The sequence below is a fragment of the Lathyrus oleraceus genome, chromosome 1, assembly GCF_024323335.1.
Source record: "Lathyrus oleraceus cultivar Zhongwan6 chromosome 1, CAAS_Psat_ZW6_1.0, whole genome shotgun sequence".
Lineage (NCBI taxonomy): Eukaryota > Viridiplantae > Streptophyta > Magnoliopsida > Fabales > Fabaceae > Lathyrus > Lathyrus oleraceus.
In genome coordinates, this window is record NC_066579.1 from 99,226,167 (window position 1) to 99,296,202 (window position 70,036).

At 37.4% G+C, this 70,036-nt stretch overlaps 3 protein-coding genes and 1 pseudogene across 3 annotated transcripts; 3 read left to right on the top strand and 1 right to left on the bottom strand.

Annotated features, from left to right (window-relative positions):
- Window positions 1–13,072: 13,072 nt before the first annotated feature.
- LOC127119213 (putative germin-like protein 2-1) lies at window positions 13,073–14,083 on the bottom strand. The gene is made up of 2 exons (XM_051049402.1): window positions 13,924–14,083; window positions 13,073–13,741 (listed from the first exon to the last, which is right to left on the bottom strand). The coding sequence occupies exons 1-2, from the start codon at window positions 14,030–14,032 to the stop codon at window positions 13,197–13,199; spliced, it is 654 nt and encodes a 217-aa protein (XP_050905359.1). The 5' UTR covers window positions 14,033–14,083; the 3' UTR covers window positions 13,073–13,196.
- Window positions 14,084–21,345: 7,262 nt separating this feature from the next.
- On the top strand, window positions 21,346–22,315 carry LOC127119220 (putative germin-like protein 2-1). The gene is made up of 2 exons (XM_051049416.1): window positions 21,346–21,546; window positions 21,624–22,315. The coding sequence occupies exons 1-2, from the start codon at window positions 21,429–21,431 to the stop codon at window positions 22,166–22,168; spliced, it is 663 nt and encodes a 220-aa protein (XP_050905373.1). The 5' UTR covers window positions 21,346–21,428; the 3' UTR covers window positions 22,169–22,315.
- An 11,088-nt stretch (window positions 22,316–33,403) lies between these two features.
- On the top strand, window positions 33,404–39,903 carry LOC127119225 (uncharacterized). Its single transcript, XM_051049429.1, has 3 exons — window positions 33,404–33,777; window positions 35,542–35,610; window positions 37,995–39,903. Exon 3 carries the CDS (start codon window positions 38,041–38,043, stop codon window positions 39,589–39,591), a length of 1,551 nt encoding a protein of 516 aa, XP_050905386.1. The 5' UTR covers window positions 33,404–33,777; window positions 35,542–35,610; window positions 37,995–38,040; the 3' UTR covers window positions 39,592–39,903.
- Window positions 39,904–58,490: 18,587 nt separating this feature from the next.
- Window positions 58,491–59,631, top strand: LOC127119244 (germin-like protein subfamily 1 member 13; annotated as a pseudogene).
- The last annotated feature ends 10,405 nt before the right edge of the window (window positions 59,632–70,036 follow it).

The following is a 70,036-nucleotide window of genomic DNA, read 5'->3' on the forward strand; positions in this document are numbered from 1 at the left end:
GAGAATTTACCTGCTTGATGATAATTTCTAAGTTGAAGCTAATTACCAAAGTACTTTCGTGATCTTGTTCAATCTCCACTTTCATTCTCATATCCTAGGACATATAAATCAAAAGACTTTATTCCTGCACCTTATCTATTCAACTTTTTCTCTCTGCTCACCAATTCACTAAAACATAAAATGATCACTTTACCATAGGCTTGAAAAATTTCTATGCAGTCTATCAAATCATTATTATACACACTTTTAGAGGTTTTAAGGAATGTAATGTGGATTGGGTTAAGGTAGGATAAATTTAGGTAAGTGGGATAATATTTTGGAGTTAGACACTAAATTCATTCATTCTTCTATTTATTATTAGACACATAGGACCAATTCTCTATTGAGCTTGAGTTATCTTGTATATGTTTATATATGTTGGGCCCAAGTGTCTATATAAGACACTCGACTATCTTTGTATGGATAACATGTATGGATAATATTAGTTTTTACCCAATGGCATCACAATATTTCATTCATGTAATATGGTATCAAATGTGAATCATCTACGCCTTTCTTTCTTTTTCACTTCCACAACAAGAGTTTCTTCTTTCACCTTCGTTCATAATTTCTTCCTTCTGCTTTCATGGCTTCTGACGATGATTTCGATCGTGAAGATCCCATCCTCGAAGATTCTAAGAACACAACCAATTCTTAAGACCATGTCTTGATTTTCAGAAACCGTCTTTACCTGCATCCCGATGAAAACCCCGGTGCAGTTCTTGTTGCACCATCGTTGGATGATAATAACTACCATAACTAAAGCAAATCTATGCGACATGCTCTCACATCCAAGAACAAGCTTGGTTTCATCAATGACATCCTCTTGAAGCATCTTCCGTCTCACCAAGATTTCGAGATATAGGAACGTGCCAATATCATGTTTCTCTCATCTCGATTCAACTTTCAATCTCTGGGAAGATCTCTATGAAAAACTCACCAAGGGTAACCATTTTCACTTTTCCTACCTTCTGCGCAAGCTTCACTCCATCAAGCAAGGTGATCATTCCCTTTCACAATACTTTACAGATTTGAAGATTCTCTGGGATGAGCTTGAAGACCTTCGTCCAACACCTTAATGTTCTTGCATTGTCCCTTGCACATGTGCCTTGGCTAAAGCAATTCGCAGTTACAAGCACATGGAATACAATACATGTTTTCTTAAAGGTTTGAATGATTCCTACCACAATATCTGCACCCAAATCCCTCTTCTTGATCACATTCCCAACATCAATCATGTATATTCATTAATTGCACAACAAGAAATTGCTTCTCCTTCTCCCTTCATCATCACTCCCATTGTCCTTTACTCCAACAATTCCACCAGCAATGGTCGTGGACGAGGGAAAACTTCAACCAAAGATTCAATGGTATACACCCACTACAATAAGACCAACCACACAGTGGAATCCTGCTACTTCAAACATGGTTTTCCACCTGGGCATCGTTCATTAAAAATCAAACTTTCAGAGTCCAAGCCTCCTCACAATGCAGACAAGGATGAAGTCTTCACGAAAGAAGATTACCAGTACATTCTTCTTATTTTGTAGCAATCCGAGAAGAATGTTAAACAATCCACTCATGACAAGGGCCTCAGTTCTCACACCATTTTAGGTATTCTCAACAAAGGTAATGACTTTAACTTGTCTTCCATGTGGATTCTTGATTCAGGGGCATCTGACCATGTATGCTCATACATCAAGTGTTTTTCTGAGATTAGGTTTATTGACCCTATCCAAATTCAGCTCCCTAATGGGATCAACATTGTTGCCAACTTCTCTTGCATTATTATTCTTGACCTTGCCTTAATATTATATGATGATTTCTGCATTCTTGAGTTCAATTTTAGTCTCATATCTATCGCTAAATTATGCCACAATTATCAATACCACACCATCTTCTCACATAATTCATGCCATATTCAAGATGTGTCTACAAAGAAGACGATTGGCCAGGTGGTCCAACATAGGAACCTCTACATTCTGCACGAAGACACTAACACATACAATGTCCCTAATATTGCTTGTAATATTGATATGCTGAATAATAATGTTTCCCCTAGTAGCTTTGGCATATGGCACCATCGATTGGGCCATCCTTCTAATAAAGTGTTATTGACTATGTCTACATGTTTGCTGATATCAAATATCATAAAAATATGCCATGTCATGCTTGCCATTTAGCTAAACAATGTAGACATCCTTTTCATGTTAGCAATTACAGTACTTCTGCTCATTTTGAATTATTACATATGGATATTTGGGGTCCCATAACTGTGCATTCATTAGATGGTTTCCAATATTTTCTCACTGTTGTGGATGATTTTACAAGATATACTTGGACATTTTAGATGCATAGAAAATCTGAAACTAGGACTCACATTTATAACTTTGTTGCTTACTGCCAAAATCAATTATCTGCCAATATTAAATCCATTAAGACTGATAATGAAAGTGAATTTATCATGCCCTCTTATTATGCTTCCTTATGTATTCTTCACCAAAGAAGTTACATAGAAACCCCTCAACAAAATTCCACTGTTGAGAGAAAACATAGACACCTTCTTAATGTCACAAGGTCCCTTGTATTTCAGGACAAATTACCTAAATGCTTATGGTCTTTTTCTTTATGCCATGCTACATATCTCATTAGAAGACTTTGCAGTCCCACCATTCATAACAACACACCTTATGAGCTCCTCTTTAAGGAACCTTCCACATTTAACCATCTTTGGATTTTTGGGTGTCTGGCCTATGCTAACACCATTATTAGGCATAAATATGAACATAACCCTAGAGCCACTCAATGCATATTTATAGGCTATCCTGATGGCATAAAAGGTCATTTTATCTTTGATCTTCATACTAGGGCCATCATAATCTCTATGGATTGTGTTTTCTATGAAAACATTTTTTCCTATACAATTCCTACACCCACCCCTGAACAACCCAATGAAATCATGACACTAACATGCCCTTCATTTTGGAAATCCAAACTTCCCACCATTCCCCCCTTCCACTGACACAGTAGGCCCTATTTCACCCACACCACCTCCTTCTCCTTCTAATTCTGAAACTTAATGACACTCTTCCTTCCACTATCATATCCTTTCCCAATGTTACAACCCCTTCGAATTCCATTGGCCCTATTGACACACCCATATCTACTAACTCATTATGATACTGAATTTATTGATCCTACAACCCTTAGACAATCCACTAGAATCAATATTTCCCCTGCTTACCTCAAAGATTTTGTATGAAATGCATTTCATTCTAACATTCATTATGATATTTCTAAGTATGTCTCTTATCATAACATATCTCCTGCACATCATGCTTTTATTTCTTCTATTACTACTGCTTGTGATCATGTCTCCTTTAAGAAAGCCAACACACATGCTCATTGTGTTCAAGTAATGGACAATGAAATCCAAGCTCTTATGGCCAACAAAACATGGATTTACACACCCTTACCTCTAAGTAAAAATGCTATAGGGTGTAAAAATGGATCTATAATACCAGGTCCCATGTTGATGGGTCCATTGAACGATATAAATCTAGGTTAGTTGCTCAAGGATTCACACAAGTTGTAGGTATCGATTTCATTCACACATTTTCTCTTGTTGCCAAGTTGACCACTTTAAGATTTCTCCTTGCCTTAACTTCTACTTCAAATTTGCATCTTTTTCAACTTAATGTTCATAACGTGTTTCTACATGGAGATTTGGATGAGGAAGTGTACATGACTTTACTTAAAGGAATTACACCTTCTTATCCTCACCAAGTGTGCAAACTTTTAAAATCCCTGTACGGTTTAAAACAGTCGAGTCGACAATGGTTTGACAAACTTTCCAATGTTCTCATTTCTAATAATTTCAAACAATACCCTATTGATCAGTCTTTGTTTATACATCAACAGTAAGGTAGTTTCTCTGCTATTCTTATTTACGTCGATGATCTCGTTATTACTGGTAACAACTTGAATATCATCAATCATGTCAAGGGAATTTTGCAGCAAAATTTTCACATGAAGGATCTTGGACCTCTCAAATACTTTCTTAGTTTGGAAGTGTTTAGAACCATCTTATGAATCAACCTCTGCCAGCCCAAATATGCCCTTGATATCCTCTCTAGAACTGGCCTCTTAGGCTGTAAACCCACTACAACTCCAATGACTCATGACACTAGGCTCACCAATAATGCAGACACATATTTGGAGGATCCTACACCTTACCACCGACTTGTTGGTCAATTAATCTATCTTCTCAATGATTACTTGTCGTATTCTGTTCAGCAGCTCAACCAACACATGAGTCATCCTACTACATTACGTCATCAAGCTGCTACTCATGTCCTTGTTATATCAAGAAATCTCCAGCTCAGGGATTGTTTTTCCCTTCGATGTCATCATTACAACTTAAAGCCTTTTCATACTCAGATTGAACAACATTCCCTGACACACTTAGGTCTATTACCGACTACTGTATCTACTTGGGTGATTCATTGATATCATGGAAATCCAAGAAACAACCAACTATTTCCCACAGTTCCACCTATGCTATCATTATTTTCTTTACTTAGAGGGTAAATATTTTCAACCTACTTATGTATAATCTTTGGAAGATCCATCACCTTCTCATGTTTTTGAACTTGTTGTATCTTCTCATAAATATCTTTTGAATTATTCTTCCAAAAGTTTCAATACATCATACACCTTTATTATCATCTTATATTTTTGTAGTGTTATATTTGTAAAGTCCCTAACAATGACGAGAGCTTTGCAACCCCCATGAGAGGTAAAAACTATATGTCGCCCTCTAGGAGGTATCACCTCGCCCGAAGTACCTTCTACTCGCCCAATTATCAGAAATATGGAAAAAGACGTTCCTTGGTCAGAGAGAAGTTAGAGTTAGTAGTTGATCCACGCCCTCCCTAGAAAATATGGATTCAACGGTCTATCTTTGATTGAGTGGGCAGCGATCCTTACCAATGAAACCTGCAAAGGTAAAAAGGTACATATGTGTGTTCCTCTTGCAAGGGCAATGGAACTCATATGCCTCAGTAGGTATATTACACCATATGGTGGTTAGGATTTTCCCATGGCGGCGAGAAGCCCCATGCAATGGTGTTTTATGGTGGTTTTAAGTGTCCTACTCATGGGAGGCGAGAGGCTCTACAGATGAATGATGTGCCTAGGTCCAACAAAATTAATTCCCCAACAATAAAAAATCTACTACTTCTAGTTTGCTCTATAGTGACATTTCATTTCTTCTGGAAATCCCATCATCTCTTTGGCAACTGTCATCGTTTTATGTGTGTGTTCGTGTGTGTATTTGAATATAGTTGGCCAATAAAAACTTGATTGAAGAACTTTATTTGATGTGCATTCTCCATTGTAGTGTCCTCCCTATAGAGAATTGTGAGAATGCCCGATTATACTTTATGCCTCCTTGTTGCTCACACGTCTTCTTAAAATGTCATCGGCTCCTATTTTAAAAAGATATGCATTATCTCACACATATTTCTTTGCATATTTTAGGAACTTCTTCTTTTGCTTGTAATTTAAGTCCTCTAGGATAATTTCGACAACCTTGTAATTAGACATATTGGCAAACCATGAGCTTTCTTGTACCATCAGTAATTTCTCACATGGGATTTCTTGCATCACTTCTTTCTCTTAATTGGTTATCTCTTTGTTTACTAACCAAGATATATGATCAGCTGCCAAGTTTTCTAGTCCCTTTTTGTCTTTTATTTCCACATCAAATTCTCGATGTAAGAGCATCCATCAAATTAAGCGTAGTTTGGAATCAAATTTATTCATTAAATATATGATAACTGCATGGTCAATATAGATAACTATTTCTTAACCAATCAAATATGATCTAAATTTTTCCAGTGCATACACTATTTCTAGCAATTCTTTTTTGGGTGTGGCATAATTGACTTGCACGTCATTTAAAATTTTTCTTGCATAATATATTGCGTGGAAAACTTTAGATTTGCTTTGGCCAAGAACTGCACCTATTTCATATTCACTAGCATCACACATTAATTCAAAATCAAGTTTCCAGTCAGGTGCAATGATTATTGGAGCTTTTATTAACCTTTATTTTAAATGGTTCAAAGCAATATGATATGATTCACCAAACAAGAAAGAATATCCTTATTAAACAAGTTTCTCAATGGCTTTGCGATTTTTGAGAAATCCTTGATAAATCTTTTTATAAAATCCCGCGTGTTTGAGAAAAACTCTTATTTCTTTAACATTTATTGGAGGTGATATTTTCTCAATCACTTATGCTATGTTTGGATTAATGGAATATAACGGAGCAGAGCGGAATGGAACATGACGGAGCGGAACAGAATGAAGTAGAATGGAATATAGATCTCACTCAATTGTTTAATTATTTTAATAAAAATGTCCCATTCCATCACATACACCCAAAATTGGATTGAACAAAAAATAGAGATTTGGATGGAATGGATTCCATCATGTTCCATTCCATTCCATCCATTATTTGAAAAATCCAAACAATGGAATCTCATTAGTTATCACTCCACTCCATTCTATTTCATCTCATACCATCAATCCAAACATACCCTTATATTTTTGCTTTATCGACTTTAATCATCATGATTTACTACTATTTGGTTATAACCAAAGTATCCATCTAAAAAATAGTAAAAGGCATGACCAACTAATCATTCCAACATTTGGTCCATTAAAATTAATGGAAAATGATATTTTTGAGTGGCTCGGTTAAGCCTTTATGTAGTCCATACACATTCTCCAACCGATGATAGTCTGTGTCAGGATTAACTCATTTTTCTCATTTTGAATCACATCATACCTCCTTTCCTGGGTACCACATGTATAAGACTTACCCACGTATTATTTGAATGAGGTATATCATTCATGTTTCAAGCAACTTAATTACTTCTTTCCTAACAACTTCTTTCATATTGGGGTTCAGACGTCTTTAAGGCCGAGCTATAGGTTTGAAATTTTCTTCCATCATTATTTTATGCATACAATATATTGGACTAATTCCTTTTAAATCAGATAATTCCCAACTTGCCTCTTCTTTGTATCTTTTAAGAATCTCAACTAATTTTGTTTCTTGTTAAGGGGAAAAAGTGTTGCTAAATACTACTAGTTTTTGACCATTTTCTTCTAAGAAAGCAAAATTTAAATGTGATGCCAATGTTTTCAATTCCAGTTTGTCTGATCTGGATGTTTCTCTTAGTTTTGCAATTTGGGATTCCTTGGGAGGAATTTACTTTAGAGTATAAATCTCTTTCAAGCTATTTATAACCTATTGTTCCTCTTTTTCACCAAGCATTCCGTAAGTGTATGTTAGTGCTTGTTCTAGAAAAGAAGAGTTATGGATTTGTTTTTCAACCTTTTCTATAGACTCCTCTATGGCATCTATTTGGAAAAAAAATTCCCTTATCCTTAGAATGTTTCATTGGTTTAAAAATATTAAAACTTACCTTTTCATCATGCATTTTGACCTTGATTTGTTCATTATCGAAATCAACCATCATTCATGCTATTTTAATGAATGATATTCTTAGTATTATAGGCACTTAATCATCTTCTTCAATATCCATGACTATGAAATTAACTGGAAATAAGAACTTGTATACTTTTACCAATACATCTTGTGTAATACTTGAGGGTGTTTTACGAACTTGTCTGCCAACTGCAGGGTCATCCTTGTATTTTTTAGTTTGAGGTCACCATATTTTTGACAACCAATAAAGGAATAAGATTGATGATATCTCCTAAGTCAATAATTTATTCATACTAACAGTTCCTATCATGATAGGTAATGTTACTCTTCCTGGGTCAGCTTTTTTGGGGGCAATGTTAATTGAATGATTGCATTATAACTAGATTCCAATTGAATTGTGTCTTCATCAATTTAATTTTGCTTTTGGGTAGTTATTTCTTTAATGAACTTTGTATATGACGACATCTGCTCTAAAGCTTCTAAGAATCGGATATTTATTTACAACTGTTTAAAGATATCAAGAAACCTTGAATATTGTCTTTCCTTATCTTTTTTTGTTGGGTTACAAGGGTAAGGTAAATTCTTAATTGGTAAAATTTTCATCTCCCCCCCCCCCCTTTTTCCTTCTTCTCTGTTTCTTTATTTCTTCTTTTTTGTTTGTTTTTCTTTTCCTTTTCTTCTTCTTTTTCATTTGTGCCAATACCTCTATCTCTTCTGGTAATGACAACTTTGCATTGTTCTTTTTTAAGATTTGAAATTTCACTCAGTAGATTTCTAATGTGAGTTGTGAGTTTCTTTAATAGAGGTCTTATTACTCTTTTGAAAAGATGTTGTTGCTGCCAAAAATTGATTAAGTGTATCTTCCAAAGTTGTTTTGTTTTGAGGGAGTGATTGACTGGATTTTTAAAAATGATCATTGATATAGGTACCTACTTTTGCTCTCAAATTTAAATCTTGAAAATCATTATTTTGATATTGCCATGACTGTTGTAAATTCTACATAATTGACTTCCATATGAGTGGGGATGGGGGGCAAAATCCAGTTGGATGATCTCCACTAGAGAGCCGACAAAATACAATCTTCCTTGGTGGTGGCATTCCATGAATTTCTTTCATCTATTGTGGAAGCTTTGACAGTTACCTTGTTAGTTCATCCACCGTTTGTGTTAACAATTTATTTTGTATGAAGATAGAATTATTATACTCAATTCATCATTCAGATATGAGCTTCTGTTATATTTTCCTTGATGACCACTATGTGCCATTCTTTCGATGATTGTGATTGCATCTTTTACACATTTGGACATGAGAGAACCCCAACAATAGCATTTAGCAACAACTTTGGTTGTTGTTGGAGTTAATTTTTAAATATGTGTATTTCCACTACTTCGTCAAAATCGTAGTTTGGATATCATCTCATCATGGACTTGTATATTTCCCACGCTTCACATAGATTTTCTGTTGCATCTCGGGAAAACACCATGATGGTTGTCTTTGCTTCCTTGAATTTGTTATGAGAAAATAACCTATTTAAGAACTTTTCCTCCAAGAAGTTATAATTTTTCATCGTCAATAGGGGTTGATCAAGATACCACTCTTTCACTTTGCCAATCAGAAACTATGGAAACAACCTTCGGGATACCATTTATTCCCCATTTTCTGGAGCTTCTAGGGCACCAGAAATTTCGTAGAACTTTGTGAGAGTGTATATGGGCCTTCATGATCTAAACCTGCAAAAAGGTTAGCATACATAATTTATAATAAGCTCGTTTCATTTCACTTTGTCGAACATTCCTTTGCGTTATAGCTAGGTGAGCTAGACGTCTGAGACTATTGTGGCATGGAGTGGAACCATTGTTGTTTCCATTATTGTTATTGTTGTTGTCGACTTCAACCATGGTTCTTTGTTTTGAGACAGAAGAATCTTCTAGATCTGGCATCTTGGATTTTTATTTCTTTTTCCCGTTCTTGTTGTTGTTTCAGTCTGTGGTTCTTTCAATTTCTAGATCGAATAATAATTGTTCTGCAGGAACCTTATCTCTGATAAACAAGTAGCAATAAAACTAACTCTAGATGTTAATAGATCAGTAACTATAAAATATTTATACAAATTTGAACATATCATATATAAACAATACTTAAAATAATAAAAATTATGCAATCTCTTTAAAAACTAGCACCAGTCCCCGACAACAACCCATTTTTTTTGTTTCCAGCACAAAAGTAAATTTTATAATTATCATATCCATAGATATTGGTAGTTTCAAGACTGTTCAACTATTTTTAAGATTCTAAGTAGAAAAGGTTTTTATAGTTGTTTTGAATCGTGAAAGTAAATGATAGAAAGTAAAGATTCCAGTGTTAACAGTAAGAAGGCACACTAGGGATAAATTTAGTCATTACATATTTATCATGCATAACCATAGATTAGTAATATGCTCCTCTAATCAGCTACTAATATTACCACTTGTTACTATCATTCATATCTCATGTCAGTCTTAACACCGTGAGATAAATGCATTACCTAATAGTTGATATCTCTGTATATTAACCAAAGCAGAGCATTAAGTTTCAACAATTATAAAGTAGTAAGACTCCAAACCAATCATGCTATAGTACGTATGGATATTCAAATTGCACCTATGTCTAGGCATTATTATCCAATAAATGATAATCTTGGATATACTAATGACATGCACCTTTTGAATTTCAAGTCATACCATAAAAACAAGTTTTAAGTAGCAAATCTAAAACATACATTAAGATTAACGAGTCATCATTATTAAACCTTGAGTAGAATTACATAAAACGTCATGCCTTGTTTAATACATGAAAATGATGAATACATATAACCCTCAACAAAGAGACTTTTAACTACACTTATTCATTGTAGTTGTACCGATAATCCCGTCAAGACGAGGTTGGAAGTTTATCTTCCTGTCACTTGAGTGCCGCTTCCGTCTTCAATCCTCCTCTCTTATTCTCTTGTTGTAAACCAAGGTGAACTTACTCCAATTTTTTACTACCTCAGTCCACCGAAAATCCCTTTGCAATGAATTGGAAACCCTTATTTATAGGTGCGAATTCAGGGCCCTCACTAAGCATACCACTCATCTGCACCTAACGATCATGCTTTTTTCTAGATTAAGCAATTCTAGCTGTTTGATAGATGGCCCTAGTCGCCTTGCTTCGCAAGGCGCATATTCCTTGTGCTTAACGCACAAACCCTTTCTTCACCATGAAGTACTTTAGCCTTGAGTTGATATCTATCTTCCTAAGCTCTCTAGGCCACCTATGATCATGGCCTAGCGAGCCTTGTTCTACAAGGAGTTGCTCTGGCTTGGTCTTTGCGTTCTTAATTATGGTTTTCCGATCCTTTTTACCTATTTTTAGTTAATACATGATATGAAAGTCGAAATAGGTGTTCTATCACTTTATAGAAAAATTGGGGTTTTTTTTTTATATTGATTGCTTGTAAAAGAAGTTAACAAATACCTACATATTTTATGTAAATTTGACACTTATCAAGAGCGATATTAAATTAATGATTTCCCTCATACTACATAATGCTCTAGGAATGATAAGTTTCTATATGGTGCAAGTTATATTGAAATTACATGTGTCTAGTTGTTTTGAAGGAAGTTTCATGTTGATGATCATTTTACACCCTTATAACAATTTCAGTATCTTATTCTTCATAATTTTTTTTTGGTTAAGATTTCTTTCAAGTTTTTTGCATAAGATAGAATTTGTTGAAGTTCCTTTGAGAATGGTATGGTTACTTGCAAGTTGTTGAAAAATGTTAAAATTTTTCTATGTTGTCATTCCTTCGGATCTTTCTTCCTTGGAGGTGGGTATGAATGAATTTTGAGTTACAATATTTTTTCCTTTATTTTTCTCTAATTTATTTCATAGTTTTCAGAGGGTTTTAATGTATTTTGCAGAAGGCCAGACAAGGAAAAAATTGCACGTGACCGCTAGTTATCATTGAGTTTTTAGGGTAATACTAGTGCCAAAGCAGCTTACCTTGTCAGCAGTTATTCATTTCCAGGAATATGCTATGTTGTTAGTGGAACTCTATAGAGGAAATCGTTGGGGGCTGAAGTAGGCCGCATAGTTTATAGCCGAACCAATATCATTTCTAGTGTATTCTTTCCTTTAGCTTATCTATTTTCATTTAGTATTTATTCTTCCGCGCTTAATATTCACTTCATCTCTTTTCTTAAATCCAATCAAGTAAAATCAACATTTTTCTTTAGAGTCTTAAAATATTTTAATCATAATTCTTCATCTTGTGTTTGAATTCACTTGACTAACATAAGATACCAAAACCTCATCTACTAGCTGAGACACACCGTTGAGTGCAGATCAACAAGTCAAGTAGTGAACAAATCAAACTTACACAAGATCATAAACTAATCATAATATTTTAAAGATAAAATATATCATTTTAGAGGAAAAAAAAGCACATGAAGGCAAAAAGAAGGGAAGTTCAATTTAGAACTCTAGAGTTAGAGCTTCTCCTAACATTTATTTATGCATAATATCTTTACTATGTATTTACCTCTTTTTACTTGAGTAATAAATAATTAAATTCTCATTTGTCAAGGATGAGTACCTCATTTTGGGAATGATGTTATACCTTTAAGTGCCATTTTTCTTTTGAATTATTATTATTATTATTATTATTATTATTATTGTTATTGTTATGTTATTTATCTATTATCTATTCATAATATTTTTTATTGATTGATCCCGAATACAATGATTTATGGATTATTTTGTGAAAAAAAAGTGGAATTAGTAAATACTTCAAATTAGATGCGATTTTATTTTAAAAAATAACCATGTTTTTAAAAAAAAATCCAGAATAATCATATTTTCAAAAAAATAAATAACCATATTTCAAACAAAAAAATTCGCACACTAGAGGAGTATGCAGAGAGTATGACGCATGCATTCATTTTTGTACATATATGTCATGCATGATGACGCATGCTTATAGTGACAGTCAAAAGACACTGATAAAAGTCTATTTATCATCGGACATGCATTCATTTTTGTATATAGACTTATGCATGATGGCGCATGCTTATAGTGACATTCAAATGACGTAGGTAAAAATCTATTTATCGTAGGTATAGTCCAAAATCCTTATACCTACGGTAAAGTACCGTAGGAATAAGTATTTTAAGCTATACCTTTCATAAATAGACTTTTACCTACACCATTTGAATTTTTTTTGGACAACATTGTGATAACTCCGTATATATTGAATGTTATCTGAAACAATACTCAAACTAATTTGTAACCAAACCGTCTTCCTCATCTTCATAATTTAACAACTAGGTATCAATGCGCTTTCTCATTGTTCCTGTTATCTAGAATTATGAGTTAGTTTTAGGCGTTAATTTTCTTTTATATATAGAAAAAGCAAAATAAAAATAAATAAATCATATAAGGTTTCATAATAATATTTGATTGAAATGATACAACACATGCATATATAAGAGCAAGGTACATATGAAGCCTTGCATTTTATTCAATTCTATACTTTTATTTAACTATGACTATACCAATTATCAATGTAATTGATTGGATAAAAGTTTAAACATACAACTCTTAGTATCATGTTTTAATTGTTGTCCATCCAAAACTGTTTCTGAAGATTGTCCACTATCTTATTGTCCACTTGAAAAGCTTTGGTGAGAACATCTGAAGAGATTTTTGGATTAGATCCAAATACCGCATTTGCAACAGTAATAACACCTGGATTCTGGCCGCTAAGTCCGGCAATGGCAAGCGCATTTCCATATCCCACATTCAACTGGAAGTGAATGAGACCAATTGGAAACACAAACACATCTCCTTTGTTGAGTACTTTTGTAATGAGACGGTTTTGTGGATTAGAAGTAACAAAACCAACATAGAGAGTACCTTCCAACACTATAAGAATCTCAGTACCTCTAGGGTGAATATGCGGAGGATTTAGACCCTTAGGTGCAAAGTCGACGCGAGCAAGAGAGATACCAAGAGTGTTCAGTCCTAATATCTCATTAACGGTCACTTGTGTCACTTTTGAACCGAGTGGATTTGATGTGTTTCCCTCTTTGACAGAGAAAAAGAAATCTTCAGGTGTAGCAAGTTTTGGATCCTCGCAGAATTTTCCATTCACAAATACTGCAAAACAAGTTTACGAGAGATCAATCACAAACAACTTTTATATATGTATATGTCAATGCTATTAGATCGGTGATCAATAAATCGGTGAACCGTGAAACGCTCGGTACATGATTCAATTGTATAAATTAATAAATAAGTATTAGAAAATCATTTTTTGTTGTTTTAAAAGATATACATACCATTGGTGTTATTGATAGCTACACAAAAGTCTTGTAGAGGGCTGGGATCAAAGGAAAATGCACAAGATGCTAAGGCCAAGGCTGTCACAAACAAGAAAGTAGTCTTCATTTTATTTTTTTGAGCAATTCTCTTTGTATATATGTTTATTATGAAAGTATGAGATATATTTCACAATGCAAACATAAGGTCTATTTATAAGGAGAAATTGAACGACTCTATAATGTTACTTGCACAAGTCTACAAAGACCTAGTAAATCTTAATTAAAGCAAGGCGTGTTTAATTTTTTAATTATTAGTTGAACATTAGATGAATCATTCTTCAACAAATACGTATACTGTTTCTTTTTCACAAGATCAAATTGACCCAAACACATATTTGATTTGTTAATATTTATGTTCCCACATTCTGACATGGTCTTTATACTTTTGTTAGTAAATTGAAAAAACTTCTACTAATTACTAATTACTTAAAGTAGTCTTGATAATTTGATATTATTTTATTCTAGTCGGTGAATTATACTTACCAACTACGTGAACTTTGTGAACTTTCTTTAGGATTCCGAATATGACTCTTTTCCATATCTAAAACATATGTTTTTTATTTTATTTTTATTATTACTATTATTATCATCTATATTGCTAAAACGTATCATAAGGGTAACCATATATTTGGAGAGTTGTGTGATATGTTTAAGGCTATTGATCTTTGTTTAGAGTTTGCTTAAGTACAGTGTTCAGAAGTTTTGCATTTGTAGTTTTTGATGAATAATTGTCCTCTCTTCCATCCTATGGTTGACGTATTTATAGAGATCCTTTGGATATGAATCTTTGGACCTAGAGAGTGATTATCATGCTCCTCTCTTCGGAGTGTGGGACATGAAAACCGTTATTTCTCCTATTATTCTGAAGAATATGGTTTCCTCCCTTTGATTAAGTCTTCCATACCTTTATCAGATAAAGACATATCGCTCTCCACATTTTATAAATGAGTTATGTAAGACCCTAATTTTGATCCTAAGATCCCTCATGACATCATATCATTGCACAAGTGTATTACCTCAAGGATCATAGCATGTTTGGCTCCTTAACCCTAGGGTTGGGACTTGTTTGAGTGCTTTGAGACCACCAAGCATGCTTGTATTGTATATTATTATTTTTCTTACTTGATTACTAACCAAAAGCACAAAAATATGTCACTCTCTTTTTTTGTTTTAAAACTCAAGTGATCATGTGCTCCAATGCTCTTAGGAGGCTCCTAAGCCCAATGCAATGGCTAGATGAAGAAGAGGAGAAGCATGACAATGGTCCACAAAGCTCCTAATCATCATATATGTCTCCCAAGTATCTCAATTTGCCAATTTGATCAAGATAACCCGAAGGACTTGAGGATTGTTTCCCAAGGAAACCCTAATTTCACTTTGCTTTGACTGTACCTTGCCCATGAAGCAACCTCAACCTATGATCAAATTTAATCAAGGGAAGTTATTTCATTCATCATTTTATGCATATATGAGCCTATTTAAGGATCCTCAATCATTTATTCATCAAGATTGGAAGTTTGGCCTTGAAAAGTTGACCAGTCAAGAAATACTTCGCCTAAAAATAAATACAGAATAACTCGCTAAGTTGAAAACCCGAAAGGGCGACTTAGGCAAAAATGAGCATCTCGGTGGATTGAAAACCCGAAAGGGCGATCCAGGAAAAAGTTAGAGACATGAAAAAAATGAATATATATATATATATATATATATATATATATATATATATATATATATATATTATATATATATATATATATATATATATATATATATATATATATATATATATCCCGCTAGATTGAGTACCTCACCCTGGAGCAATCTAGGCAAAAATTAGGAATTTGGCAAGTAACTGCATCCTGACAAGACTTTGTTCTACAACTGTCATCTATCAAAGATTCTCGCTCAGTCATCATCAACTGAAGTTTCGAATAAAGTGGATTCAGAGTTGGTGGAGAAACGGTCATTATGTTCAATGTAGCTCTTTTCCATGTATATCACCAATTTCAAATTTGTAAAGATCCATGGAGTCTCGCCATTTGCAGACTACCATTCTCTTAAATAAATTTGAGCCTTTATCCAATTCTTGGCACTCTTATTTGTTTCTGTTTAACAAATGTTTGCATGTTTTAATTGATAAATATCATTGTTTTAAATAAATAAAGTTTTCATAAATAAACTGTTTTAAACAAAATGAACATTCACAATGACTGAAAGAACAAGTGGAATGTCCTCAGTGCTTTACCAAGGATAGCATGATCACCAAAGAGTAAGACATTTATTCATATTCTAGCATTCTTATATCCTCTTCATCAGGAGTCAAGTTGTTTCCCCAGCGAGCGCAAAATAGTGATGCATCATCAGCTTCCCAGAGAGTTTGGCACTAGCATTTGTGTTTTATCAATTATATGGTTGTCATCCCTTGTGTGGACTGATCTAGAATCCCTTATAGATTGATAAAAGTTGATATACCATCTATTCACGAGGAAGTTTGTCTTTCCCCAGTATGAGTAGAAGTTCCCAGCGGAGTAAGCATGTGTTCCCTGCAGAGCTATCTTTCCAGATAATTGTCTCCTCAGCAGGAAGTTGCCTAGAGCAATTGATAAAGGGCTTGTCTCCCTTTTCATCCCCAGCATGTCGCTTGTTGACGAAGGATTCATTTCCAATCTCCTCAGCCAGGATAGTTCCTTCGAGAACATTTGCAGCTTGTCCCCGGTAGGGTCGCCAGATCAGAGTTTGATGTTTGTATCTCCTCCGAGTTGGGAGATTTCTTCTAGCATTAAGAGCTGGTGTTGAAGATGTTTATTTCCTTCCCCAGTAGAGCAAAATGCTATTATTCCCCTTTGTAGAGTTTCCTCTCCGGCAGATAGGAGAGAGGTGTTTTGTTTGATGTGCATCTGGTTGGTGGTTGTTCCCCACAGAGTTTTACATCCTTCCTTGATAAGCTTCCCCAGTAGAGTTTTATTCTCTGGAGGATCTTATTGTTTTAACCACTTGTCCCCGAGATAGTTGATGGAAACTCCCCGACAGATTTTTCTGCATCTTCCTTATGTCAAGATTGTTTGCTCCAGGAAGACTTCTCCCGTGCAGAGTGTTATTTCCTGCAGTTGGAAGCTTTGATTTTTCTTATCCCCAGCTATGGTTAAAGTTTTCCCTTGTTTACTCTTGTTTCAGAGATCATCCCCATCAGAGTTGAGTTCTCTATTGGATTCTCTTCTTCCACTGCTCCTGAATACATCTTCTTTGTATCCTCAGTGAGTGTAGCTTTGAGTTAGGGTTTGATATCCCCTGATGATTCATTTTCATCCTTCTCGGGTTGTTCCTAAGCTGAGTTCTCCAGTAGGCTTCACTTTTCCTGTCGAGACGTTGTGTCGGGTGTCCGTTCGTGATTCTTGGACTTGTTTGTGTTAGATATGTATGTTTGTCAGCATTAATCATACACAAATCATGCACATACATGCATAATCACAGCATTCAGATATTCATGTTGCATTCTTTGCTATATATCTTTGCTTGTTATCTCCTGCTATTGGCGAAATGTTCTTCCCCAAGCAGATGTTTGTGTCTAATCTCTCCATATAGAGTCAGCCTCATAAGCAGAAAGTGTTTATCCTTGCTTCTTTCTTCCCCACTGAGTTATGCCCTTGTGGATGATCATTGTTTCAGTCTCCTCCCCAGGTGTATCGGGATGGAATTACTCCCTTGAGTTGTATCCTCAACGGGATGAGTCTTGTTTGATTGCGTCTTTCTAGTTTGTTCTTAGATTGATTTCCTTTCTTGTTATCCCCTGCAGTTCCCTGTGGTTCAGTTGTTCAATTGCTCAGTAACCAGTAATTGTTCATCCTTTCCCCAGCGGATTTTGTGGCCTTCTACCCAGTAACCGGTAGTTGTAAGTCCTATTTCTGTGGTTTTCTACCCAGTAACCGGTAGATGTAATCCCCTCTTTGTTGGTTATCTTTACCAAGTAACCGGTATTGATATTCCTTCATTTTTTGAGTATACCACCCAGTAACCGATGATATATCTCTTGAATAATTGCTTTTGTCAGGTAATTTATCCCTTGCGAATCATCTTTCATTTACCCCTTTGTGTGGTAATGATTGTTTCTCCTTCTGTTTGGTCATCATTTTATACCCAGTAACTGGTATCCCAATGTCCTTTCTTTTCGGTCGATTTATCCTTTATTAACCCAGTAACCGGTTGTGGATAATCCTCCATGCGAGTATGTTACCTATGTTTTATCCATATAACGGTAGTAGATAATATATCTCATGCGCTCTTCAGTCGAAGTCTTTTGCTTCCCCAGTCGAGTAAGATTCGTATTTCCTTGTGGAATCGAATGCCCATCCTATAAGCCGTGTTCGCTTTTTCAGCCCTCCTTTCGGATGATAAGTGTCTTGGATGTTCCCAAGTCATGCCTGGTTGGTCACCTATTATATACCCAGTAACCGGTATCCCTGGTGTTCCTTCCTTCTGCTCCCTATTATGACTTTTTGTCCCCTGTGGAGTCAGATTTTCCTAAGTTGAGATGTGCCTTTTGGGTCCTCCTCAGATGTTTCGAATGATTGATATCTCTCACCCTTATACCGATCTTAGATATTCTTTCTCCCTGAGTGTGTTGTTCCCTCACCCAGTAACCGGTGTTTGATAACATGTCTCTCTTTGAGTTTATTACCCAGTAACCGGTAATATCTCGTTGTTTCTTTCTCAGCTGAGTCCTTTGTGGACATCCCCGTCTGAGTCCGGATTTTTTTATCCGATGTTTCCTTTATGGATAGTTTTGCTGTATTGGCATATTCCCCAATACATGCATCTTTGCGTCAACTTGAGTCTTTCCATCGATTTATCTTCATGAAATCCCTTCGTGTCTCCCAGCAAGTCTTCAAGTCGTGACCTGCTCACGCATTTTTTACCTTATTTCCCCCAGAGTCTCTGTCTCCCTAGTGAGTGTGTTACTCCTATGGATCTTCAGTTTCCCCTGATTTCTTTTCTTTTGTGGCAGTTATTCACCATGAAAATTTTATTTTACATGCATACATTTGTATCATGAGGTCTCTTAGGGACCAAAATTCGTCTCATTTTTAATTATTTAAGCCCATTTTATCTCGTCGAGACGAAGATTTTAACCTTCATATCTCCGGCTAGAATGACCTTAAATAGGGGCATCTGTAAGACCCTAATTTTGACCCTAAGATCCCTCATGGCATCATATCATTGCACAAGTGCATTACCTCAAGGATCATAGCATCTTTGGCTCCTTAACCTTAGGGTTGGGACTTGTTTGAGTGCTTTGAGACCACCAAGAATGCTTGTATTGTATATTATTGCTTTTCTTACTTGATTACTAATCAAAAGCACAAAAAATTATGTCACTAACTCTTTTTGTTTTAAAGCTCAAGTGATCATGTGCTCCAATGCTCCTAGGAGGCTCCTAAGCTTATTGTATATTCATTTTTTTCAATTTCAAAATGGGGGTTAACTATCTTGCTCTTGGCTTTAAGTTCATTTTGAACTAGAGGCTTCCACTTGCATTATTTATTATTATTTTGATAAGTTTCGCTAGATGCCCCACCTTTTCATCTGGAGGGATCTCACTTTTAATGAGTCCAACCTGTTACTCAGAGTGAAGACATCCACATGTTCCTCCAATTTCGGGCACATGAACTTGTTCATCCAGTTTCTAGCCTATATGAACTTTATTTCTTCTTTTTCCACACATTTGTGTGTTTAATTGTAAATGCAATGTATCCTTATGCTAGCCTTAAGTAGTAGTATTTTCCTCCCCTAAACTAAATACTACAATGAGTCTTTATCCATATTCTAAAACAATTCAAACTTCTTAAAAGTCTATCTACTTTCCTGACTACTTCTGGCGCGACATGGGTTATCAGAAAGTCACATTCTAGTGCATTGATTTTTATCATCAAGACCTTGCTTCCAACATTGTCAGTAGTCCGATTAGAATCTCTCTAGTTATTATAAATACTGCTATTTTAGGGTTGAAGTTAGTTATTTTTTTCTTTTTAATTTATTATAATTTTTTAACACAAACAACAACAAAACACATCAACAAAACAGCAACACAAAACATAAATATTTCATTAATTTAAACTAAAATTGAAATGACAGAAACATAAAAATTAAGCTACGAGATATATGATTAGATTGATTAGATGAAAGGTAAATTGCAATCATATAGGAAGTTCCCACGCCGTCAGACATATAAGGTCCTCGCTGTCATCTAGTTAGTTGTGACACGCCATGACTCGTCAGCCACAAATACAATAGAGATGGGGAAGAAATAACAGGTAGGTCTTAAGCTTGCTGCTCTTCCTAGTTGCCTATTATTTTTCTGTCCTTTTTCTTTTCTTATCTTCTTCTTTTTAGGCCCTTATTTCATTTTCTATGTCTTACCTCGGGCCTTCGGTGCACCATCAGTGGGTTTTTTAGCTATTTTTTTCTTTAAAAGTATTATGTTTTAGGTGCTATTTTTTAATTTTTATAATTATTTGTCGCAAATAAATGATTTAACTGTTGTCGTTAATAAATCGTCGTGATAAATTTTTAAACAAACAAATTAATATTTTCTACATGACACAAATTCAATTTTGATGATGTAAGTGTCGCGATAATTTTTAAAGTGAAGCAGTTAACAAATATATTTAGACACCTGCTTCAAATATTTTAGTAACCGTCACAGTTATCTACTTTACTACGGCAGTGCCCCGCAGCTGCCTCAATTTGTGTCTCATGGATGGTTCCGACACACTCGCCGCAGTTAGGGCATTATGAGGGCGGTTCTTAACCAACCACCACAATATGCCTGCCTGAAGATAAGTTTTTGACTTGGATATTCATGAATTCAATTCATTCTCAATCTTATACTACTTTTCACTCGGTAAATAACTTGGATGTTGAAGTAAAAACATTAAAGATCCACTAACTCCATGCTGTATCGGAAATTTGCTCCACCTCCAACACCTCATTCCACAAATTCACTACACATGGTTTCCGAACATAAATAAATAAATAAATAAATAATTTAATAAATAAATAAATAAATAAAAAATATATATATATATATATATATATATATATATATATATATATATATATATTTCATAGGATTAATATTAAAAAAATAATCTGCAAATACTAACTCTGTAATACAATTTCAACTTGTTACACCATCATCATGGACAAAAACATCTTATATTCAATTAATCATCTCTGTAGCGCGTGTGACAAGTTATTCATTAGAAAAATAAGTAGCATGTAGTTGTTAAAGATTAATTGAACAAGTATCTTACTAATTCAAAAATGTCAATTTTACCAAGTCTTTAGATCTATTTTATAAGTATATATATGGAACATTTCAATGTCTAAACTTGTTATAAATATATGTGTCCAAAATCTCATCATTCATAAACATACAGAAGCAAATATACAACAAAGAGAGCAATATGAAGAGTAGTTACTTGTTTTTTACAGCCTTCTTGGCCTTAGCATCTTGTGCCTTAGCATTTGATCCCAGCCCACTACAAGATTTTTGTGTAGCTATCAATGACACAAAGAATGGTGGTATGTATACATAAGAATGTTTTTTCTGTTCATTAACAATAGACATTTTATTAGAATCACTCATATTTGATTTGCAGTGTTTGTTAATGGAAAATTCTGCAAAGATCCAAAACTTGCTACTGCAAATGATTTCTTTTTCTCAGTGAAAGAAGGAAACACATCAAATTCACTTGGCTCAAAAGTGACACCTGTTACGGTTAATGAGATATTAGGATTAAACACTCTTGGTATTTCTCTTGCTCGCATTGACTTCGGACCTAGGGGACTAAATCCTCCACATACTCATCCAAGAGGTACTGAGATTCTTATAGTTTTGGAGGGTACTCTCTACGTTGGTTTTGTTACTTCTAACCCACAAAATCGTCTCATCACAAAAGTACTTAACAAAGGAGATGTATTTGTGTTTCCTATTGGTCTCATTCACTTCCAGTTGAATGTGGGATATGGAAATGCGGTTGCCATCGGTGGACTTAGCAGTCAGAATCCAGGAGTTATCACAATTGCTAATGCTGCATTTGGTTCTAATCCAGAAATTTCATCTGAAGTTCTTACAAAGGCTTTTCAAGTGGACAATAAGATAGTTGACAATCTTCAGAAACAGTTTTGGTTTGACAATAACTAGAGTTGCAACTTGTGATATGTGCTTAGTTTTGTTTCTTATTTTATCTTTTGACATTGTGATATTTATTATAAGACACTAAGAAAATAAAATGTTAGGTAAGATGTAACTTATATTTATATTAAATCATTTGAATAAAAAAATTGTTTTCCATATTGTATCGTAGCATTTTTTTCTTAAATAAAAAAAATATTCAATAGTAGTATTTGCAACTTTGATGATAAGTGAACAGTTTCTCATCATATCTTTTCTAATTTATATCTATATAAAATGATAATCCTAAAGATAAAGATGGTAAGATTACTGATATGCTGAAGGCTAAGGAATACTGGGATGATGAAAATGAAAAATTAGCTCAGGGAAACTCCAAAGCATTGAATGTACTGTTCAATGGAGTGGACAAGAACATCTTCAGACTGATAAATAATTGTATTGTTGCTAAAGATACTTGAGAGATATTGAAGATTGCTCATGAAGGAACCTCTAAGGTGAAGATGTCAAGACGTCAACTTTTTACCACCAAGTTTGAGAGCTTAAGAATGAAGGAGGATGAGAGAATTCATGACTTTCACGTGAATATTATTGAGATGGCCAATGCCTCAAGTGCCCTAGGGGTGAAGATGTCAGAAGCTAAGTTGGTCAGAAAAATTCTCAGATCTCTTCCAAAGAGATTTGACATGAAGGTAACGACCATTGAAGAAGCCCAAGATATAAACAATATGAAAGTTGATGAACTTATGGGATCTCTTCAAACCTTCGAATTAGGGATCAGTGAAAAATCTAAAAAGAAGAAAAGCATAACCTTTGTTTCTAATGTTGAAGACTTAGAAGATGAATGTGACCTAGATACAAATGAAGGATATCTAATGCTATTGCGTTACTTGGAAGACAATTTAACAAAGTGATAAAGAAGATGGATTGGAAGACAAGATCAAATGTCAAGAACATGTCATTCGACATCAACAAAAATCAAGATTTTGGTAGAAGGCCCAAAATCGAAGAAAAAACTAACCAAGGAAAAGGAATCTAATTTCATGGATGTGAAGGGTTTTGACACATAAGAGCTAAGTGTCTCACTTATCTCAATAAACAGAAGAAGAGCTTGTCTGTGTCATGGCCAAAAGATGATTTTGAAAGTGATCTTGAAGTCGAACCTGCCAAACAGGTTACTGCCTTGACTAGAATTTGTGATTCTGATGAAGAATCAGATTGTGAAGGACTTACTTTTGAGGAACTTGCTGATTCATACAAGGAGTTGTGCCTCAGAAGTGAAGAAGTGTGTCAATTGAGAGAAGATCAAAAGAAAGTCATTGCTCAACTACAAGCAGAAAAAGTGGAGAGTCTCTTTATCATCTCTGATCTGAAGGATGAAGTTGTATAGCTCAATTTAAAACTTGACAATATGACTAAGTCTGTAGGAATGCTTAACAATAGTTCTGATGTGATGGATGAGACTCTTCAAACTGGTAAGAATGTTGGAAATGTGAAAGGTCTTGGTTATCATAATCAAGTTGTGATGAACAAAGGAAAAAAGGCTGCAATGAATTTTGTTCTTCCTAAAAGAAAACAGGAACAAAAGATGCCAAATCAAATGTCCCAACATCAACAAAGACGTCAGGATGATTACTCAGGAAGCAAGACCCAATGATGGAGATGTCATCATTGTGGAAGGTTTGGTCACATAAAATCCTACTGTTACAAACTATATGGCTATCCCAAATCTGTTTCACAACCCATAAGAAAACAAACTATTTTAAAGCAAAGAAAAAGTGGATTCCCAGAAATGGCACTTCTGGACTCATAGCTCACACCTCCCTCAGTGCCTCTACTAGAGAGGATTGGTATTTTGATAGTGGTTGTTCTAGACATATGATTGGTGTCAAGAAATTTTTGATGGATATTAAATCATATTCCACTAGCTATGTTACTTTTGGAGATGGATCAAAAGGTGAAATGAAGGGTGTTGGAAAGTTGTACTATCCTGGACTGCCTAGTCTTGATGATGTACTGCTTGTTAAAGGGATGACTGCTAATTTGATAAGTATTAGTCAACTATGTAACCAAGGTCTCAAAGTTAACTTCACTAAATCTGAATTCCTGGTAACAAATGAGAAGAATGAAGTTATCATGAAGGGAGCCAAATCAAAAGATAATTGTCATATGTGGACCCCTTAAGAAACAAATTGTTTCTCCACATGCTTGATGTCAAAAAAAGATGAGGCTAAGCTATGGCATCAAAAGCTTGGTCACTTACATCTGAAAGGTATAAAAAAATTCTTGTCAAAGGAAGCAGTCAGAGGTATTCCCAAGCTGAAAATTGATGATTCCATTGAGGTATCATTCCATTGTTGGAATATCTCGATTATAATATCCAAGATATTGTTCTGATGATTCCCAGAGAGTCTTGATTGTTTCGTTTACCCCACGATAACCTTTATTACTGTACTTCTCACTGCATTTTCTTTTTTCATTTCATCTTTGCATCTTGAAGGACAAATTCGGTGTCTTTATGTATTTAATCATTTTTCACTATGAATGTAAGAAGAGTATTATCATTCATACCTTCTAGTTTAAAGTAATTAAATAAGGGCATCTGTTGTACCCCAATTTTGTCATAACTTTTTATTTTATTTTTAGAACTCCATGTTGTAATGCATTTTATACCATTTACTCTAAGTATTGAACATTGGGTTTTGCACATTTCTAAGACTAGTCATCTAGGGTTAACCATTTGGCCTTTGGCCATGGTCATCTGTGGTTAGACTTTGAGTCTTAAAGTTATGCATAGCATGCCCTCATCCTTTTTTTCATTCAGTTATGTCTTAATTTCATTTGAAGTTTTCATTTATATTGCGATAAAACATGTTCCAAAGTATGGGGTTATTGCATTATTATATTGAAATAGGATTAAGCTCATGTTATGTAGTGTTTTACATTAACTTTGATTACAAGTTTTTGTTGATTCTAATTTGAGACAAAAGGGGGTTGCATTCTTAGCCATGAGGTTAGTCCATGTTTAATTTTGATATTTTAAAAAAGAGTTTAGACTTTCCATTTTTTTAAACCTTATGAGCAATGGACCTTGAGGTGGGAAGGTATGGATTTGAGGACTTTTTGAACCAAGCTTATCAAAAAGTATTATGTGAAAGTTTTTCAAATACATTGTTAAGTTACAAAGAATAAAAAACAAGACCAAGTGAAGCAAGATTCTTTTTGTTATTACTAAACAAACAAGTTATAGGTGGTTTCAAAAGATACAAGAGCATTCTTATGCACCAAGGCTACATAAGGCCAATGTTTGAATCTTACAAGGAATTACCAAGGTTGTTAAAGAGGTTAACATGATTATTTACAAGACAACAATCCTAAGGTTTAAAATGGAAGACCTACACTAGGGGTGAATGACCATTTGTATACCAATCTTGGACAAGCGACTCTATTCTTTCTTCATTTGAATGCTTGGTGCAATTCTTAGCATGGCCTATATTCAACCTACAAAAACACCAAAAACAACTAGCAATTCAAACTCAAGAGTACACATTCACTACATAACACAACAAACCCTACAAATTTCTCATAAAAAATAGTTGAGGATTCAACTACATTAAGGTTAAGACCTTTCGCCTTTGCTTATAGGGATTCAAAGAGTTCACATTTCAAATCTGTTTGTTGTTGTCTCTCACTCATGAACGCCTTTCCCTCATCCTTGCCAAGATCGAAATTCTGATGCACATATCTCCACACCCATTTCCTCGTTCAAACGTATGCCAAAAAAACAAAAGGAAACAATTAGTACATCACAACCAGTACAAACACAATGCAGAGGGGAAGATTTGAAGAAAAAAAACCAAATAAATTCAACTGGAGAACATTCAGAGTTAGAATTGGCCACATTTTTTTTACAACAACAATAGTAGAATAATAAGAACCAACATATTAGGGACCACGTCAAATATCTCAGCATACACACAATAAAAAATAAAATGTACGATTGCTCAAATAATGCAACAAGAAAACGCTAATAATTCCAACTCCTGAAACTTCATAAAAAAAATCAGAGTACTAAAGGATTATCTAGAGTTCCCTATCGAAACTTTGAAATAATTTGAGCTAAAAAACCCTAATCAATAGAAACCAAAGTTTTGGAAAACAAAGAAGAAGAAGAAGAAGAAGAAGAAGAAGAAGGACTTGTTAAAGTACATAAGAGAGAAAAAGGACTTATCTGGGTATCGTTGGAGGAATTTCATCGGACTAGCTCCGGTTAGGTAAAATAATTTGCGTTTTGCTCCAAATTATGGTACCTTCATGTTCGCCTTGTTGAACTGATTAAAAACCCCTTGATAATTGCACAAAATCACCATTATTGTTGATTTAATTTCAAATTGAGGGTTCATGTTTTGACTTGTTCTTCTGTTGTTCTTGTTTTGATTGGATGTTTAGAATAAGTTTTATGTTAGTTTTGTTGTGTTAAGGTTCGATTTTTGGGGGTTTTGAAGTTTTCGTTTCAGATGAGGGTCGATCCGGGTGTTTGAGTGAGATTTAGGAGAAGGTGAGGCCAGATTCGGAATCCTCGGCCGAAAACAGAAGAGGTTGGTGTTTGTCGTTTTGAGTTTTGAGGTGGAGGTTGTCGCATTACGCGAAAAACCAGCGGGAAACGAAGACAACAGAGCCGCCACCGTGCGTTATTTATCCCAAAAGAGGGAAGGGAAACGCTCGAAGTAAACCTGGAAAAAGCATGGTCTCGCGACCAAAGAGAATGGGATCGGGAGTCGGTTATGCGAAGGGAAGGTATTAGCACCCCTACGCATCCGTCGTACTCGACGGGATCCACACACAAAAGGAAGGAATATGGTTGCTAAAATACTGCTCAAACATCAAACAAACACTGGCTGAAAGAGACACAAGAAAACAAACTGAAACTGACTCGGCAGGATATCGCATCCTGGGCCTACTTAGTCTATCAGGCATAGACATCAGAGTCAAAGTAGTTCGTACTGGGGGAACGACACATGCTCGCTAGGATGTTGCATCCTATGCATACGTATCTCCTTTGGACGAAGGAGAATCAGAGCATTCGTAGCTCGGCTAACACGCACACAAAACCACACAAACACGGGCAAACATGGAACCCGATTGCCAATCGCTGGACTTACATCAGCTTCCGAACCAAACACACTCACACTGGAAACCAGATGCCACTTGATGGACTTATACCGGACTCCAAGCACACAACAAGAGGATGTGGAATGCCAATCACTGGGCTTACATCCATCTCCTAACACACACAACACAAAACAAAACAGGCGCCTGGAGAGATCTGCTCATCTCCTGCCTACGTACCTCATCTGGTATGAGGATCAGGGCGACGTAGTTCCCCTACGAAGGGATACAGGACTAGCCTAACCAGATAACAGAGGGAGACACAACTAGGGAGACTAACTCGAGCCTAGATGTTATCATGCAAAATCATCCCTAAGTCAAGGTTTCTAGCTAACTTGCACAGGAAGCAAGCCTATCCTAAAGCACAAGCAATAGCAAACAATCACAAACAGCACACACTATATGCACACAAGTGAGGCTCAAACAAGGGTGGGGCTGCAAGAGCAAGCCAACTGTACAGGGTGAGTTTTGCTCTTAACCTTGACATCGAGAGCCAAGGTGAAGCAGATGAAAGGTGAGTGAAGATGAGACTTCACAGCTCTTATCCCTGGCCAGGGAGAGCTTCAGACAAAGGAGCGTGGGTTCAGAATGTGGGAACCCTTCTACACTCAAGACACTGACTCAACTGTACAACTGTACAAGATCTTGGGTTACTGTCCTCAATGCGTTAACACAGTGGTATGAGCAGAGGGACGACTCAACAGAATAGCGGGAGATAGATTGCATATCTCTTTTATCCGCCAATTGCCTCATAGAGGTCTTTACCTGCTTGGGGACAAAAGTAAACAAGCACAAACATCGCCTCTTAAGGAGGACTTCAGACAGGTGCCTGGCCAAGTAACAGGCCAGGTCTTCCAGACTACATGGAGACAAGAGATTCTACCTCAATGCTTAAGCAAAGCAAAGCAAGCTAGTTCTCAAGGAACTAAAGCGACTATGGTACCTGAAATCAATCAAATATAATCAGTACCTCAATCACAAAGTCAAAACAGACAAATTATGAACCAACAGACAACACAATCAATCATGTGTGCAAAGCACAAACTCAAAGCAAATGAGTTAGCATCCTACAAAACAAACCAAGTTAGTTCATCACAATCAAATAAACCAAACTCAATCAACTTGAATTAAACTTTCCAAAGCATTTTGCTTCTTAACCTGAAAAAACAACTCAAAGGTGAGAAGTAAGACCACTAGGACAAGCCTAGGGTCCAAAGGAGATGAAAAATTCAAAACAGAAAGTGAAAATTGATCAAAACCAAGATTAATCAAACAAGAATAGAATCTAATTGGCCTCACATCAAAACTATGCACCAAACCCATTTCATAAGCTAAACATGTCAAACTATGCAATTTGGAATCACATTGGAGCAAACAGAATGATTACAATCAAATCAATACCAAAACAGCTCAATAAACTCCACAAAAATTCCAGCCTAAACATAACACATTTAATGAGCAGCATATCAAATTTCATGATATTTGGACAAGTGGAAGTAAGGAAATTAAAATCAGGAAGTCATGGTATGCAAAAATCAACCCAAGCTAGGTCACAAATGGAGCATCAACTTCAAGCAAATGTAAAACAGTGGAAACAAATGATAAATGAATGGGACCAAAGCCAAAATGAAGTTAAACATGTTAAGAAACACTCCACCAAATTTCATCTTCATATGATAGGGAATGAGAATTTTACAAGTCATGTAAATTGATTACTCAAGAAAAACCTAAAAATGACTAAACAGCAAACAAAAATCCCAATAAAATAGGAAATTGATCAAAAAATCCTACAAAAAATCATGATTAAACTATACATACAGATGTAATCACATGCAAAAATCCAGGGCAAATGACATAGCATATGCATGGAAACAAAATTCATGAACATGGCATAACATAGTGTGACACAAATTGTCACACTCAACTTGATCACATCATATCTCTCTAACCAGGGAATCAAAATTAGCAAACTATATACCAAAATCACCAGGAAAGAGTCAAGAACATGCATATAAAATTTCACACATTTTGGATAAGGCATCAAGATTTCATGATCAATATGGCAAAACATATACACATGGCATACATGGTCAAAGGCATTAGGCAAAGTCAAAAAATCCACCAGGCACAACTTTGACTATCATACCTAAAAAAACTAGAGAAAATTTGGAGATGAATGCAAAAAACCTCACTCAAATTGGAGCATCCATGATTTAATTATGATTTTTTGAAGTTTTGATGCAAAAATGAAAAAAATTATTTAACATTTTAAATGAATTAACATGCGTCAGTGGCAATCTCGTAATTAAACGGAGCCAGGGGCAAAACGCAGCGTTCAATTAAAAGCGGTGGCGTCATGCTATTGGTCAGTACACGCGGTAAACAGAATTTCAAATTGAAGCCAAGGCAAATAAGATCAAAGCGTGTTTTGGAACGAAAATTCGCAGTGCTGGACGCGTGCATCATCGTTGCAAACTGTTCATCATCAACATGACTTTTTCTCACAAAAAACTATCATGCCATATATGGTTGGAACCGGCATTCAACAAGGATCACGAATATGAACATGAAATTGTCCAGAACTCAACATACAAAAAGATACGATCAAGAAATGTTTTGATGTACAAACTTTAAATCCAGATTTCTTGATGATTATTGGATGAAATCGCACGATTCAAACGTCATTCTACTCTATGTTCAATGCTCTACCTAAACCACATGTTGATTTCAAGAATCAAAAGATTCGAAATCTCACCTTATGATGAAGCAGTTCTTGATTCTGGTGTTTTTGAAGCTCCAATGGCATAAACAGGTACTCTATGATGATGTAGAAGGTGTATGGAAGGTGCAGCTCAGCTCAGAAGTGCTTGGACCAAAAGAATTTCGCAAATGCCATGTGAAGCTCCATGTTGCAACAGTCACAATTCAAGCAGTTTTTCCTCAAGATCTTGCTCAACAGATCTTCTATAGCATCTCTAGATGATGATTCATGCAAGGAACTAGCAAAGCAATGGTGAATTTCCAAGGAAAAGTCAAAAAAAGTTGGAAGAGAATTTGAGAGAATTGGTGATTTTTCTATTTGGATCTGAGAAAATGAGATTGTGATTAAGAGTTTCTGTTACAATTATGCCTTTATACCACATGTTAATCCAAATGTTAATCAAGTTTAGGCAAATTGGAAGTGTTTAAGCAAAATGCATTTTTCATGTAATTGGCACAAATGCCCTTTTCATTATGCAGTCAATGTAACAGTGTAATTGCAATGCAAACAAGTCCAAAATGACATTTAGAATGTGTTGGAAAAGGTTTGAAGTGCAAATGACATGTAATTTTGAAAATCACTATTTTTCCCACCAATTTTTAAATGGTCCACTTGAAAAATGACCTTTTTATGTGTTGATTTTGGATGAAATGTAATGATGCAATGTGATAGTACATGTCAAATGTGACTTGCTCAAAAAAGAATCACCCAATTTGGCCAAATGGTTCAGGAGTTATGGCACTTTGAATTTCAACATTTTCTGAAAATGATTTGATCATAATTTGCCAACCACACATGAGAAATGAGTGTTCTTGGACTTTTTGGAAAGGTGAGAACAAGATATTCAACTTTCATGTTGGACAAAATTCCATTTGAAGCTTGTATGATGAAGTAATTTTGAGGAGAAGAACTTTCCATTTTTGGCAGTTTCCAATTACAGGTCACCTGCCATTTTAGGAAACTTTTCATCTGACTTCAAATTCTTCAACCTTGATCTTTGATATGTCAAATGAGACTTGTATGGACATGAATGAAGCCTTTCAAACCATCTCCCACCTTCCAATCCATAAAATCAAGCACAGTTGACCACAGTTGACTTTCTATGGTTCCAGATGAAATTCAGCTTGACTGTTGAGCTTTGATCATCCAATCTTGGGCCAAACCACTTCAAAATGATCACATAATCATATGAACTTGATAAATCAACCCTAGGGCTTTGTCTCAATGGAAATTGCACATGCTTGATTGTTTGACCCGATCTCCTGACCAGTTGACCTAATCTGTCTGAATGACTTGCACTTGGGCAAAAGGCAATGCAAATGTTATGCAATGGACTATGTTACGTTAATGACCTAATGATGAAAATGTATGTACAATGGTAAGTGCAAATTTGAGGTGCTACAGAGGTGTGTCGGAGAAGAAGGTGGTGCAGCCGTTTGTGGTCAACAACCATCGTCTTCTCCGATGGGGTTTGGCCAGAGATGGGTGTCTCCACTTGCAGAGCGAATGAGCTATAAAGTGAAGAGAGAGAAAGCAGTTCATAAAATGAACTAATTTTCTCTAGGCCAGGTTTAAATACCTGAGCCTCGTTCATTGCATGGAGGCCAAGTGGCCTCCCCTTGCTCGACCGCGTTTGTGTTTGATTGTTTTCCAACCAGACGATTGTGTGTAGACTCCCCATGCTCCCTTGTCATGCTCTCTCATCACATCCATTCAGCTCGCTTGACCAAGTCAGATATATGGATCTCACGGTCAGGAGCGTTTCGCCTAAGGTCAACAGGGTTAACCGAGTCCCTAGCTTGTTCTACTTGCTATTGGGCCTCCGATTCGGGCCCAAGAGTTGTTTCAGGTTGTTTGCAACCCCATCTATCTTAATTGTTGCGCCTAGATTTGGGACTACTGTAACACCTCAAAATTTGCCCTCCTCTCTTGGGACTAGCATTAACATATTTGCATTTCATTTTAGGACATTAGGCATTTCATGTTGCATATCATGTGGTTACATTATGCAAGCCATTCTCCCAAGTCTTGATCAGAAGATGAGAAAGTCAAAAGTGCAAGCCTAGGTTACTGACTGATCATGGCCATCTGAGGATTGGGGCTGTGGATTAGGGTTTCATGATTCTCAAGGGTATTGGTCTTCATATTGATTGAATTGATACATCATCATCATCATGGTTGGATGTCATCAGAAGATTGAAGAAGATTCCTTGAGATTAGGGTTTTGACCACAGGTCAACCCTAATCAGTTGTATTGGGCCAATCAGGGCTGGATCAGGAGATGAGGTTTCTGATGGTTATGAGGTTCATTTTGTGATTATATGGTGATTATTGAGGCTAGGGTTTCACCCTTGAGCCATTTCAGTTGGAGATTGGGGTTCAATTTGATCTATGCATTGCCAGATTCATCTATCAGATGAAAAGTCAACTGTGGTCAACTGTACATGATCTGATGGATTTGGAGGTGGAAATGAGTTGGATACACTTCATTCATGTTGGAACAAGTGTTGAATGACATCTCAAAGCTTAAGAAGGAAGAAAATCAAGTCAGGACAAAAACTGCCAAAAATGGAAAGTGACTTGTAGCTGAAGTTTCCAAAAATGGAAAGTTTTTGACCTCAAAAACAGAAGTCCAAGGAAGCTTCAAATGAAAAATTGTTCAACATGACAGATGTAGATCTTGTTCTCACCTTTCCAAAAAGTCCAAGAACTTGAAAATCCAATGTGTGGTTTGCAAGATATGGCTCAGTGAATTTCAGAAAAGACCGTAATCAGGAGGCCATAACTACCACATACTTTGTCCAAATTGCAAGTTCTTTATATGCACAAACTCCATTTGACATGTACTTTGAGGGTGCATCATTGGATTTTCCCAAAAATGGCCAAGGCAAAAAGTCACTTTTCAACTGGACAGCTGAATTGGACCAGGGGCAAAATCGTCCAAATGTCAAAATAATTGGAATTTTTGAATGGGACTTTTTCCAACACCTCAGGAATGGCATTTGGAGTGTGTTTGAATATTCATTTCATGCATAGGCCTTTTAAATTGAGATTTGGCTTGAAAAGTGAAATGGTGAAAATTGGTCATTTTGCATACACATAGTGAATTTGAGAATGGAGCAACCAATCAGCATGGGACAAGTTCCTACAGCTCATACATGATATTTAGGGGATGTGTGAGGTGTCAAAACAGGTGTCAATGAGCTGGCTATGGAATTGACAATTTTGCCCTTATTTGCACAATTACCATTTTCACTTAACATGCCATTTAACTAATCAAGTGGATTAAGCATGGATTAGGCTCACATATATAATCAAAATCACTTGCTAATCATAACAGAATCATCATTTCACCAAAACCAGATCAAGAACCATTCCAATTCTCTAAAACCCTCAAGAACTCTCCAAAACCAAAATCCACAAATCTTCACCAATCTTTGATCAAATTGCAAAATTATTGTTGCATTGATCTTGTAATAGCCTACACTCCATCTGTTTCTAGGTTTCTTCACCAATTAAGCCTCGAATCACCACTGTCCAAGCAAGCATCTCCAATGGAAAATCGGGAATTCGCATGCTAGAAGTGGAATCAATTGAACCTGAACCTGGAATTCAACTCATTGAAGCTTGTTTCACATCTGTTTTGGACTTAAACGCGTGAAGAACACCGATTGCAGCACTGCCATTGCCGGTATGTCGAAAATTCGAATCTCCTGTTTTGTTCGATTGATAGATGCTTTGTGTAGTGCGTTTCATGTAGAATTCAGTGATGTGTTTAGTTTTGAGAATGATGAACCGTAGGCTGCGCAATCTTGATTTGAAAGTATGAATGCGAAACTTTAAACGATCGATCCGGTTCATACAGTTCGATTTAGGTTGATTAGGTTATATATTCATGATCTATGCGTCGAGACCTTTCCAACGGTTATTAATTTGTGAGATTTGGTTGAGAAATGAGCAAAGTCGAAATTGGAAGTGGATGATGAACATGAACGTAATGCCGCGCGGTGAAGAAGACGAGCCTGGGAATTTTTTCCTGTTTGATTCACGTTTCAGGCTTTTCCAAATTCAAAACATGTTACCGCGTTACTGTTCCTATTTAATTATGAATCTGCCATTGGTTAAATTATTTAATTAATATTAATTTGTTTAATTATTAAAAAATCATTAACACATTAAAAAAATCATAAAAAATTGTAGAAAAATCAGAAAAATATGGAAATTTTTTATTTGACTTTGTTGTTGAGTTTAGAATTTGTTTGACCTATTGGTCAAAGTTGTGCATGGCAAATATCTTGTTTGACTTAGACTTGTTTCACATGTGTCCATTTTTGATACATTTCACCAATTTGATCACGAAATGCACATGCCGTTAAATAAATTCTTGAAAATTTTTGTGGTGATTGTAGACAGGCCAATGATTATTTATATGTAAATTTCATGAATTTTTGATACCTGGTTAGAGAGCAGCAAATTCTGGAACTTAGGTGTGACAATTTGTGTCACACCTCTTGATGTCAACTTGTTGAATTTAATTGGATGACCTATACATGTTGGAATTGGCTGAAATTTTGCATGATGACTTGTTGACATGTTAGGATGCTTGATGAACTTTTGTAGAATTTTTCACTGCCTTTTCAATTTAATCTTGATTTTTCATTTCTGGTTGTTGAAATTGCAAGCTCATGTGATACATGTTGGTAGATTGATTGGGAAATCCTCATATTGTATTGTATGGCCATGAAATTTGATATGCATGAACTAGACACATGTTAGGACCTCCCTGTTTTAGTCTCATCCATTTCTTTTTAGTTTCCAATGAGATATGAATTTTTGAAGTGGATGTATGCATTGATGGTGTGAATTGGAGCATGAAATTGTGTCTGTTTTTGTTGATTTTCATTGACATGGTTCCATTTGCCCAATTGAGCTCAAATTTGACATGGTAGACCTTGATTGACCCCTGTTTAGGTGTATTAAATTTGAGATTTTTTGATGTGTTTTGGCATGGCTTTGAATGCAATACTTCTGTTTGTATATTTGGTGCTTCATTTGAACCAATATGGATTGTTTTGTGCATGAATTGAACTTGATGGATGATATAAACATGAGACCAAGGATGTTTGCTCTTGTTTGATGTTAATTTGATGTTGGATGGTGGATACCTTGCTGTTTTAATTTTTTTCTTGCTTTGGGACCCTAGGCTTGGCCTAGTGGTCTAGTTGCTAATGTTTGCTTGGTTTTTCAGGATCAAAAGCATAATGTACATGGAGAATGATACCAGTTGATTTTAATTGATGTTGTGGATGTTTGTACACTAACATAACATTGTTTTGTAGGTGTTGGAGCTTGGGCTTAAGCCTTGGGCTTGTTTTGTGTTGTATTGTTTAAACTGTTTGATTGTTTGCTGTATAGTTTGTCTGATTGAGTACTGACTGAGTTTGATTGTTTCCAGGTACTTTAGTTGCTCAGTTCCTTGTGAACTATTGCTTTGCTTTGCTTTGCTTAAGCAACTTGCATAGAGGTATAATTCTCTAAACTTCATGTAGTCTGGAGACCCGGCTGTTACCGGGCCGGGCAAATTGTCTGAAGTCCTCCTTAAGAGGCAATGCTTGTGTATGTTTATTTTTAAGCCAAGCAGGAAAAGCCCTTCAAGTAAGGCAATTGGTGGAAGGTAGGGACAAGCAACCTGTCCCCCACTATTCAGTTGAGTCTTCTCCTTGCTCCCATTACATGGTTGTAGCATTGAGATCAAAAGCCCAAGATCTGTCGTGTCAGAGTCATCGAGTATAGAAGGGTTCCCCTATTCTGGACCCATGCTCATTTGTCAGCTCTCCCTGGTTAGGGATAAGAGCTGTGAGGTCTCATCCTCACTTCATCCTTTCATCTGCTTCACCTTAGCCTCGTAATGGCAAGGTTAAGAGCAAATCCAGCCCATACAGACGACTTGCTGAGGCAGTCAAACCTGATTGATTGAGCCCCTTGTTTGGTTATAGTGGGTGCTATGTGGATATCTGATTGACATGTTTGTTTGAGATGCCTGTTCTCATTTAATGTTGATATATGATTGTATGCTTGTGTGCTAGCTTCTTTCCTGGTTAGGTTAGTTTGCTTATGCAAGTAGGATAGAAAACCGAACTTAGGGTTAACGATGCATGACAACATTAGGCTCGAGTCTCAGCTCCCTAGTTGTGTGTCTTTCCCGGTTTCTGGTTAGCAATTTAGTCCCCTTCAGGGGAACTACATCGCCCTGATCCTCGTGCCAGACGAGGTATGTAGGCAGGAGGTCGTGCGAGACCTCTCCGGGCGCCTTTTTATTTATTTGTTGGTTTGTTTGCTTTGTTATCTGATTATGTATGTTTGGGTTCGGATGCCGACGTAAGCCCAGTGATTGGCTGTCGGGCTCCATGTTTGCCCTTTTGAGTGTGTTTTGGTTCGGATGCCGACGTAATTCCATCAAGTGGTAGTCGGGCTCCATGTTTGCCACCCTTATTTGTTTGTGTTGTTTTGTGTTGTTTGGCGTGCGTAAGCCGAACTACAGTGGCTCTGATTCTTGTTCCAGACAAGATATGTAGGCATAAGGTGCGATACCTTATCGAGCCCGTTCCTCTTAACCCCACCTGCGTTCCCCGTGTGTGTGTGTGATGTTTAGCAACCTTTTCTTTTCTTAGAACGTGGATCCCTAGGAGTACCTAGGACGTGAGGGGTGCTAATACCTTCCCCTCGCGTAACCGACTCCCGAACCTTTTCTCTCTGGTCGCGAGACCATGTCTTTCCAGGTTTCTCTGAGCGTTTCCTTTCCCTATCTTGGGATAAATAACATTTAGTGGCGGCTCTGTGTGGTTTTATTTTCGAGCTTCGCCGGTTGATTTTTCGCAGGATGCGACAGCTGGCGACTCTGCTGGGGATTATCTGGATGTAGACCTATGCTGGTCCATCGTCCCTAAGCGAGTCCTTCCTAGCGTTCTAGGATTGGTTTTGGTTGCTTGTATTGTTTATTTATTGCATTTATTATTCTAACCCATGTATATACTTGCATTAATACGTGCATGCATCATTACTGTCATGTTGCCATCTTCCTCTGCAGGTGGTTCTGTTACTTTGGGGTGGGTGTTCTGAGTGGGGCTAAAACCCAGGCCCGAGTATACACCTAGGATTAGCGTGGTCTCACGTCGCTCATGTGTCGGTTGGGCATATTGTTGCGACGTGACATACCACAAGTCGGACGAGGTTCATCTGAGAAGTGCTCTTCCAGTGGGGTTCTCCACTTTGGTTGGGTTATCTCTTTTGGGCTGTTGACTCTGATGACCGATCATTTCCCGGATCTTTGGTTTAGACGATCTTAAGGGAGCTACAATGGCACACCCGCAAGGGCAAACCCATTGAGTATCTCCGCCCGATTGTCGAGACTATTATCCGCCTTAGGATGACCTGTTTAGAATTAACCTGTGAGGGGAGGTTGATTTGTTCAGAGGCATAATCAGATGGTGACCTTTTGAGCTGTGATTCAGAGACATATTTATGAGTCAGATTTATGGTTATTTGTTGCCGTGACGCCGGAGTGCTGTCTGTGATTTATCAGTGGGGATCCGTTTATTTCGGATTCCCCGGGCCGAGATATTTATCAGTGGGGACCCGTTTATTTCGGATTCCCTGGGCCGATTCAGATGGTGATGGTGTGTCTGATCAGAGACCAGTGGTGATGATGATGTATCTGTCTTCCGTTTATTTCGGAACCCGTGGGTCAGAATTGTGATTGTGTATTCCTCAGATGGTTATGATCAGTTCAGAGCCCAGATTCAGTGCAGATGACCAGATGGCTTGGAGGATGGCAACGCATTGCATTCATTCATCAGCATCATTGCATCTTGCATTAATTACATCTAACACATGTTTACCCATATGCAGGGACCCTTTGGATCGAGATCTTGGCTGAGAGACTTTCTATTCAGAGATGAGAAGACCCGGCTTGAAGGATGATGTTGCTTACAGTTTCTTTGACCCGGATATCAGTGTGCTGAAGGATATGATAGCGTTGATCACTCCTGACCATGTGGGGTTGTTTCGTGAGGTGTATGGGGGTATTCTGAAGACAGTTTTCAGGCTCATGGATAGAGACAGGAGTGCCATCCATACTCTACTTCAGTTTTACGATCCTGAGCTGAGGTGTTTCGTCTTCCCAGATTACGTGCTAGGGCCGATGTTGGAAGATTATGCTGATATTTTGAATATCCAGATCAGGGATCAGGTTCCTTTCCGTGTTACTAAGGAAGAACCTGATATTGGTGGGATTTCTCGTGCCTTCTATCTGAGTCCAGAGGTTGTGAAGGGTAATCTGAAGGAGAAGGGTAAGTTGCCTGGTTTTCATCTGAGTTTCCTAGAGGCTAAGGCTAAAGAGCAGTCAGAATTGGGGAATTGGGAAGCTGTCTGTGCTCTGGTTGCGGCGAGCATTTATGGGATCATTCTGTTTCCGAACCAGAAGAACTTTGTGGATATCAATGCCATCCGCTTGTTTATTCGAAGGAATCCTATCCCTACATTGATTGGAGATGTCTATTATTCGGTTCATAACCGGAATGAGAAGAGGCGTGGGGGTCTGATTCGATGCTGTGCGCAGTTATTGGTCAAGTGGTTTATGGGTTACTTGCCATCCAAGGGTGCTTTTGTTCTTCTGGGTCAGAATGTTAATTGGGCGACCAAACTGATGGGTTTGAGGGCTAAGGACATAGATTGGACTCACAGCAGCGGGGTTGGCCAAGATTTTATTTGCAGTTGCAGGGGTTTTCCCAATGTGCCACTTATAGGGGTGCAGGGTTGCATTAATTATAACCCGACACTTCTTAAGAGGCAGATGGGATTCGCTATGGAGCTTCCACCATACAAGAGTGATGTTCAGGAATCTGTGTACTTCCCGGTTGAGGGTAATCAGGATAGGGTGAAGCAGATATCCGATGCATGGCGCAGTATTCAAAGGAAAGGCAAGGCTTCTTGGGGTAGGGCTAACAACAGATCTTTTCCCTCATTCGATGATTGGCTCAGAAAGAGAGTGGAACTTACTTGTCTACCGTTTCCTATGGTCGATCCGTGGTATCCGTTGGTTGAGGAGACTCCTTCTACTGTCAGTATGGATGAGTTCTTAGAGATGAAGCGGGAACGAGATCAGCTGCTTGCAGAGAAGACGGAATTGGAGATGAATGTTGCTCGGGTTCAGAGAGCCAATCAGGAGCTCAAAGCAAAGATGGAAGATCAAGACAAGCGGCATGCCCTGAATGCAAAGCGCTTCGAGATGGATACCGCCTACTATGGGAAGGTTAGTCAGGCTTTGGCATCTTCGGCAAAGGAGCATGATATCACTAAGGAGAACCTGTTCAGAGCATCAAAGGTGATAGAAGATGAGAAGAGGAGGCAAATCCTAGTCAGGGATCAGAGGGATGAGAGAGCCAGAGTCCTCGCTGCAGAGTGGGAGGCGGAGAAAGCAAAGATCAGGGCCGAGAGAGATCATTAATGGCAGAGAGAGACCACTACTTCAGACAGATGAAGATTCATCAGAAGGAAGTTGGAAGACTACAGCAGGAGAACATAGAGCTCAGGTTCGCCGCAGAGTTCGCAAGGATGGAAGGCGAGATAGGGCCATCTGCGGGACCCTCATCCAGTTAGATCTTTCTTTTGTTGTGAATTACCGTCAGGCTTGTTGACGGAATTCACTTGTCTGTATTTCTTTCCTATTCTGGAGGATTGTATCTGACCTTATCGGGTTGATGTATGACTATTGCACTGATTGTGCACTTTTGCTATGTGATGGTGATTTTTCATTCAATGATTGGTTTTCAAGCTTTATTTGCTTTGCTGTATGCACTCTCACGAGCACACACATGGTTGGGGGTATCATGCTAAATCACATATCTCCGATCTGCACGACAAAATCAAACACTGCTAATCAGAATATTGATGCCGGATTATTATTTGTCTCGATGATGCCAGGGTCGAGAGACAGAGTGTCCTTCATATGGATATGCACTGCATACATGCATAATCATGATAACTTGTGTTTTATTTTGCAGGTGACTATTACTAACGTGTTTGTTTGTAACCAGGAATCATTGCTCGCGCTCGAAGAGTAGTACCCCTGCACTCAACTCGCCCTCACAGATATTACACAAGAAGAAACACTCCCAGACTCATGGAGCTTCCCAGTGCTGATATGCTGGAATTGAAGGAGAAAATGACCGAACTGATCAATATAATGCAAGGTTTTGCCATTGGTCAGAAGGCTCTCGCAGATAAAGTTGAGAAACTCGAGCGGGTTTCTGCTCAGAACAGTGGGGTCAACCTGGATGGAGTCTCCAACCAGGGGCAGGGATCTCGTGATGGTGGAAAGAGGACAGCAGTTGGTTTGGTGAATAATGCTGGTGCTGCTGGTCAACCTGGGCCTAGTCAGAATATGAAAGACAACTTTGTGCCTCCGTTTTATGGGTTTGACGAAGATCAGGAGGAAGATAGAGAGGCTGACCAGTTCTCTATGCGAAATGAGCCTTTTGTGCCTTACGACATTCCTCCTCAGAATAAGGAAATCCAGCTGCTGGCTGAGAAAATCAAAGTGCTGGAGAGCTATGCCACGCCTGGGGTGGTAAATATGTCCAACATGGGGCTGGTGGAGGGGATTGTAATCCCTCAGAAATTCAAGGCGCCCGCATTCGACAAATACAATGGCAGTTCTTGCCCGGAAACTCATCTCCAGACATTTGTCCGCAAAATCTCAGCATACACCGCGGATCAAAAACTGTGGATGTACTTTTTCCAGGACAGCCTGTCTGGAGGCTCCTTGGAATGGTACACCAAGTTGAGATCGTCCGATATCAAAAGCTGGCAAGATTTGGGAGATGCTTTCTTTAAGCAGTACCAGTTTAATGCAGATATGGCTCCGAGTCGTACCCAGCTGCAGGGTATGTCTCAGAAACATAATGAGGGCTTTAAAGAGTATGCGCAAAGGTGGAGAGAGTTGGCTGCCAGAGTTCAACCTCCGTTGGTAGATCGGGAGATGTCTGATTTGTTTATGGGGACCCTGCAGGGGCCATTTGCTGAGAGGATGGTAGGTTGTCCTGTCACCAACTTCTCCGACATTGTGGTGGCGGGGGAAAGGATAGAGAGTTGGTTAAAGCTGGGCAAAATTCAGGGTGCGTCTTCTTCTTCTTCTGGTACGAAGAAACCATTCGGCAATAATGGTGGGCAGAGAAAGAAGGAAGGAGACACCAGCGCAGTGTACACGCAGCGCGGACCCGGTAGGGAACGTTACTTCCAGCATACCGCTGCGGTAACAATTCCTGCTGAGTCTCATTCAGCACAACCGCAACAGCAACAGCAACAGAGACAACAACCCTTTCAACAGAGACCACAAAGGGCTGGTTATCAAGTCCGGGGCAGAGCGCAGGACAGACAATTCGATAGGCCTCCGGTGACCTATGCCTTTTTGTTCAAAAAGTTGATGGATTTGGGCCTTGTGCAAACTAGAACTCTGGCACCTTTGAGACCTGATCAGAGGCCAGCCAGTTATGATGAGACTGCGAAATGTGAATTCCACTCAGGTGCGCCTGGGCATAATATTGAGAACTGTAAAGCTTTTAAGCACACAGTTCAGGATTTAGTGGATTCCAAGGCTATTAATTTTGCTCCATCCCCCAATGTCAATGCAAATCCCATGCCTGCGCATGGTCAGAGGGGGGTGAATGCCATCTTTGAGGAGAGCAGAGTGGGGCTGTTTGAGGTTGGTCAGCTGAAGACGCCTTTGATTGAGGTCAAAAGGCAGTTGTTGAGGAATGGGGTCTATCCGGGCTGCGGATCTGATTGTGCTGAGTGCACTATTTCTGCAAATGGTTGTGAGCTTCTGAGGAAGCATGTCCAGGGTCTGATGGACGCAGGGAATATTGTGATTGAGAAGGCTGAAGGAAAGAGTGAAGAGGTCTCCACCATAACTATATACTATGATCCGGTGGATTTGTCAAATCTGGTGGAGGAGGCCCCAGTTACCATCACGGTACCTGGGCCAATTCCATATGACAAAGATGATGCCGTACCTTGGCATTATGGTGGGGAGGTATATTGTAATGGTGAGAGGTTGGAGGAACAATCCGCTAGTGAAACCACCGTGCTAAAGGTGGATAATGCCGGTCCCAGCGGTTTCACTCGCAGCGGTAGGTTGTTTGCTCCCGACGCATTGAGGAGGGGGGAGGAAGAAAAAGAGAAAAAAGAAAAGGTCGGGGCTTTAGCCAGGGCAAAGGGAAAGGCTGTGGTGGATAATGGTAGTACTCCTGTGATGACACCGGCGCCTGCGGGGTCGGATAATAAATTTGATGATGAAGCTGAGGAATTTCTGAGGATCATCAAGAAGTCAGAGTACAAGTTGGTTGATCACTTGCAGCAGACTCCTTCAAAAATCTCAATTCTGTCACTGCTGTTGAGTTCTGAGGGTCATAGGGAGGCTTTGTTGAAAATATTGAAGAAAGCTTATGTTCCTCAGGAGATCACAATCAACCAATTGGAGACGGTCGTATCCAACGTGCATGCTAGCCATGGGCTGGGCTTTACGGATATGGACCTGACAGTGGACGGCAGGAATCATAACCGGGCTCTACACATTGCAATGGAATGCAAAGGAGCCGTGCTTTCGCATGTGCTGGTTGATACCGGTTCCTCTTTGAATGTGTTGCCTAAGAAGGCCCTGGCAAAGCTTAATTGTGATGGGCTGATTTTGACCCCGACTGATTTAATTGTGCGGGCTTTTGATGGGTCAAAGCGAGCCGTATTCGGGGAGGTGGAGTTACCAGTAAAGATTGGCCCGGAGGTGTTTAAGTCAACCTTCTATGTTATGGACATCCAACCAGCTTACAGTTGCTTGTTGGGTCGCCCATGGATTCATGCTGCGGGAGCAGTTACGTCGACTTTGCACCAAAAGCTGAAATATGTTTGGGGAGGCCAGGTCGTTACTGTTTGCGGAGAGGAGGACATCTTTGTCAGCCACCTGTCTTCTTTCAAATATGTTGAGATGGACGGCGAAATATGGGAGACGCCTAGCCAGTCATTTGAAACTGTTAAGGTGGAGAATGCCCTGTTCGCCAAGCAAGAGGAAGAGAAACCGTCCATCGCTTCTTATAAGCAGGCTGCTGAGGTAGTCAAAAGTGGAGAGGCTCCAGGCTGGGGCAGAATAATGGAGGTCCCTGAGAAAAAAGACCGTTTTGGGGTTGGATATCAACCGGGCCGAGGCTTGGGACGAGGAAGAGGGGGTCGTACGTCTGTAACTTTCACGAGTGCCGGAATGCTGGATCCGGACCACATCTGCATGATGGGTGAATATACTGACAGCGACTGTGACATGGACCGGTGGATAACGCCGTGCGAACCAGGGATGGAAATCCACAACTGGAAGGCCGAAGAAATCATCCGGGTCACTCTCCTCGAAGAGTAATATTTTTCTTGTTTTCTTTCTTATTTGCATGCAAACCATGCGTGTTGCCCGACACGTAATGGTCCATTGTAAGGGCCACCTCATGTTTAAATTTGCAGAATTTTGCATCATTAATAAAAGGATGTTTTTCAGTTAAAAGCGGTGTTCCCTGTTTTTCATTTATTTTTGCAGTTTAAAAATTAAAAACAAATAAAAATGGCAATGTTTTCATTTTTCCTTTTCAATTTTTCACACCGGTTCTAAAGCAATGCATGAATCAACATTCATGCAGATGCGATTCCTCTCCGGATCTCATTGATAACAATCCTGTTACACCCTTGTATGACTTCGACAATCCGATCTATCTTGCTGAAGAAGAAGACGAAGAAGATTGTGAACTACCAGGGGAATTGGCCAGGTTGTTAAAACAAGAGGAGAAGGTCATTCAGCCGCATGAGGAACAGATTGAGGTTGTAAATCTGGGTACCGATGAGGTTAAGAAGGAGGTGAAAATCGGGGCTGCTTTGGAGGAGAGTGTCAAGAGCCGAATGGTGGCGTTGCTGAAAGAGTATGTCGACATCTTTGCCTGGTCTTATCAAGATATGCCAGGGTTGGATACCGATATTGTTGTGCACAAGCTACCGTTGAGAACAGATTGTCCTCCAGTGAAGCAGAAGTTGCGCAGAACTCGACCTGATATGGCGATGAAGATTAAGGAAGAAGTGCAGAAGCAGTGGGATGCTGGTTTCCTTGCTGTCACTAACTATCCGCCATGGGTTGCGAACATTGTGCCAGTCCCGAAGAAAGATGGGAAGGTAAGAATGTGTGTGGACTACCGAGATCTGAATAGAGCTAGTCCGAAAGATGATTTTCCACTACCACACATTGACGTGTTGGTAGATAATACTGCTCAATTCTCGGTGTTTTCCTTCATGGATGGCTTTTCTGGCTATAATCAAATCAAAATGTCGCCAGATGATATGGAGAAAACAACGTTCATTACACCGTGGGGCACCTTTTGTTACAAGGTGATGCCATTCGGTCTCAAAAACGCCGGTGCTACTTATCAGAGAGCCATGGTGACTTTGTTTCATGATATGATTCATCATGAAATTGAATGCTATGTTGATGACATGATAGCAAAGTCCCAAACAGAAGAGGGGCATTTGGTAGATCTGGCCAAGCTGTTTGACCGGTTGAGACAGTTCAGACTGAGGTTGAATCCGAACAAATGCACGTTCGGAGTGCGGTCCGGTAAATTGCTGGGGTTCATTGTAAGTGAGAAAGGAATTGAGGTTGATCCTGCAAAAGTAAAAGCAATAAAAGAAATGCCTGAACCGAGAACAGAGAAGGAGGTTCGTGGTTTCTTAGGTAGATTGAACTACATTTCACGGTTCATATCTCACTTAACAGCCACGTGTGAACCGATATTCAAATTGTTGAGAAAAGATCAAACGGTCAGGTGGAATGATGATTGCCAAGCGGCGTTTGAAAAAATAAAAGAGTATTTGCAGGAGCCTCCGATTCTGATGCCTCCTGTGGAGGGAAGACCGTTAATTCTGTACATGACAGTCCTCGAGGGGTCTATGGGGTGTGTATTGGGGCAGCATGACGAGTCTGGTCGAAAAGAGCATGCCATATACTACCTTAGCAAAAAGTTTACCGACTGTGAAACAAGATATTCACTGCTCGAGAAAACTTGCTGTGCTTTGGTCTGGGCTGCTCGCCGACTAAGGCAGTACATGCTGGTTCATACCACTTTGTTGATTTCCAAGATGGATCCGATCAAGTACATTTTTGAAAAGCCAGCATTGACCGGAAGGGTTGCGAGGTGGCAAATGATTTTGACTGAATATGATATACAGTATACCTCTCAGAAAGCGATCAAGGGGAGTGTATTGTCTGATTACCTCGCCCAGCAACCCATTGATGATTATCAACCAATGAAGTTTGAATTCCCTGATGAGGACATCATGTTTCTCAAATCGAAAGATTGCGAGGAACCAATCCCGGAGGAGGGGCCTGACCCTGAATCCGAATGGATTTTGATGTTTGATGGGGCCGTTAACGTGAATGGAAGCGGTGTTGGTGCTGTTTTGGTTACGCCGAAAGGATCTCATATTCCTTTTGCTGCCCGGCTAACATTTGAGTGCACCAACAACGTAGCTGAATACGAAGCTTGCATATTGGGTATCGAAGAGGCGATTGATTTGAGAATCAAGAACCTTGTGATATATGGAGATTCAGCTCTGGTGATAAATCAGGTTAACGGAAAATGGTATACGCATCAATCTCATTTGGTTCCGTACCGAGATTATACGAGAAGATTGTTGACGTTTTTTACCAAGGTGAAGATGCATCACGTGCCCAGAGAGGAGAACCCTTTGGCAGATGCTTTGGCTACTCTGGCTGCCTTGATTAAGGTGCAGAGGTGGAATCAGTTCCCCAGTGTTGAAGTGGGACGTCTGGATAGACCGGCTTATGTGTTTGCTGTTGATACAGCGCCTGATGATGAGAAGCCGTGGTATTACGATATCAAGCGCTATCTTGAGACGCAAGAGTATCCTGAGGGAGCATCTAAGAAAGATAGAAAGACTCTGCGGAGGTTGGCCATGGTATTCTACCTGAATAAGGATGGGGTTTTATATAAGAGAAATTTTGATTGGGTCTTGCTCAGATGTGTTGATGATGCAGAAGCAAGCCAATTGATGAAAGAGGTTCATGAGGGATCGTTCGGTACCCATGCCAGTGGGAATGCCATGGTAAAGAAGCTGCTGAGAGCAGGTTATTATTGGATGACAATGGAGGCCCAATGTTTTAATTTCGTGCGGAAGTGTCGTAAATGCCAGATTTATGCTGATAAGGTGCACGTGCCTCCAAATCCATTGAGCTTAATGTCGTCTCCGTGGCCGTTTGCTATGTGGGGCATTGATATGATTGGAAAGATAGAGCCTACGGCTTCGAACGGGCACCGGTTCATATTAGTGGCTATTGATTACTTCACTAAGTGGGTAGAAGCAGCCTCTTATACGAACGTGACGAAGCAGGTTGTGGCCAGATTTCTCAAGAGAGACATCATTTGCCGATATGGGGTTCCCGAGAGAATCATTACTGATAATGGTTCTAACTTGAATAATAAGATGATGGCAGAGCTGTGTCGGGAATTCAAGATTGAGCATCACAATTCTTCTCCCTATCGTCCGAAGATGAATGGGGCGGTTGAGGCAGCCAACAAGAATATAAAGAAGATTGTGCAGAAAATGGTGGTAACCTACAAGGATTGGCATGAGATGTTGCCGTTCGCATTGCATGGGTATCGAACGTCGGTACGCACATCTACTGGGGCAACTCCGTTCTCGTTGGTATATGGGATGGAGGCTGTACTACCTGTCGAGGTTCAGATTCCCTCTTTGAGAGTCCTGATGGACGTGAAATTGCAAGAGGCTGAATGGGTAAGGACCCGATATGAAGAGTTGAGCCTGATTGAGGAAAAGAGGCTAGCAGCCATCTGTCATGGGCAATTGTACCAGCAAAGGATGAAGCGTGCTTTTGACAAGAAAGTACGACCTCGGGTATATCACGTGGGTGATATGGTGCTGAAAAGGATCCTTCCTCCTCAAAACGATCGAAGGGGCAAATGGACACCGAATTATGAAGGTCCATTCGTGGTCAAGAAGGTTTTCTCTGGCGGAGCCTTGTTGTTAACGACCATGGATGGCGAGGATTTTCCATCCCCTGTGAATGCGGACGCAGTTAAAAAATACTTCGTATAAATTGACCCGCTGGACGAAAAGAACAAAATAGTCCAGGCAAAAATGGGCATCCCGGCGAACCAAAAAACAGAAAGAAAGGTTCGGGCAAAAATTAGGGATATAAATGAAAAATTGTACACCCGGCAAGTCGAAAACCTGAAAAGGCGACTTGGGCAAAAAAGGGTATCCCGGTGGACTGAAAACCTGAAAGGGCGGTCCAGGCAAAAGAGGGATTGAAACGAACAACTGCGTCTAGCATGATCGTTTGCGCTTTGGTTAAAGCATCATGGATAATACCCGGTAGGGATCAATCAGAATCGTCTTGTTCAGAAGGCAGAAAGCACGGAGAGTCTGAGGACATATGGGGTGTAACCGAGTTGGAACTCGATGAGATTACGGGTTTCACATTGCCATTAGGATAGATTTTTCCTTTTGAGCGCAATTACCTCTTTTCAGGAATTGCTTCCTTTTGTATTGCTCATTTGAGCCACACTTTTCCGATCAATAAAATGCATATTCAGTCAAATAATTTTGTTTTTGTTTTTCATTACCGCTTTGATTGCAAGAACATCCGATTATTTTGATAAAGAATCTTGCATTTTTAAAACATACAGGTTTCCTTCCAATGCATGTTTATAAGATTGAAAGCTTGAAATCTTATTTGGAAGGTTGAGTGACCCAAGTGTTGAAATCTTGACACGCCTGGGGCACGGTTTTATCTAACGATCTGTTTTGCAGGAACTGTTAGATACTTTTCACTCCCTTGCAGGTTGTGATGTGGAAGCTTTGACAAGAGAAATCCCCAGAGAGTCCGGTCAGGGACGAGTGTATGAAAAATGACGAAGACGTTGCGGCGTACGACGATCCTTGATGGTAATCAAGAAGACTCTTCAAAGTCGAAAAGATTGGAAAGTATGTAATTCCCCGCAGAGCCCGATCAGGGGCAAAGCAAGTTAGAGAACGGTAGAGGACGACGAGAGACGTCCGACGACCCTTGAAATTAACCAAGAAGACTCTTCAAAGTCGGAAAATCGAATTTCTGTATTAATTCCAGGAGTACATCTCTCGTCGAGCGCGGAGCGACTTGGAATATAAGATGATGGAGCAGAAAAGGTCCAGATGAGTCTGGGAATTCTCAAAAGCGGAAAGCCGATACGAGATTGGGAGGTGGATGCCAAGGTTCGACGAGTTGACGGGTGTTCTGTACCAACTGTTCTCATTTCCCAGCTAGGTCCCCGAGCAGAATCAGAGGGCCAACTCCCCTGCAGATCCAAGGTCTGTGATTTCTCCAGCCGAGTCAGGATGGTTATCCGGCAGGTTAAGACGGTGTTTCCTCAGCAGCCAGGCCAGAAGGTTTCTATTCCCCGAGTGGAGCGGGTCTTTTTCAAAGAAATATATCTCCAGTAGTTCCCCGAGTGGAGCGGGTCTTTTTCAAAGAAATATATCTCCAACAGTGTTCATCCCACCAGTGGATTGAACGGGTTCCCATAGTGGACGAATTTCTGCATCCCCAGCTGAGTTGATGCTACCTATGGATTGCATGGGTAATCCCCAGCGGAGTAGTATGCGGTTCCCTAGCAGGGTCAAGATGGTTATCTCCAGCAGGTGATGGTTTAGTGCTTCCCCAGTTGAGCCTGGAGGTTGCTATTCCCCTAGCAGAGTCTCTGTGAGTGTTTCCCCAGCGGAGTCAGCAGGTATCTGTGAGGGTTTTCCCGAAGCGGAATCAGGATTGATATCCCCAGCAAGTCAAGATTGTTGTATCCCCACAGAGTGTTGGTGGTGCTTATCCCCAGCAGTTTCTCGAGCGGATTGGGTGCAAAGGAGGTTCTTCCCCAGCAAGGGTTGCCTTTTCCCAGCAGCAGTTTTATTCCCCAGCAGGGTGGAATTGGAGCGGTGACGAGTTCCTCAGCAGAGTGTCTCATGCTCCCCAGAAGAGTCCCTTGAGGGGGATACCTTTTTATGCATTCATCATGAAAAATAAGCATAGCATATTGCATAGAAAAATAAATAATCGCGTAGCATTTCCATAACTATGGAGCATTACGCAGAAAAAATCAATCATGCATCATTGCGAATAAGCTAGTCTCAAGTCGTGGTTACTGTTTGAGAAGTGGTTTTTGCCAGACAGCGAAGGTGTTACTCCGAGGAGTTTAGCCTCATGATTTGATCAAAGGTAGTTCCCCGGTAGTGCGATACTGGAGGAGGTTTCTGTCGTGCGAGATAGAGGGTGAAGATGTTACTCTGAGGAGTTTAGCATCATGACGTCAGTTCAGCAGTGTTCCCCAGTAGTGCGATATTGGAGGAAATGTTTCCGTCGGACAGAGATGGAAATGATATCAGAAGACGTTACGCGATCAGCGCGATTCCGGGGTTCAAATGGAGAAAAGGAGATGTTGCGACATTTTCTGGAGATCGGGGTTCAAACGGAGAAAAGGAGATACTGAGGTATTTTCTGGGGTTCAAATGGAGATTGGAGTTGAAGATTGTATCCGGGATGAGGTCCTTAGGAGCGTCTTCTGTTCATGTGTCACCTTAGACTCTGGTTGAGGCCAATGGAGGTCGTTATAGGTGTCTTCTGAGGAAGAGATACACATGCTACCTTCCTTTGTGAAGGTTTACCCTCTGACATGTCGCCCTCAGAGTGGTTGAGTGTTATTTCCGACGTTGCCAGCGGAATTATCACGAGAGATTGGAGAAAAGGAGATGCTGAGGCATTTTCTGGGGTTCAAATGGAGAAAAGGAAATGTGGATACATTTTCTGGAGACGGGGTTCAAATGGAGAAAAGGAGATGTTGCGACATTTTCTGGAGAACGGGGTTCATATTGGCGATCGCGAGTTATCGTCAGGCGACTGGGGTTCAAATTGGAGATCGGGGTTCATTATGTTGGCAAAAAGAGATGCTGAGGCATTTTCCGGGGTTCAAATGCAGAGATCTGAGGATCGTTTGCGCAGAGAAAATTTTCGGGGTTCAAGAAAAGCAAAAGAGAAAAGAGAGGATGATAATCCCGAGTGGATGTGTGGTGTTCACACCATGGTTATCCCTGTGTTACCATTTATTTTGGTATCCAGGTCGACAAGTTCAGAGTTTGTTTCTTCGCCGATGCCGACAGGCGTTGTTAATTATTATCCCATCAGGGTGCAAATTGTTCGTCTGTTTCTTGGTATTCAATCACTCTTCATCCTGATCATCCGAAATCCGAGGCTATTTCGTATCGACAGGTTCACAGTGGATTGAATAGGGGCAGCTGTAACACCTCAAAATTTGCCCTCCTCTCTTGGGACTAGCATTAACATATTTGCATTTCATTTTAGGACATTAGGCATTTCATGTTGCATATCATGTGGTTACATTATGCAAGCCATTCTCCCAAGTCTTGATCAGAAGATGAGGAAGTCAAAAGTGCAAGCCTAGGTTACTGACTGATCATGGCCATCTGAGGATTGGGGCTGTGGATTAGGGTTTCATGATTCTCAAGGGTATTGGTCTTCATATTGATTGAATTGATACATCATCATCATCATGGTTGGATGTCATCAGAAGATTGAAGAAGATTCCTTGAGATTAGGGTTTTGACCACAGGTCAACCCTAATCAGTTGTATTGGGCCAATCAGGGCTGGATCAGGAGATGAGGTTTCTGATGGTTATGAGGTTCATTTTGTGATTATATGGTGATTATTGAGGCTAGGGTTTCACCCTTGAGCCATTTCAGTTGGAGATTGGGGTTCAATTTGATCTATGCATTGCCAGATTCATCTATCAGATGAAAAGTCAACTGTGGTCAACTGTACATGATCTGATGGATTTGGAGGTGGAAATGAGTTGGATACACTTCATTCATGTTGGAACAAGTGTTGAATGACATCTCAAAGCTTAAGAAGGAAGAAAATCAAGTCAGGACAAAAACTGCCAAAAATGGAAAGTGACTTGTAGCTGAAGTTTCCAAAAATGGAAAGTTTTTGACCTCAAAAACAGAAGTCCAAGGAAGCTTCAAATGAAAAATTGTTCAACATGACAGATGTAGATCTTGTTCTCACCTTTCCAAAAAGTCCAAGAACTTGAAAATCCAATGTGTGGTTTGCAAGATATGGCTCAGTGAATTTCAGAAAAGACCGTAATCAGGAGGCCATAACTACCACATACTTTGTCCAAATTGCAAGTTCTTTATATGCACAAACTCCATTTGACATGTACTTTGAGGGTGCATCATTGGATTTTCCCAAAAATGGCCAAGGCAAAAAGTCACTTTTCAACTGGACAGCTGAATTGGACCAGGGGCAAAATCGTCCAAATGTCAAAATAATTGGAATTTTTGAATGGGACTTTTTCCAACACCTCAGGAATGGCATTTGGAGTGTGTTTGAATATTCATTTCATGCATAGGCCTTTTAAATTGAGATTTGGCTTGAAAAGTGAAATGGTGAAAATTGGTCATTTTGCATACACATAGTGAATTTGAGAATGGAGCAACCAATCAGCATGGGACAAGTTCCTACAGCTCATACATGATATTTAGGGGTTGTGTGAGGTGTCAAAACAGGTGTCAATGAGCTGGCTATGGAATTGACAATTTTGCCCTTATTTGCACAATTACCATTTTCACTTAACATGCCATTTAACTAATCAAGTGGATTAAGCATGGATTAGGCTCACATATATAATCAAAATCACTTGCTAATCATAACAGAATCATCATTTCACCAAAACCAGATCAAGAACCATTCCAATTCTCTAAAACCCTCAAGAACTCTCCAAAACCAAAATCCACAAATCTTCACCAATCTTTGATCAAATTGCAAAATTATTGTTGCATTGATCTTGTAATAGCCTACACTCCATCTGTTTCTAGGTTTCTTCACCAATTAAGCCTCGAATCACCACTGTCCAAGCAAGCATCTCCAATGGAAAATCGGGAATTCGCATGCTAGAAGTGGAATCAATTGAACCTGAACCTGGAATTCAACTCATTGAAGCTTGTTTCACATCTGTTTTGGACTTAAACGCGTGAAGAACACCGATTGCAGCACTGCCATTGCCGGTATGTCGAAAATTCGAATCTCCTGTTTTGTTCGATTGATAGATGCTTTGTGTAGTGCGTTTCATGTAGAATTCAGTGATGTGTTTAGTTTTGAGAATGATGAACCGTAGGCTGCGCAATCTTGATTTGAAAGTATGAATGCGAAACTTTAAACGATCGATCCGGTTCATACAGTTCGATTTAGGTTGATTAGGTTATATATTCATGATCTATGCGTCGAGACCTTTCCAACGGTTATTAATTTGTGAGATTTGGTTGAGAAATGAGCAAAGTCGAAATTGGAAGTGGATGATGAACATGAACGTAATGCCGCGCGGTGAAGAAGACGAGTCTGGGAATTTTTTCCTGTTTGATTCACGTTTCAGGCTTTTCCAAATTCAAAACATGTTACCGCGTTACTGTTCCTATTTAATTATGAATCTGCCATTGGTTAAATTATTTAATTAATATTAATTTGTTTAATTATTAAAAAATCATTAACACATTGAAAAAATCATAAAAAATTGTAGAAAAATCAGAAAAATATGGAAATTTTTTATTTGACTTTGTTGTTGAGTTTAGAATTTGTTTGACCTATTGGTCAAAGTTGTGCATGGCAAATATCTTGTTTGACTTAGACTTGTTTCACATGTGTCCATTTTTGATACATTTCACCAATTTGATCACGAAATGCACATGCCGTTAAATAAATTCTTGAAAATTTTTGTGGTGATTGTAGACAGGCCAATGATTATTTATATGTAAATTTCATGAATTTTTGATACCTGGTTAGAGAGCAGCAAATTCTGGAACTTAGGTGTGACAATTTGTGTCACACCTCTTGATGTCAACTTGTTGAATTTAATTGGATGACCTATACATGTTGGAATTGGCTGAAATTTTGCATGATGACTTGTTGACATGTTAGGATGCTTGATGAACTTTTGTAGAATTTTTCACTGCCTTTTCAATTTAATCTTGATTTTTCTTTTCTGGTTGTTGAAATTGCAAGCTCATGTGATACATGTTGGTAGATTGATTGGGAAATCCTCATATTGTATTGTATGGCCATGAAATTTGATATGCATGAACTAGACACATGTTAGGACCTCCCTGTTTTGGTCTCATCCATTTCTTTTTAGTTTCCAATGAGATATGAATTTTTGAAGTGGATGTATGCATTGATGGTGTGAATTGGAGCATGAAATTGTGTCTGTTTTTGTTGATTTTCATTGATATGGTTCCATTTGCCCAATTGAGCTCAAATTTGACATGGTAGACCTTGATTGACCCCTGTTTAGGTGTATTAAATTTGAGATTTTTTTGATGTGTTTTGGCATGGCTTTGAATGCAATACTTCTGTTTGTATATTTGGTGCTTCATTTGAACCAATATGGATTGTTTTGTGCATGAATTGAACTTGATGGATGATATAAACATGAGACCAAGGATGTTTGCTCTTGTTTGATGTTAATTTGATGTTGGATGGTGGATACCTTGCTGTTTTAATTTTTTTCTTGCTTTGGGACCCTAGGTTTGGCCTAGTGGTCTAGTTGCTAATGTTTGCTTGGTTTTTCAGGATCAAAAGCATAATGTACATGGAGAATGATACCAGTTGATTTTAATTGATGTTGTGGATGTTTGTACACTAACATAACATTGTTTTGTAGGTGTTGGAGCTTGGGCTTAAGCCTTGGGCTTGTTTTGTGTTGTATTGTTTAAACTGTTTGATTGTTTGCTGTATAGTTTGTCTGATTGAGTACTGACTGAGTTTGATTGTTTCCAGGTACTTTAGTTGCTCAGTTCCTTGTGAACTATTGCTTTGCTTTGCTTTGCTTAAGCAACTTGCATAGAGGTATAATTCTCTAAACTTCATGTAGTCTGGAGACCCGGCTGTTACCGGGCCGGGCAAATTGTCTGAAGTCCTCCTTAAGAGGCAATGCTTGTGTATGTTTATTTTTAAGCCAAGCAGGAAAAGCCCTTCAAGTAAGGCAATTGGTGGAAGGTAGGGACAAGCAACCTGTCCCCCACTATTCAGTTGAGTCTTCTCCTTGCTCCCATTACATGGTTGTAGCATTGAGATCAAAAGCCCAAGATCTGTCGTGTCAGAGTCATCGAGTATAGAAGGGTTCCCCTATTCTGGACCCATGCTCATTTGTCAGCTCTCCCTGGTTAGGGATAAGAGCTGTGAGGTCTCATCCTCACTTCATCCTTTCATCTGCTTCACCTTAGCCTCGTAATGGCAAGGTTAAGAGCAAATCCAGCCCATACAGACGACTTGCTGAGGCAGTCAAACCTGATTGATTGAGCCCCTTTGTTTGGTTATAGTGGGTGCTATGTGGATATCTGATTGACATGTTTGTTTGAGATGCCTGTTCTCATTTAATGTTGATATATGATTGTATGCTTGTGTGCTAGCTTCTTTCCTGGTTAGGTTAGTTTGCTTATGCAAGTAGGATAGAAAACCGAACTTAGGGTTAACGATGCATGACAACATTAGGCTCGAGTCTCAGCTCCCTAGTTGTGTGTCTTTCCCCGGTTTCTGGTTAGCAATTTAGTCCCCTTCAGGGGAACTACATCGCCCTGATCCTCGTGCCAGACGAGGTATGTAGGCAGGAGGTCGTGCGAGACCTCTCCGGGCGCCTTTTTATTTATTTGTTGGTTTGTTTGCTTTGTTATCTGATTATGTATGTTTGGGTTCGGATGCCGACGTAAGCCCAGTGATTGGCTGTCGGGCTCCATGTTTGCCCTTTTGAGTGTGTTTTGGTTCGGATGCCGACGTAATTCCATCAAGTGGTAGTCGGGCTCCATGTTTGCCACCCTTGTTTGTTTGTGTTGTTTTGTGTTGTTTGGCGTGCGTAAGCCGAACTACAGTGGCTCTGATTCTTGTTCCAGACAAGATATGTAGGCATAAGGTGCGATACCTTATCGAGCCCGTTCCTCTTAACCCCACCTGCGTTCCCCGTGTGTGTGTGTGATGTTTAGCAACCTTTTCTTTTCTTAGAACGTGGATCCCTAGGAGTACCTAGGACGTGAGGGGTGCTAATACCTTCCCCTCGCGTAACCGACTCCCGAACCTTTTCTCTCTGGTCGCGAGACCATGTCTTTCCAGGTTTCTCTGAGCGTTTCCTTTCCCTATCTTGGGATAAATAACGTTTAGTGGCGGCTCTGTGTGGTTTTATTTTCGAGCTTCGCCGGTTGATTTTTCGCAGGATGCGACAACTACTTAGGTGAGAGTACATTTTCATTTGTTTTTATTATTTATTGTTTATCTCTTTTAATTTCTATTGTTTATATATATATATATATATATATATATATATATATATATATATATATATATATATATATATAATGCATTTTATTTATTTATTTATTTAATTATTATTTTAATAGTTTACTTGTTAATTTAAAACTAATCATTAATTTAATTTGTAAAATTTGTTTGAGTTATCATTTTGTATGTGCTTGATTAAATTCACTTGTGCAATTTCTAGCTTTGTATAACTCATATTTTAAGTTATATTTTCGTAGTGACCTTCACTCATTGCTCACCCTAATTGTTATATTAAACCATTTAAAAATCACACAACGCTCGGTTCAATATCGAGCCCATTTTTAATACCTTTATAAGTCGATGGCTTTTAGCATCGTCATCAACCTCACATAGCTTACTCTTGGACTTTCTTACAATGAGACCTATTTGATTATTAATTAATCGATTAGATGATTGACTCACTAAGTATAATTCAATTTCTCCGCAAACACACATTTAAAACTTCGACCCAACATCGAGTATTTTTATTCAAAAAAATTCAAAATACCTAATCACGATTAAATACCATTTCACTTAGAAATAAAAAGAGGGATGGTTTTGAGCCTTCAACTCCCCTCCTCGATTGTTTGAATACGAGCTCCCTTACTCGCTTAGTCAGATAATTGTCATTTCTCTTAAAGTTTCTAAACCAATTAAATCAAATCATTTTCGTAATTAATTTAAACGAAAAGGGAAATGGTCTAGAGCCTTCGATTTCTCTCCTCAAATATTTGGATATGAGTTATCTTACCCAGTTATTCAAGTAATTATCGTTTATCTAAAAACATCAACCATACATAAACTTATTTTCATAACAACTTAGATGAAAAAGAAAGTTGTCTAGAGTCTTCTATTCCCTTTCCCGAGTACTTGGATACGAGTTCTCTTACTCGACCATTTTAGTATTCGTCATCCATTTGAAACACATTAACTATTATCAAACCCTTTTATAATTAAGGATGAAAAGGGAGATGGTTTTGAGCCTTCGACTCATCTTCTCGATTATTTGGATACGAGTTGCCTTACTCGACTATCCAAATAATCATCATCCAACAAAATATCTCAACACATCAAACATATATTTTTCTCGCCCCGTACAATCGAAACCAATCAAACCAAACATCCAACATATTAATTTAACTTGTCACCCCCGTGTGATCAAAACTCTTTTAAGAAAGTAGATGATGCGTTACTTTGACTTGATAATACTTCTAAATCTACTGACATTTTTCAGTTCCTTTTACAGCTATTGAAATTGAAAAAGTTGGATATATAACTTTTTCTTCTGTTTTATTTGGTTTATTTAATATCAAAAGTTCCTTCACATAATAATATAAATGTATCGTTGTATTTCCGTAATTGAACATTCAAATATAGAATACAAATAATCTAACAACTTCACAAATAATTAGACATAGCGTGACCCATGCGAATGCACATGTCCTTTACTAGTTCAATTTAAATTTCAAATCATTTCCATTTCAACATCAATCATTTTCATAATTTATCTCGCAACGCAATAAAAATGTTTGACCCAACATCAAGCCATTTTTTTTTTACAAAAACAAAACCAAAAATGACTAACTTAAACAACTTTGACCATTTTCAAATAATGGAAGAAAAAGACTACTTGGGTGTAAGGTCCACTCATAGTTCTGAGTATTATACTCAAGTTGTAAGAGCTTGCAAGTCATAAATCATTGTCTTTTCTTAAAATTTAAACATGTCTCCCTTTCGCAATAAATTAGAAGAAAGAGACTACATTGGTGTAAGGTCCAGTCATAGTCTCAAATACTAGGCCCAAGTTGTAAGAGCTTGCAAGCCACAAGTGTTCGTCTTCCCCTAAAAAAAATTGTAAATATTAAAATCTTTCATAACAAAATTAGATGAAAAAGACTACCTAGGTGTAAGGTTTGGTCGTAGTCCCGACTATTAGGCTCAGTAGTAAGAGCTTACAAGTCATAAATACTCGTATTCCAATCCAAAAACAGTCCAATCAATCAAACTTGTCTTTCCTCGCCGCCACACGATCGATAGCCCTTTTCAAAAACAAAAGATGTTTCGTCTCGAGACGATGCAAAACAATGCTTCGTTCACACATGTGTGAGTAGATAAGTGACGTTTTTTCGTGAATGTTGATATATAGAAATTCATTCAATGTGATGCAAACGCCCACTCCTCTAATTGTTTGGGGTAAACAATGTTTTTCCATCGATTGTGGCAAAATAGCTTTCGCTAAAACCGAACAACAAACAAACATTTTCTACCCAAAATTACGTAACCTTGAGTTCTCTATCGTACCCGGAGATACTTAGCAGCAAGACCCACAATCTTGTCAAGCACATTAATAAAAAAGTTTTTGCGACCATTTTTCTTTTTCTTTTTCTCTTTTAAATAACTTGAAGAAAGTCAAACATTTCAAAAGCTAACACTTATGCACAAACTAACTAAATGGTTCTCATTGAGTACAACGGACATGAGGGGTGCTAATACTTTTCACTTGCGTAATCGACTCCCAAACCTGATTTGGTTGCGACGACCATATCATTGTCGTTCTTTTTAGGGGTTTTATCAATATTTTTCCTTTCCCTTTTAAAATAAATAAATTTTAGTGGCGACTCTATTAGTCATTCCGCGAGCGTGCGACGCACTTCGTGAACATCGTATTTTTTTCGAGATGTGACACTATTCAAATTTATTATTCAACTTTTTTGTTGAATTAAAATATTTAAATATCATTTTATTTTAACTCACTTTTAAACAACCTCAAATTTTATCACCTTATAACCAAACACAATTATACTAAATACTAACTCTTTAATACAATTTCAACTTGTTAGATCATCATCATGGACAAAAACCTCGTATATTCAATTAATCATCTCTGTAGCGCGTGTGACAAGTTATTCATTAGAAGAATAAGTAGCATGTAGTAGTTAAAGATTAATTGAACATATATCTTACTAATTAAAAAAGGCTTATTTTTACTTGGTCTTTAAATGTATTTTATAAGTAAATATATGGAATACTTCAATGTCTAAACTTGTTATAAATAGTCTCTTCCTATGTCTCCAAAATCTCATCATTCATAAACATACAGAAGCAAATATACAACACACAAACAAACACATCAGTATGAAGAGTAGTTACTTGATTTTTACAGCCTTCTTGGCCTTAGCATCTTGTGCCTTAGCATTCGATCCCAGTCCTCTACAAGATTTTTGTGTAGCTATCAATGACACAAAGAATGGTGGTATGTATATATAATAATGTTTTTTCTGCTCATTAACAATAGACATTTTATTAGAATGACTCATATTTGATTTGCAGTGTTTGTTAATGGAAAATTCTGCAAAGATCCAAAACTGGCCACTGCAAATGATTTCTTTTTCTCAGTGAAAGAAGGAAACACGTCGAATTCACTTGGCTCAAAAGTGACACCGGTTACTGTTAATGAGATATTAGGATTAAACACTCTTGGTATTTCTCTTGCTCGCATTGACTTTGCACCTAGGGGACTAAATCCTCCACATACTCATCCAAGAGGTACTGAGATTCTTATAGTTTTGGAGGGTACTCTCTACGTTGGTTTTGTTACTTCTAACCCATAAAATCGTCTCATCACAAAAGTACTTAACAAAGGAGATGTATTTGTGTTTCCTATTGGTCTCATTCACTTCCAGTTGAATGTGGGATATGGAAATGCGGTTGCCATCGGTGGACTTAGCAGTCAGAATCCAGGAGTTATCACAATTGCTAATGCTGTATTTGGTTCTAATCCAGAAATTTCATCAGAAGTTCTTACAAAGGCTTTTCAAGTTGACAATAAGATAGTTGACAATCTTCAGAAACAGTTTTGGTTTGACAACAACTAGAGTTGCAACTTGTGATATGTGCTTAGTTTTGTTTTTTATTTTATCTTTTGACATTGTGATATTTATTATAAGACACTAAGAAAATAAAATGTTAGGTAAGATGTAACTTATATTTATATTAAATCATTTGAATAAAAAAATTGTTTTCCATATTGTATCCTAGTATTTTATTCTTAAATATAAAAAATATTCAATAGTAGCATTTGCAACTTCTGTGATAAGTGAAGGGTTTCTCATCATATCTTTTCTAATTTATATCTATATCTATAGATAAAGGGGTTACAACTATTTTGAGTGGTCTATTTTTCTCCTGATTTTATCCTTAAATTTTTTAATTCTTTTTATTCAATAATAATATGTGGCACTCATACCATCCTACACTTATGAAACAGTTTAACAAAATATTGCACTTTATAATTTCTCACGTCTTTATTTATGTTATCAAATTTAGCTTAACTGTTACAAAATCGGAATAGCAGTTACAACATATAGGAAATGACAGTTTAATTTTAAATAATGGATAGAGAAGTTGTCATTCATATTTCCATCATAACCTGCATTGGCTACACACATAAAATCCAAGTGTAAATGGAAGTTTATGTGACATCACCAAAATATTTCCATAATTTCTCAATATAAATGTTCTTATTATTAGGTGCTACAAAAACAATTACCAACCATATTTACCCTTCACCATAACATAAACCTTCATCTCTCACGTGAACCACCAACAACAACGATCCTACGAAGATTCACGATTTCTATTTCTTTCATTTCCTCTGGTTACGGCAACAACCAAAAGCACCGCTGAACTTCCGACATCACCGTTGAACTTCCGACATCACCGCTGATACATCAAACGGTCAACCTTCACGATTGAACTACCTTTCCAGAAACTTCTTGAAGGTACGTGAAATTCTAACTTCTATCTATGACTCCTTTGTTTTATGTGTTTCGAAAACAACACTGAAATTTTTGTTAGGATTCATTCACATTTGTATAATCAACTTTTTTCACTTATTTATAGTCCTCCATTAGGCAACTGTGGAAGTGGAAAAGAAAAGTGCATTAACAAAAAGAAAGAAGGTTGAAAATTTATGGTGTGAGATTTGTCATATTAGTATTTTTTCAAAAGTTGTGATGGAAGGTCACATAAAGGAAAAAAACACACGAAGAAAATGATAATATTTGAACAAAAGTTACTAAGCTAATAAAAGATAACTAAACAAAGAAACAAATCGAGTGACATTAGTCATTACTCTAATGGGCAAGTATATTAGTCGAGCATAAAATGGATCATATTTATTAGAAATAAACATAAAATTACCCATCATTCAGTAAAGAATTATTGAACTGGAAAAACTATCACTACTCTATGGACGACCATCTTATTGAAGAAGGCAAAAGGATAATGAAAAAATACAAGCAGTCACACTAGAGTAACTTACTTTAAAACACTCAATTTCTACGGTATAGATATATTAAATGTCCACACTCAAAAATACTGAACATGTCAAATTAAATAAAAGTTTTTTAATCTTCACTATACAATTAATTACTTCAGTACCCATTGTATGTCTTTTCTTTATATTGTAGTCATTTCCGTCTTCTTCGACAATTTCACAAACTGATATGTTTAGTAAGATAGTGAAATGATAGTTTTTGTGATCATGAGTTTGTTTCCAAAAACAAAATATAAATTCTTGGAAGTTATTTAATGTATGATAGTGATTGTACATATGAAAGGTAAAATTTGAAAAATAAAAAATAAGTAGATAATGGAGACAAAATGAAGCAGTTTACAATTTCTCACTATGGAAGATGGGAAGTTATCCCAGAGTAATAATGGAAGAGCATAAACAGGTATGTTTTTTCACTATATATTTGTGGGAATTTTTTATTTAACAATTTATTTAACAATTATCAGTTATATTTTAATAATTTATTATTCTGGCAATTTTATTTTTTAATTGGCCCTTTAAATGTATGTTTTTCAAGGGTAATAATGGAATAAAAATAGCTAGCCCAAACATTTATATAGGTATAGATTACAATCAGATAAAAATTTATATGCAAAAAACAATGATAAATATATTTAAACAATTGACCGAATCAAAATATTATACTATCTAATATATATATTGTCTCTCAATACTTATATGATTCATTAATAATTTAAAATTTAAATGATCTTTTAATTTAATGGAATATAATTATTTCATTGTTTATTTTCTTTAAAATTATCTAAAAATAAAAAATATATTTATTTGGAAGTTCATATTTTCTTTTGTGTGGAGAATTTGGAGTTAATATTTGTTTTTAAAAGTTAAAATAGTAACAGTAGGAAAGAAAAGTGTCACGTTGGGGGGCAAGTTACACTAACAGTATGATGTGGTTATTATTTAGCAAGTGATTTTTTTTTAATTTTAATATTTGATAGAAGTTGTAACAGTTGGCAAAAGATAAAAATGAAAGAAAAAAAAATAGGTCAGTCCATTTTGATATATCCCCGTTATAAATAGGTATAGATATATCATTTGTATTTTTTTACTTCCGAACATATACTCAAGTTATTTCATTCATATACTCAAGTTATTTCATTCAGGATACTTATTACACTCTGCACATGTACTGTTTTACCATGAATTTATATATTACTCTAAATACTTAGTGCAATCAGAACATTTAATTAATTTGTTTTTATAAAAGATGAGTGTCACTTTCCTCTTTCTGAAATAGTATAGAACATATCTTTGAGAGAGACATTCTAAAAGAAATATTGTAAACCGGTATTTATGAAGATATAAATAGATTGGTAAAATTTAAAATATTCTATTTATGAAGGATATAAATACATGATGTAGAATAAGGCACACATATCTTCTTTTATCTATAACAATATATCTATAATCTATATTTACTACTATTTTCAACATAATTAGTGAATTTATATTGTTTATGAATTAGATACATGTTTGACAGTTACATTAACAAAATTGAAAATAATACCCGTCAAATATCAAATCAACAACAAAGATCAAGAAGAGTCGAAAATGAAAGGAATAGGAGACAAAATATGAGCAACGAGCAGAGAGAAAATCATTTGTCGAGACGACGTGAAAATTATAGGCGGTGGAAGGAGCAAGATAAACAAGCTCAAACATCTCGCCCTATAAACAATCAGTCGAGAATTCCATTTCAAAATTTTACAAACATGATTTTTCCAAGATCACACTTTCAAGGAACTAGTGACAATGAAGCTGACCCAAGTAGAATTACACATGTTAATGATGTTGCACTTGGTTGGTGATGATCATTATATACATTATATAATACATTGTATAATTTTATTCGTTTTCGTCATATCTCATTTTATGTATTTAAACCCGCAGGTCTTAATTGCACATCACCTAATCAATGAAACAACATGGGTCAATCTGATATAGGTATAACGAATATTGTTCTAAGTATACGAGTAGTAATATTTACACATGTATATATATTAATTATTATTTTTGTATCAGATGATATAGATGTTGATGAAGCTTTGGAGGATGCAGTAATATCATATGTTAACATGGATGCTAGAGAAAATGTTGCATTATCATGTCGTCCTCAAGGTATATTCATTTAAACATTTTATGTCAGATAAATGTATATTTTACTCAAGTGACATAAAATTTAAAATCATGTAATAAAAAATGAGAAATAGTAATCATTAATCATCATTAATTATTAATAGATGTAATAAATATCTTGACTATGAAGGATAATGATTCACAAATAAAGCAGTCAAACTTTAATTTTAGAACACTTTGTTAGGAACATAACCTAATTCGGAAGACATTATCATGAATAAACTAGATTCCATACCTTTAGTGGCCTTAGAAACTGAAACACTAATACACTACCTCACTTCCAAACCTTATGACATATGCGTAACATAACTATCCTTTCTACTTTACCATACAGAATATTCACAATACTATTCCATATTAGTGAGTATATCTTACTCCACTAACAATCCACACCTTTCTCAAAGCTCTGACAATTCATCCAATAGAGATCCTCAACTTCTCAACTCTGTTAACACCGCAGAATCGCTTGAACGATACACTACTCTTCAATTGCATAATACCCAAATCACAACGCCTCTGAAACTTCAACTGGGCCATCTAGTTCTCCTTACTTTCTAACTCTTGGCTTGAGCCTACACTCAAAGCACAAGTTCCACCCACACTTCGGAGTCCTCGTGGTCGCTCAACCATGATCCTTCCTACCATGCACATAGCATTAGGTTGATCAGGCCCAATACTACATATAGTGATATTAAGAATCATGTCGGCTAAACACACATATGAGGCAGGAATAGATTTACTTATGATGTTTCAAGGCTAGGTCGAGAATCGACCTGCTCTGATACCAACTGTAACAACCCGTATAATATATATCTAGAATAATATCATACAAGTGTTAAATCTTGGTACTGTCACAACATAAGTGCCTAATGGCATCAATATATATACATGTCCAAACTAAAACATCAATGGAACATGTTATACAATAATGCCAAAACAATAAAAATCTAAGAACTATGTACAACATCTTCATTGCACACCACTCCACAGCGGAAGATCATAATGAACAGCAACCCTTGAAACATCCATAACAGTTTCTCTTAGATTCAACCTGTAAAGAATACCTGAAAAATAACAACAATAATGGGATGAGATAATAATCTCAGTGAGTTCTCCTATCCTATGGGTCCACTCGGCTCTACAGGGTTCTAATCAATATTCAACTCATATCCAACTCAAGTCAACAAGGAAAAGAAGACTTGAGCGATGGGGAAACTATCTCGCAATTGTATGGCAACATGCATCTGAGTTCTCATAACTCAACCACGATCATTATTCAGATTCACGCAACATCGATCCCCAACCGGACCTACGTCTAGGCCAAGGCTTGGTTCACGCATGTCCGTATGATTCGACTTTCGCGGTGGATATCCGGTTCCCCTATGGGACTTAAACCCACTTTTAAGAACCATCACTCGTACGGGACTCTAACCCACCTAGGGTATCTTTCACCGTATGGGACTCTAACCCACATAGGTGTCCACCTTTCCCCCATGTCCGCCATGGTTGGGGCTCAAACCCAATTGAGGCTCGAATCATTGGTCCCACATCCCAATGCTTACTCATCTAAGCATACCAATAGAGATGTGTACCACCACAGAAAAACACACATTCTGAATACATGATCGGTTCCACAAATAATTGGTTCCACGAACCATAACAAATTCATAAATCACAGGTGACTTCATTCACCATAATACACAAATAATAACATGGCATGTTCCATAATCATAGGTGACTTCATTCACCATGATACACAAATAATAACATGGCATGTTCCATACAATGCGTCTCATTCTTAAACATGGCAACAATTCGTCCACGACCTCACATAAGCGTCGTACGAATGAATACCGTATTCTCATACATATATCACATAAGAAGAAGAAGAAGAAGAAGAAGAAGAAGAAGAAGAAGAAGAAGAAGAAGAAGAAGAAGAAGAAGAAGAAGAAGAAGAAGAAGAAGAAGATGAAGAAGAAGAAGAAGAAGAAGAAGAAGAAGAAGAAGAAGAAGATGAAGAAGAAGATGAAGAAGAAGATGAAGTTGATGATGATGATGGTTCCTTCCTCTTCTCCTCTTCTTTCTCTTTTCTTCTTTCTTTCTCTTTCTCTTCTTTTCCCTTTTCTGATAACTCTCTCCTTCTTCTTATCTCTTCCTACTACTTCTTATCATTTTCTTCTTTTCTGATATACCTTCTTTTCTTCTTCTCTTTTCTACCACACATACTACATATATAATATATATAATATTAAGTAGTAACCAAAATATCCCAATTGATATTTTATCTTCCAGCACCAATTGACCAATTATTAATGTTACCAAAATGTCCTCTCTTGTACTTATTAATATTGGTCTGTCTCTTTATTAATAATTAATCCCTTCAGAGTTCATTGGTTACTCTATTGGTTCCAATTGACAACACTTAGAGCACAAAGGAGCTCCAATTGTTATAACTAACCAAAGATATAATACATAGGAATTCAATAGGTCTCAACTGACAACTAATTGAGCATTTAAGGGAATATGGGATATTACAGAGAGTATATTGGGCAATGATTCGTTAATATAACTTGTCTATTGTGTGTACATGATGTGTTATGTCGTGTCAGAAGAGGTCAGAAAGTGATCTTGTGGTGTATTTCTACAACATCAAAAACATATACAGTAAAGTAAAAGGACAAATCTCTAAGCCCCGTTTATAACTTTAATGCATGTCAGGTTTCATTCTGAATGGCCTTTATTATTGTAGCTTTTTATATCTAAAGTAGCCATTCTAGTGAATATCTTTGTCCTACTATTTTAAATCACTTTAATCATGAAATCCACTTGTTGCTTGATGTTTCACAACAACAAGGTTGTATAATTTTATAAGTTGATCATTCAAAGAAGCTCATTTCTTCCAATAGGTCCTTTTATAACCACTTCCATCTAGAGTTTTTGTGGTTTCTGGGCTTTTGGATATTCGTGATTTCTGGCCCAAAAGAATCAGTATGTTTCCCTCTAATTCTTCATATTTGTATTATTATAGAGCCATGTACAATAAGCATGTGGGAGAGAATGTATCTTATGGTAAGCTTAGTGGCACGGGAATGCAGGCGGCGATATCTTGCAGCAGTCCTTTGAAGAAGAGATATAAGGTGGAAGTTATAATAGATGTACTATTGTGCAGATTTTTATCCTCTTGCGCCTTGATATTATCTCTTTGCCATTTGATCCAAATGCACTTCATCATGTTATCTGGTGCCACATAAGCCATAAAACCATGAATGTCTACTCTTTGTAACTTGCATTGCACCCTCTATTTCCTCCAGTTTTATTCTCAAAGTTGAGGTTAACTTACTGTTCTAGTATTGTCGTGCCAAGACCCATCATAAGTTATCTCTACATAAGCAACAAGCATATAAAACTCACAAAAGAGAGCATTTCTTGTGCTCTTTATAATCTACTCAAAAACACCAAAATATAGTAAATTAAATTGGAAAATTACAAAATTAAAAAGATAAATCCAAATGTTAAGGCCTATAATAACTCACAAAATATGAGTTATCATAACCCCAAAATTGAATCATTACCTATCCTCAAGTGATGCGACAGTTAATATCAGAAAATAAAATTTTTACTTACCTCCGTCCCTTAATCTAGCATCTCATTTCATATACAACTCAGAATCTATCTAAGGGGATCACATCCAAAAATTGACACAACTCAGTCTTTTTACAAATTAGTCATGTTAATGCTTGTATGCATGATTCCTGAAGTTGCGTGTCATACCAGAACTCTCCACTTAAGATAGCTAGCCTAGATCCTAGTTTGATTATATTATCCTATGGTCCAAGAATTCATTTTTTTTCAGTTTCAAAATGGGGCTTAACTATCTTGCTCTTAACTTTAAGCTCATTTTGAACTCGAGGCTTCCACTTGCATTACTTATTATTATGTTTGATAAGTTTTTCTACATACCCCACCTTTTCACCTAGAGGGATCTCACTTGTAATGAGTCTAACCTTTTACTCAGAGTGAAGACATCCACTTGTTCCTCCGGTTTCTGGAACATGAACTTTATTTCTTCTTTCCCCCCACACATTTGTGTGTTTAACTGTAAATGCAGTGTATCCTTATGCTAGCCTTAAGTAGTAGTATTTTCCTCCCTTAAACTAAATCCTACAGTGAGTCTTATTCCGTATTTTAAAACAATCCAAACTTCTTAAAAGTCTGTCTACTATCCTGACTACTTATGGCGTGACATGGGTTATCAGAAAGTCACATTCGGGTGCATTGATTTTTAACATTAAGACCTTGCTTCCAACATTGTCAATAGTCCGATTAGAATCTCTCTAGTTATTATAAATAATGTTATTTTATGGATGAAGTTAGTTTTTTTTTATTATAATTTTTAACACAAACAACAACAAAACACATGAACAGAACAACAACACAAAACATAAATATTTCATTAATTTAAACTAAAATTGAAATGACAAAAACATAAAAATTAAGCTACGAGATATATGATTAGATTAATTAGATGAAAGGTAAACTGCAGTCATATTGGAAGTTGTCACGCCTCCAAACATAAAGTAAGGACAAGGTCTTCACTGTCATCTAGTGAGTTGTGACACACCATGACTCGTCATCCATAAATACAACAGAGTTGAAGAAGATATAACAGTTAGGCCTTAAGCTTGTTGCTCGTCCTAGTTGCCTATTATTTTTCTGTCCTTTTTCTTTTCTTATCTTTTTCTTCTTTCTAGGCCCTTATTTCATTTTCCTATTCCTTTCCTCGAGCCTTCGGTTCATCATCGATGGGTTTCTTAGATTTCTTTTTTCTTTAAAAATATTATGCTTTAGGTTCTATTTTTTAATTTTTATAATTATATGTCGCAAATAAATGATTTAACTGCTGTCGTTAATAAATCGTCGTGATAAACTTTTAAACAGACGTAATTAATATTTTCTACATGACACAAATTCAATTTTGAAGATGTAACTGTCACGATAATTTTTAAACTGAAGCAATTAACAATATATTTAGACTTCTGCTTCAAATATTTTAGTAATTTTCGCAGTTATATAGTTTACTACGGCGGTGCCCCGCAGCTGCCACAGTTAGTGTCTCATGGGGCGGTTCAGACACACTCGTCACAGTTAGGGCATTATTAGGGCGGTTCTGAACCAACCACCACAATATGTATGCCTCCTGAAGAATTTTTTTTGACTTGGGTGTTCATGTATTCAATTCACTCTCAATCTCATACTACTCTTTACTCAATAACTGACTTGGGTATTGAAGAAAAAACATTAAAAGTAATGAAACAAACACTATCGAGATGTACATACAAAATAAGTTGGTTAGTGAGAATAAAGAATGTTACATGGCACCGTTTATCCATAATTAAATATATGCTTTAATTTGTGTTTTCATTTATAAATCAATTTTATATACATTATTAATTACTCTGAGTGTTTATGTAGGAACCATTGATAATTAATTATTTGATATCTGAAATAAAATGTTGTAGTTATATTATGCTCGTTACACTATAAACCTGATAAATATATGTAAAATATTTTGAGCGGGTAAGTGGTATTACTTGTAATACTCAAGTTTTACCTTTAGTTTTGAATAGTTTCTATTCATTTTTAATTTTCACCGACATGTAGAGCTATGAAGGGGTACAATTTTGTGAAACATTATTTAGTTGGTAAAAATCCAAAGTTCATAGAACCACGTGTAAGTATTGTCCTACCTCGAAAAAAATGAGAACGGGATGCTCACGAGGCATAATCGCACGCTCGCTGGATGTACTTAACAAAGTCGCCACCGAACTTTATTTATTCCCAAAGAGGGAAAGGGAAAATATCGATAAAACCCCTAAAAGAACGAAAATGATATGGTCGTCGCAATCAAATGAGCTACTATCTTATTCTACTGTTGTTGATCAAAGTGAATTTATTCCAATTATGTACTACACTGAAACTCCCTTTGCACTGGACAGAAGATTACTAGTTATAGGAAAAATTCTGAGGCATTCTTAAGCGCATCGGCCTTGGGCCTAAAGCGTCTACCATAATCTGCCAACTCTGACCAGTTAACTTTTCTTCTTCAACAAGTGTTGTTTGAAAACGTGTGGTGTCACATGCAAGTATACATGTTATTTTAAAGTAGCAAGTGATAGAATAGTAAGGATATCAAACCCACAGGGAGTGAAAAATAACTTAAATTCTTCATATTCGTATTATTATAGAGCCATGTACAATCAACATGTGGGAGAGAACATGTCTTGTGGTAGGCTTAGTGGCACATGAATGCAGGCGACGATGTCTTGCAGCAGTCCTTTGTAGCAGGAAGACAAGCTAGGCGTTGTAATGGATGTACTATTGTGCCTTGATATTTTTTCTTTGCCATTTGATTCAAATGCACTACATCCTACTATCCGGCGCGACGTAAGCTATAAAACCATGAACGTCTACTATTTGTAACTTGCATTGCACCCTCTATTTCGTCCAGCTCTCTTCTCAAAGTTGAGGTTAACTTACTGTTCCAGTACTGTCGTGTTAGGACCCATCATAAGTCATCTCTATGTAAGCAACAAGCACATAAAACTCACAAAAGATAGCACTTCTTGTGCTCTTTATAATCAACTTAAAAACACCAAAATGCAGTAAATTAAATTGGAAAATTACAAAATTAAAAAGATAAATCCATATGCTAAGATCTATAATAACTCACAAAATACGGGTTATTACGTCCCAAAAAGTGAATTATTACTTGTCCTCAAGTGATGCGACAATTAATATCAGAAAATAAAAATTTAACTTCCCTCTGCCCCTTAATCTAGCTGCTCATTTCATATACAACTCAAAATCTATCTAAGGGGATCACATCCAAAAATTGGCACAACTCAGTTTTTTTA

What these genes read in the sequence shown, in the direction of transcription:
- LOC127119213 (XM_051049402.1), bottom strand. Translation starts at nt 14,032, where the DNA reads ATGAAGACTACTTTCTTGTTTGTGACAGCCTTGGCCTTAGCATCTTGT. An exon ending in AGCTATCAATAACACCAATG is followed by an intron (nt 13,742 to 13,923) that starts GTATGTATATCT and finishes CTTGTTTTGCAG; the next exon opens with TATTTGTGAATGGAAAATTC.
- LOC127119220 (XM_051049416.1), top strand. Translation starts at nt 21,429, where the DNA reads ATGAAGAGTAGTTACTTGTTTTTTACAGCCTTCTTGGCCTTAGCATCT. An exon ending in CAATGACACAAAGAATGGTG is followed by an intron (nt 21,547 to 21,623) that starts GTATGTATACAT and finishes TTTGATTTGCAG; the next exon opens with TGTTTGTTAATGGAAAATTC.
- LOC127119225 (XM_051049429.1), top strand. Translation starts at nt 38,041, where the DNA reads ATGAGAAGACCCGGCTTGAAGGATGATGTTGCTTACAGTTTCTTTGAC.